We start from the raw sequence: 54,019 nt of genomic DNA, 5'->3' as shown, positions 1-54,019 counted from the left end.
AGATGATCTTCTACAGAAGCCCAGAGCGGACAAAACAAACAGCGGCTGCTGAGAGAGACTTCCAGGTTTCTAGTGTCCCTGGAGGCCACCGTAGTATATATTTACATCTCCAATAGGAACCAAAGGGCTCGGGAGGGCCACAGACATGAGGGGACGTCAAACAGTATGGAGATGACTAACACAGCAACATAGAAATATGCACTGATATGCCCCATCCTGTGACTGTGTGTGGAGGCAGTCATGATGAAAATAATAACCAAGTTGAACCGAGCCAGAACCCTGACTCTGGATCAGACGCCTTCAGCTTCACCACGATAGTCCAGTGAAAACCGGATTCTTTGATGGCTACACATGATCATAATCATCATAATGTGATACAGAAACATCTATAACAAGCCCTCCGATATCTAAACTCAAGTCTTAGTATCTCTCTGCACAGTGGTATCTTTTCTTCAGCATGAAAATGTAACGCCAGCAGCACAACATGTCAAAACTAAAGTGACGGTAGGAGGAAGTCCGAGGACTTTGTTTGTGTTGTGAGGCTCATGTTTCTGCTCTGTGCTTTACTGGTAGAACCAGACGTCCTGCAGAGCTCTGGTTCAGTCCTCAGTCTGGTTCATATTGCAGGGTGCAGGAGGTCATTGGGTCCAGACCCGAGCTGCGTCTGGTCTCTGTCCCCACACGGAGGCGAGGCTCACATTAGTGAAGCCTTCAGGCAGACATGTTTCGCTTGAAGAGGTGCTTTTATTTTGATGATGATGTGAAACCAGTTCAGGTTAAAGGCTCCCTGCATCTTAACAGAAGAGTTATTCATTATATTAATAAGTCTATTAATAAGTCTGTACAGCTTCCACCCATCACGATTACGTGGTTCCGACTGACTGCAGAGTTCAAAGGTCAACTCTTCTTCTTTCTCCAGGTTTGTCAAATGGAATCGTCCACTCGGCCAACAGCGAAGAACGGTGACACAGAGAAAGCCGAGCAAAAAGGTTTGATTATTAATGTCAACGCTCGCTGTGCCGAGTTCGGAAATAGCAACAAGGTTTTGCCTGGACTTTATCAAGCGTCCAGACAAGTCCAGACACAAGCCCCTCAAAGGACCACGTTCTGACTCCAGCTCTTTATTCAGCTCCATCTTCTGATCGCACTCTCAGAGGGGAAATGAAAATTAATAAAAATCTTTCTGGGAGGGTTCACAAAATTCCACAAAAAGTCCAGCTACATTTAAAAGGGACTTATTATGAGTTGCTTTGGATAAAGAAAGCTAAGAACCGTGTGCCTGATAGCGAATAGTTTCCTCCACTCTGTTTAACCCACATGGAGGAACAAGCTAACACACTAGCTAACACACTAGCTAACACAAGCTAACACACTACATACATTCAGATGAGAGGGCACGCTTGCATGCTGACCCACATTAACCGCAGTGTGACAGATAGGAGGTTGCTTCTCCTGCTCTCTGCCCACACACACACACACACACACACACACACACACACACACACACACACACACACACACACACACACACACACACACAGCAGAGGCAGATGTTGCATAACCATCCCAGAGAGCGAAGTGATCATCTTCCCCACCGACTGAACAAACCTAAGCCACCGCAGTGAATCAACCTGAAAGTGGATCCTAATCTTTGATGAGCTGAAATCAGAGACCCAGCAGCAGATATCATCTGAAGTAATAGCTTTAAAGGCCATCTGGCACATCTCACTGCACCCAGACGTTCTGCAAATAATCAAATCTACTTCCACCGGAACAATGCATTTCTTGCAATCTATTGTCTTACAACCAGAACTCAACATAACTCATCCAGTCACAGCGTCAGAAAGCTCCTGCGTGCTGCTCCACCCCTCAATATGTATACATGTAACCACATGGCTGCGTTGGGTTCATTGACCACGTTGGTGTGTGTGTGTGTGTGTGTGTGTGTGTGTCTTTCCTCTGAGTGCATCAGCCTTGTAATTGCTGGTGGGGAATGCAGAGAATGCCACAGATGAGAGGAGAGGAGGCCGTGTGTTCTCGGTCCACAGGTCAGAAGGCTGAGGACGCACACCGACAGTATGGAGGGAGCTCTCAGCCGGGAGGGGTTCAGCTTTCACTTCATCCTCACCACGGACACATGAAGTGAGTGTGTCCTCATGGTTTTAGGTTGCAGAAAAGGGAAAATTGTTCTTGGTGGACCTTTCCTTTAGGGAGCACACGCATCATTCACAGAAACCGACTTGCTCATGAGTCACGATGCTGAAGACGCTCGTCAACTCATCACATTCTTCTAGCGCGAAGGAACGGTTTTACATTTTTTTGCAACTTTATCGGGAACATTGTGTCATTTATTGCAGGGCGGTCGGCTGTGACAGAGAGTTGGCGGTGAAGACATAAACAGGAAGTGAGCCATAACCCCAGAAATATGAATTACATCCATCTATCTATCTTTCTATCTCTGCAGTCACAGACCAGGTTAGTCTTCCTTACACTGAGTCACTGCCTGGAGGTCCCTCAGCCAATCAGGAGCAAGATGACACATGGCAGGCAGGCTATATTAAACCGTATCTGGGTCCAGGCTCGCTGTAGGTACATGTGGATGGAATGACATGTGTGGTGTAAAGCAGGTGGTTCGTAGTGATGACAGCTCTGTGGAGCTTTTAGAGCTTATTGTTTTCATCCAGGACGTCCTGTACGTCTCCAGCATCAACGCCATGCGCCTCAGGAAGAAAAGCAATGCAGCGTTAAGTAAGGAAAGAGTTAAATGTTGCCCCCACTGAGAGAAATAAATCCAGTTTCCATCCAAATCTGGCCACATTTGAACTGAATTTCAAGAACACCCACAAATATTAATAATATAGTCGGTGCCTTGAACCATTACAGAAAAAGAGGTTATTAAAAATAGGGCCAGTCAATGCTGGAATTACAAAAGAAGCATGTGGAAAACATGATGGAAATATGACGTTTATTTTATACTATTAATACTTTCATGTATAAAAAGGTGCAATGTTTAATACCCCAAAAAGTATGCGTCAGCACTCTCTCTCAGCACAGGATGTACAGTCATCAGTGATCAGGTGTGCGTACTGGGACACTAATCGGAGGCCGTATGGAGTCATGGTATGTTTGTAGTTTGTTTATTGGCTCGGGTCCGAGGAGCAGAGACCTCCACCAATGAGGTCCCTTCTTCCGCCGACAGAAACCAGGCCAAGCGGAGAAAGACCTGACGATGACGACACCCCCCTCATTCAAACATTTGGTCAACCCCCATGTAGACGCCTCCAATCTTTACCAACTGCATCCTGGAGGGTTCATGTCTCGCAGACCACTGAATGAAGGATTCACAGAACACTTTTAAATCCCGACAAACCAAAATCCACGGTACAAGAACAAGTTCATCCGGTCCTCACACACTCCTTCCCTTCCTATCACAACCATGGTATCCATCTCCCTGTCCATCTGTTGTGTGACTGCCTGAACACTCACTCACACACACACACACACACACACACACACATTCCCATGCAGTCTTCTCACAATGCAGTGAGGAAGCAACACTTGACTGCACACAGAGCTGGTTCAGTGTACAGAGAGGAGACCCGGTATGCTCAGTCTGAATCTGGGCCGATGAAGCTGTGTGTGTGTGTGTGTGTGTGTGTGTGGTGTGTGTGTGGGTAGCACTGCTAAAGGTCATATACAAATGACAGCGTGTGTTTTTACATATTTAAAACCAGCAGGTCTAGTGAAACCCTGATCAGATATCTCATTTCACTTTCAAATCAACCTCCGCCTGGACAACTCTTCTGTGAACTCCCCTGAGGTCTAATGACGGACAGCCTGACTTTACACTCCGAGTTCTTTGTGATACGTTTATTTAATCAGTACAAACGGTTGCAGACTGAGTCCGATGTGTTTTATTTTTCTATTTGTTGCAACACAAGACTAAACTGAACTCCTTACGTGAATCCCAGACGGGGCTAATCACAGCGTCTAATCTTTCCTCTGTGACCACCGCAACAATCTGTCCTTAAAGGGACAGTGCAACGAGGAGCTACTGATCAATACTCTGTTCTTATTCATGACTAAATAATTGCTTCTTTTTTAAAACAAATACATTCAAAAGTCATATATACCTCACTGGAAACAAATATTAAAAGAATGAATAACATTTCTGAAAAGAATGACGAAGACGGACATCCATCAGCATCAGTATCAGTGTGTGTGTGTGTGTGTGTTTGTGTGTGTGTGTGTGGTTGGAGGAGCTCAGCCTGACACAGAAAGAGCAGAGCGTGATAATAAATGACATCACAACATTAAAAAGTACTAATAAGAAGCACCAATAGCGCCAGGGCTTATCAATACCACAATCTTTAATTATTATTTGAATACAGAGTTTCTGAACGCATCACCACCTTCAGATAAAAGGCTGCTGTTGCAACATGGGGATGGTGGACGACCCGCTCCCTGTGAGAGATCAATGGATCAATTATATTTAGCTTATGAACATAAGCTAAATATAATTACGATAATACTTTCATTTAATATAGCGCTTTTCTATGTACTCAAGGATGCTTGACCATTGCCATTCTTAGTGATGAGTGATCATACAGTGGATTAAACAGAGTGTGTGCCTACCTTTGAAGCCTGTGTGGAGACGTAATTACACAACAACGTGGGGAAATGTTTGGACAGAAAATACGGACGTCAATCACACTGGTTGAGTCCTTCACGCCAGGAAAGTGAGTTGTTGCCATGACTACCCAATTCTCTCCAGTAGGACTTTAGCAATAGACACATTCAATGTGAGCCTGGCTGGATGGGAAGCAGGGCCAACACAGAGGCCTCAGGGAGTCAGCAGGGGACAACCCCTCACTGACTTCCCAACAAACAGGAAGTCTTGTAGAACCCTCGACAAGGCCGATGGTGCCAACATGGGAATTAGACTCCAGACCTCTGTGGTGATGGATCGCCGTGTTGTGAGAAGTAAGGTGAAGGAGTGAGGGTCTCCATATTGTGCTGCTAGACTAGAGCATGCTGGGACGTGGGACGCTGTGTGGACTCTGACTGAACGTGAATATTAAGGATTAAGGGAGCATCATAAATGATTGACGTGCATGTGCACTAAAAAAGATGCAGCTCTATAATTCAAGAGATATTATTTATGGCTGAATGATAAATCACATGCAGCAGCTGATTCAGAAAAAAAAAAGGATTTTCAGTATTCTTTTAGTTTATGCTGTGAGGCATGTGCTTTATACAAGAGGCCTAAAGATCTTCACAAATATGTGACAGCCAGAGTCCGTGACCTACTAATGCTAAAAGATTTGTATCAGTGTGTGTAAAAATAGAGTTTATAATCCCGGGACGCTCTAAATGCTGTTTTAGAGACCTATAAAGACAGACCGGGACAGGAAGAGCGGGGACGTGGACCTCTGGTCTGTGGACAGAACTAACCTGACCGCTTATGCAGGTTTTTCTGCTTTAAAAAAACCTGTTTATTTGCCTTTTCTCCAGAAGTTTAGTCTTTTGTTTCTATAAAGCGTAGGGACCCATAATGCAATGTCTCATGAAGCTCTCATCCAGAACATCCTCTGAGAAGCTGATTCGTCTCCAGCACAAAGCGCCTCATGACAAAAGACAGAACACAGAGATGCAGAGCATAAAGACGACTGGGGCAGGTGATGACAGAGCATCGGTCCCTAAACAGGATGATAAGACAGTAGTGACTGTGCTCTAAAGTTTCTAAACCATGTCATTCATTCACCAGCCCAGTTTGAGACCATCGCACCCAAATAATGAATTCAGTTTCCTCTCCAACGAATGAAACACAGTGTGTCAGGTTCCTGGTCTTCATCGTCACATTAAACATTTCTAGTACTGGAACCTTCTCTGGGAGAGGAGCCGCTCTGCCACTTCCTGCCTCGTGCGCTTGGCAGAGCGAGCGCTCCAGATTGCGGTACAGGCCTGGCTGCAGGACGAGGTGAGAGCGGCGTGGGAGGCGGCGCACATTCAGAGAACACTCATGGAGAGGAGAGGAGGAAAACATAATCATGTCCAACTGGGAGAGCGATGCATCAGATAGCACGCTTTCAAAGTCTTCTGGATGGATGCCTGGATATTAAGGGAGGAAAGATGTTTCACACCGAGCACGGGGGTTTGAGAGGGGCTAGTAAGTAAGTAAGTACCGTAAAAGTCGGGTTACACGCCGCTACTACCTTCGGTCAGTGTCCCCGTTTGCTCCCCGCTGTAGCCAGCTGGCGCTCATGCTAGTTCCCGTGCTAGCTTCCGCTAGCTCCCTGACAACCACCTAAGGTAGCGGGACCAGCCCCGGCTCGACACCCCACTTGGGCAGAAGGGACGCGGGCAGCAGCAGCGGGGAGCTAGTAGCAGTGCTAGCTAGCGCTGCTCCTAGCTTGCTACAGCGGGACACTGACTGGAGGTAGGAGCGGCTTGTAACCCGACTTTTACGGTAAGCTTTATTTGTACAGCGCCTTTAACAGACCAGGGTCACAATGCGCTTTATAATTACAACAAAACAATACACAGTTAAGAAGTACATACACATTTAAATTAAAAAGGCCAAGACAACTCAGTGACAATCATAGCAGCCCCAAAACAATTAAGCAAAAGCCTGAACAAATGAATAGGTCTTAAGTTGCCTTTTGAAGGAGTCAACAGACTCCATCGAACGCAGAGAGAGCGGAAGATCGTTCCAAAGCCTGGGAGCAACAGCCAGGAAAGATCGGTCTTCTCTGGTCCGGAAACGAGTGGTTCTGATCCACAGACCTCAGAGCCCGAGCTGGGGTGTAAGGCTGGATCAGATCACTGATGTAAGGTGAAGCCTGACCATGCAAAGCTCTGAAAGTTAAAACCAGAATTTTAAAATTGATCCTAGAGGAAACTGGCAGCCAATGAGGGGAGATGTGTGTCCTCCTATTAGAGTGGGTCAGAATTCTCGCTGCAGAGTTTTGCACTAACTGCAGACGAGACAGCATCTTCTTGCTCAGACATGAAAACAAACTACTACAGTAGTCTAAACGCGAAGACACAAATGCATGAATGATCAGCTCCAAATCATTTTGTGACACCATTTTCCTAAGTTTGGAGATGTTCCTCACCTGGGAAAAACTATTTTTGGTCAGCTGTTTGCAGTGTTGCACTAATGACATGTCTTTGTCCAATACAACACCCAGGTTTCTTAGGCTCGGTCTGACAGACTGGCCCAAGTCTCCTAAATACTGGTTAATCCCTGGAATTGAGTCATCAGGGGCAATAACCAGTGTTTCTGTTTTGTCCACATTTAGCTGCAAGATGTTATCACTTAGCCATTGTTTTATCTCCACCAAGCAATGAACTAAGGAATTTAGCCTCTGGAGCTCAGTCGGCTTGAAAGAGCAGTAAAGCTGGATATCATCAGCAAATATGTGGTACGAAACATAGCAACAGCTAGCGTTAGCGTCAAGCTATGGGCCGGTAATGAATCATGTAGCTTTAGATTCTCTTCCTGGGTAGCGTGTTGTTGCAATACATAAAATAAGGGGGTTTTATTTTGCAAAAGAGGATGAAAATGGAACGCGGCGACGGGGATGATTCACTCTAGAGTTGTTATGTCAGACATTTGCATGTAGATTTTCTATATTCCCGCATCGCACTGAGAAACTGCTTCAACGTTTGGTTTCATTCTACATCTTTCTCATCGGCAAAACAATTACATTATAACCCATGGACACTTCGTGGTTAGCATGCTAGCTATCTTTAAAGGACATTCCGCTATACTGGAGAATTCACTTGTTAGCTGTAATATATATATATTAATATTGAACCTAGCTTAATTTAGAGACAGGAAGTAGATGGAAATGATTAGCATGGTGTAAATAGTGAGTGAAGATGGTGGAAAGTAGCTCCACTGGCAACATTAGTAATAAAAAAACTCAAAACATTTAATTCTCTGCATTCATTTATTTCATCAGAATAAAAAACAGCATTGGTTAAATACAAGCTCTTATGAATAATATGTTTTAAAAGATTAATAAAATACTTTTACAAAAAAAAGCTCTCGTCTGTCAATCATCCCCAGAATACTTAACACCTCCAGCGTTTAGGAGACTTTTTGCATAATGAGTGAACCCACTTTCTTCTGCACGTCTGTCACACAAGCTGTGTGAAGAGGACCATTCGTGCTCAGGAGATTCAAGTCCTTTCATGAGTTGATCAGTGGGCGCAGTGCAGACACATGCTGAATGGAGGAGAGGAGCATCAACACACTCGGTCTGAGAGTGGACTGAACAGAAGCTCCAGGCTGAATGAATACAGGAGGGTATGGCACCGATATCAATGATTCACTGGATGGTGGACACAACGCGTTAAGGCCATGCTACGTGCAGCATATTTACACAGTAGAAGTTATCAGCAAAGACGAAGGCGTGTTCCTGTATCAGTGGTTTGGTTTTCAGGGGGCGAGTCATACTTTTACGTCTAAACTGGGACGGTTTAACAGGAACTTGGAAACATGCTGGAGTTCTTGCAAAGTTGTGTCAAATCAAAAGACACCATAGCTGCACAAGAAGAATTAGATCCGCTCGAGTCGGTCACTGTTGCCACGGCAACATGATGAATCAGTAAGAGCCCACGCGCGGAGTAACTGTTTGTGCGGGTGTTTAGAGGGCGGTGTGTGTGTGTGTGTGGAAAAAGAGAGCGTTCAGGATAAAACAAGTTATTTTGGGGTTTCCCACTAAACTGAGTGGTTTACAGCTCAGCGTCAACAAAACGTTGTGTTTTCATGTTCTCATGTTTTCATGTTCTCACTGGTGGTCTGGGCTGAGAAAAAGACCCATCACGCCAAAAGTAGCACCTTCAGAGAAGGAAGGCAGCGGAGCAGCTCTCAGGAGTACAGGTAGGAACAGAGAACCCACAGGGACAACATGCAGCACAGGAACCCAGAGCAACAGGATGGGAACAAAAGACGTGCTGTCAAACGTTCTCCGGACAGAATCCACCCACAAAGAGCTATTTTGGTTCTTCAAAGTACATTCTGCAAATACAACAACAATTATTAAAACGATCCGTATCTAACATAACTCAGAGTTTTGGATGTGGCCTCCATGACCAAACGTGTCATTAGAACACACACACACACACACACACACTCAACTGACCCTGCTCAACAGGAAGTCACACTGTGTATTCCATTCATCTAGACACAGGTGTGTTGCTTTGTTTGTTGTTGATTTAAGAGTTCTGTTTTTAACTTCATTTAAAAACAAGCCCATGACCGTCGTGTGTGAACAGACAAGATGGGAGCATTTAATGGACAGGTAAAAAGGTTTAAAGAGAGGAGAGCTCAGGTAGAGGTGCATTTACTGTGATGCAGGTGCTGCCACGCTGGGGAAAAGGGATACGGCAGCTTTAAAAGAGCTATAATATAATATATATATATATATATATGGGAGTAGTATTGACCTTGACTTTGGTTGCATCCAGTTAAACAGTCCGTGTAGAGAGCAACTGGGGAACCACTGGCTATTCTTGGACGATGATAAAAGTGTTCATCAGCTAAAGAACAAAGTGTTAACTCGGCGTAAACCGGCTACTTATGGAACACTCCAGGTCGGAGACTCTTTCTGGTGTCCCACAGAACTAATCGGACTGTAAACGATAACCGGGGGACAGAAGAGGGGGTCTTGGCTGATAGCCCCTAACCCCGGAGACGTATCCATCAGGCCGGTGGCCGCTGGGCTCTGGTGGGACGCTGCAGCCCACAGTCCACATTCAGAGCGGGGTCCATGTCCTACAGACAGACACACTCTGACGGGGCTTCATGCTATAGGACGCATGAAATCAGTACAATGATCAAAGTAACATGAAGAAGTGGGGAACATATGATCCCAGTGTTCCCAGTCACCACAGGAGGGTTAGCCACGCTGCTCTCAGTATGAACGCACAGTGGTTTCATAACACCAGACACACACAATGTGCTTTTTATGACCTAAAAATCTTGAAAAAAGATGAAACACAATGATTTAAAAGAGAACGCAGCACTTTGTAGTTGTGTAGCATTGCTACACGTCATGAGCACAGCTTTAGCTGAAGGTTGCCGTCCTGGCATCCGTACACAGGAGGGAGTGTTTCTACAGTCCAGTGTCTCGTCCACTGCCGTCATCTTTGGTTTGGATCTCCTGTCCCACTCGGAGGCTCCCCCACTAAGGGTGTTAAGGTCAGTCCACCAGTGCTGCTCCTACCCCTCATGGCTGTGCTCTGACATAAGCAACAGCGACAATCATTCTTAAGACATTAGTTATTCATAAGAAGCATTTGGTTGGGTGTGTTTCATGCTTGACAGTTTACATAATTCCTTCTCAATGAGATAAAAGCTGATTATCGTATTTAAAACTGCGACAAAAAAAGAGTCTTATAATGAGCATTGGATTTGTAGTCCTATTGCACTCATGCCTGTTATTTGAGATAGTACTTTGATAATTAACGGATTAATATTTGTATACTACAAACTGTGAGGTTGAGCAGAGTTGACATGTGATGCCGTCGTCCAGAAGCATCTGGAGAATGTGGGGTTTGTAGTTTGCAGATGTGTGCGCTCCTCTCGACTTCCAGAGGATGATATTGAAGGGTGCACTGTTAATATGATTAATATTTGTTGAAAAAGCCAGAGAAGCGGCCTTGTTGGTGGTCAGCGTTTCCTACACAAGCCGTGGACAGAGAGTGAGGTCACAGCTCCTCACTATGTGGGAGGCGGTCCCTCGTAGCGGAGCATGACGTTGAAGGACCGGGCGAAGTTGTTGGAGAGGGAGCAGCTGTTGCCGTCCATGAGGGGCAGCAGGAAGGCCAGCAGCAGCAGAGCCAGGAGGAGGAGCCACAGGGGGAGGGCCAGCCGACACGCCCGCTGGCACAGGCCGGGCTTCTGCAACGACAACAGCACGTTAAAACCTAGTGGTGCATTTTCATCACCACCACACACACCTCTGATCCCACTGAGGACTTGTGTTCACTATTATCGTCTCAGTTTAAATAAATGACCTGTTATTAGCCTTCAGCCTGCCTCTCACTCTCTAGTCATGGACACCATAATTCATCAAATAAAGAAGAAAAAATAAGGTGAATCAATATAGACATTTTTTCCCCAAGTGCCCACAAGTGTTTCACCTCCTGATGACTAAAGGATCCCATATCACATGAATACCATCTTGTCAAGCTTCTATTGATGCGTAAGCCAAAGCACGGACCAATCAAAGGAGCTGCTGGCTTTGGTGTGTGTGTGTCAACACACAGAGTGGACTTTTTGTTCTGAACCATGGCAGCTCCTGAAGAGGCGAGTGGAGATGCTGCTGAAGGTGTTTCTCAGTGGGAAAGATCTTTTCGCTCTCCTCCCAACATGACTTGAGTTTGATTGACAGATGGTTCACAGGGTTGCTTCTCAGATGGCTCTGTGTCACAAACCCTGTGGCACGTCAGGTAAACAAGCTAGCAATACTGGAGTAAACATGGGGCTCCACATGCTTCACTTATTGATCTGATTCATAGCTCATAGCTCAGAGAAGAGCTGGACGCTACTCGATGGAGGGGGGAGAGGAAGACGATCATGAAAGGAAACTACATCAAAAGCTCAACACTTGTTCTGTGGCAGCATCCGGTCGACTTCATTAACTCATTAAACCTAGATTCACTCTCCTTCTAAAGGCACATATATTAAACATAACTGCTGTCATTTGATGCATCATATCAGATGGATCTACCCTCAATGGTGGAGAGAACCAGGCATGTATTTATAATGACATTCCTTGTTTTTAGAAGTATATGATATCTGCTTTCTGATCTGCTCATGCTTTCTTAATCAACAGTGTGTTTGTCAATCCTCAGTCATGCTGAATGAGTTTAAACTGGATTAACATAATTACAAACACATGTAATTATCAGTAAAGTAAATAAGAGATGAACCATTGGAACAGTACTGTCGAGCAAGTGGATCATGTGACGTTCCTCCCTTCATAAACCCCCATTGTGTAACATTTATGTTAATCTAGTAGTAGTAGAAATAGAATAGAATATCCATAACTATGTATTTATTAGTGTATAATCAGATGAAACTAAGACTATTTGTGTTTTTGTTTGAATGAGCCCTTCATATCTACGTAGGGAGCTGGTATATATTTGGCAAAGAATTGGATTATTGTGGCTGCAATTAACCTGTTTTGCACTGAATATTTTTTCAAGATAATAACAATAACGTGCAACCTGTGAAAAACAAAACATAATGAGTGCAGATATGTGAGTCATCAAGTATCATCAGTATTAGTGGCTGCAGTGAGCTGCTTTCCTCTACACATCTTTTTAAAACAGGATTGCAGGCCTCTCTCAATTCATGCTCAATGTTGAGCTTAGATCTGTTTTCTGTTTTGAGAGACGCAGCAGCAGAACCCCTGCCTTAAAGACTGCACATCCATATGTGACTCATTCTTCAAAAGATTATTTTAATTGTATTCATTAGCTCAGAAACTCTGTAAAAAGTTACAAAGGTGACACTTTGTTTAGTTGGTGAGGGAATGGGATGTGAGGTCCTGAGTCAGACATTATGGACCACATGAACTCATTCAGCTCAGGCTCCTCTTTCCCAGTCCTCTCTGAATCCTGTTTACCGCCTCCGCTCCTCTTACACCTCCTGAGCACTGCGTCACAGCCTCACTGAAATAACTCCATGTTCAACTTCACAGCTATACAGCGGACAGCAGATGGGCTGCTTTAGGGGAACAGTGTGGTGTGAACATCATCTGCTGGCATCCATCACACCGAATACACATGTACTACTGTAGTTCCTTATAAATATGTATTCTCCTTACGATTGTAATACTTGAGAAGTAAACCTTTCCTTATGATTTATTGCCATTATGAAATATGAATAACTATTTTACTAAATGTACTAAGTGCTGTGTAATTATCCCTCACTACACAGAACATCTGTTCACTACCACAGTAGGTACAGTAGGTCAAAGTTGGTAATACTCAGTAATAACATGGTAATAGCAGCTTGCAGTCATGGTTATTACACAGGAACTACTGGCATGATGAATATCAGTATTATAAAATGGCAAATACCAATTTTGACTTTCAAGAATTTTCATGTGATTTTTGAAGGTACTATACGGATAGGAGCCGATAACATTGTGAAAAAGCTGTGCTATTATATTATCTCACTATCATCAGGCTTATCAGGGGTTGGACCTCTTGTTCCCCGTGTTCAAGTAGTCGTATGAACCCCAAATGAGTTCTAATACTTGTGTTATTTCATATACATTTTTTTCAGAATTTATTTGTTTTAATGTATTTTCTACCAAAAAAGAAATGAAGAAACGTGAGACGGAGAAGAAAAAAAAGAAGCTCTGGTTGTTTTGTGATTTTCCAGGTACTAATAGGGGGTCTATCATGCTTTATATATATATATATATATATATATATATATATATATATATATATATATATATATATATATATTAGACTCCCACAAGCCCGTAGAGTTACTGAGATGTGTTTGTCAGTGAAATCCGACTTTGTAAGGGTTACCCATAAAGGATTTAGTAAAACCTTACGGTCCGCCATAGAAGTTGACGGAGATTACCTAAGTACATACACTTAACGGTCAATTTAATTATTTTCTTTAAATGAAGTTAAACAACGATGTGGTTCCGGAGATAATGAATGAAACGTTTTTGTTGTTTTTGTCCGATAATAGGAGTGGGGGGATTTTCTCGCATGGTTTCCAAAAGGTTAGTTTCACCATATTACCATTTTAATATATTATATATATGTGATACAACCATTGTATTGTTTGCAGGTGCATTGCCTTGTGCAGAGGCCATCTATACCATAATAACACTGCTATAGCAGCAACAGAAGTCACCACAGGAATCGAGGGTCAGTTTAAACAAAAGTGATACCAAACGTTGGAACCTGAAACTATAACAAGCATCAGCTGTTATCTTGAGAAGCATCAGCAGGTGGTTAAATACAAGCCTGTGTGTTGGACTGTGTGGGTCAAAGTTAATGATTGATGGAAGAGGAAGTGAAACTAGCTAATCGTACAGCCACAGGGCAAAAGTGTGTGTGTGTGTGTTTCTTAGACTCAGCTTCCTGTGAATGAGAAGGGCTGGGTATCGTTTGAAACATGGCCGTACCCGTAGCAAAGAGAGACCCAGATCAATAGAGTACTTCATTTGATGTTCTGCTCTACTTCATTCGGTACCCATCACGTGAGCCCAAACATTTCATTGTGTAAAATGCCAACAGCACTTCATTTACTTTCCATCAGACGCCAGTTATTAGAGTCCCTCTCATCTGAGAGCCTCTTTCACAGCCATTGTCCTGTTATTTAAATTAGTTAGCATTTTGCGAAGACCCGTCCTCCTCTGTCTTAATTGGCTAGTGCTCGTTGCCTTTTTGATGAAGAACACGACTGGTGTTGGTTGGCAGGAGGAATTATTCAAACACACAATAATGTACTTTCCCATCTATTTGTTTGATCGCTGGAAAGCTACCATCAACGACACTCAACAACTCCTGCAGACATTTTACAGAAAAAGCCTTTGTTAGCTAATTATAAATCTATAATTATGAATAAATCTGCCCAGGGTTATATGACCTAAAGCGTAATAACTTACGTAAGCATGAAGTGTAACTAGTGTGTCAAATGTATAGCATTAGCAAAGTGATGGAGACAGGAGGATTCCTGGTTCAGTCGTTCATTTATCAAGTTTGTATTACAGGTTGTCTTTGTCTTATTCATTTTTTTTGCGATATACCTTCATCATCCCATTTGGTTGTTCATCTTCATAGCAGAACGCCTGCTGTGTGAGCTTTGAGCTCAGTCTAAGTCCAGCCTGATGAAGTCCCTTCTCACTGTGACTGTGGAGCATCAGAGGGTTTGAGCTGACGTGCAACACAAAGACCCCGTCGCTCCAAGATGAATACGTGTTATGTTGAAAAGACACAAAGAATCACAGGGACCGTGAATTCACACTCAGTTTTATCCAGCCGTTATTCTAGTAACGTCATAAGTAGCTGATAAATGGTGGATGTTGTTGTTTCATGGAACGAGAAAAGAAAAGAAAAAATGGAGTGACACAGACCATCTAGTGAATAAAACAATCAGCCACTCTCCTGGAGATAAAGGAAGCCTGAAGAGGCGGTGTGAAGAGAGAGGACTGTTTGGAGGGCTTTTCAGCTGGGTCGTCCGAGGGAGGCTTTAATCTGCTCACCAGCCACCGCTTCCTAAGTGAACGGAGGGTGGGGCGTTTGATTTGCTTGACTTGATGCCAGTTCTGGGTGGGCTCTCTGCGGCCCAAAGACCTCTGGGAAATTTCAATAAGACCAATGAATGCAGGAGAGCCCTTGGTTCAGACGTTTAATACAGATCCAAACATTTCCAATTCTCTCCACTACAAGACAGATTTAGATTTACATTAAATACTTTAGAGCAGTGATTTTCAACCAGTGTGCCGAGAGAGATCGTCAGGTGCGCCGCGGGAAAATGTCTTATCTTAAAAATCTTATTTAGTTTCCGCGAATAATTTGCCATTGTTGAGCGTCTGAGCTGCAGTATAGTGGCTGGTCGAGTAATGAAATACTCTTCCATGCCAGTAGGTAGCGCAATAATTACCTACCATATATGCTGTATTGTGCTACAATGTAACATTTTGTAACTTTTTTGGTTGTTGGCTCAAGCTGCATTGAGAAAATACGTGGAAGCAGCAGCTCGGCGTCGTTTCAGAGGTCTGAGGGGTCGGGTCTGCAGCTTGGGGGTCAACATGTCGACTACTGATGCTGAATACTAGTCTATTTATCAATTAAACAGAACATGAACATTATACTTTGATATCATTCATCGTGCTCCTCTCTCGTACACATCGGTTCACAGGTTTGGGACTGTTTTGGACATTTGGAGATCACAAAGGTAATTTTCACTATTTTCTGACAAGTTACAGACTGAATCTGTAGACAGATAGATAATTGTGGAATGCAGACTTTGAGCTGATTCTCTGATCCATGCTGTGTATGTAATGTAGTGCTGCTCTTTTTCCACCACTGCTAATTGTGAGCTGGTAGAGCATCATGTCCAGTTCTGGTGAGCCATCTTTTTTAAAATCACTTAATAGTTTGCGGTTACCTTTTGCAGTTTGGCAGCGAAGGCCGGCTCCTCTTTTTTGGTTTGGGGTCTCTGCAGAGATACACAACACAGACAGAGTTACGCACCTCAACGTGTGCACTGGATCATCATACTCAGACCACATAGGAGCCCCTGACCGACTGCTGACTCGTGCATTTTAGTGTTGTGCAGTGCAGCCCAGTGGATGGCTGTTAAAAAGAAAATCACATGAGATAGGGAAAACATTTGGTTATATTTGGTTGCAGCACATCTGGAGACGGTCAGTAGGTCCACTGAGCAGCAGCTACTTTACAGACGTGTGACTGTGCAAGCCAAATGGTGTTACACCGCCACCGTGTGGAGAACAAGAGCAGTGCACTTAAAGGGGGACTGCTGTGGAAACACATTACAGTACCATAACAGTAGCAGGACTTCATCTGTGCTCTGGATTTAAGATTTGTTTCCGTGTGATGATGATAATAGAAGAAACAAAAATATACCAGTACACTCACTGCAGACATTATATTAAAGAGCCTCCGACCTACATCAGATCTGCGATTAGGCTCAATATCTATTTTTAATCATTCTAGATGGTGGAACCTCGTTTCTCAGCGTCTAGTATCACCTTCACCAATGACCCTTATCTCTGAGTTTGGAACCACAGATTCAGGATCCCAGGGACCCAGACTCATGCATGCATGATTACCCGAGGAAAAGAATAAAAAACACAAATGTGTCGAGCTTCAGTAAGCCCGCTCACACATCACAAACCTTGTCTGACATGAGCTGACTAAAGCTTCATGCATTCAACCGGCTCCAGTAGCCTGCAGCCACAGCCTGAACCCGAGTACAGAGGAGATCTCATGTCACTGCGACCTGCTAAAGACAAGGACTCGGGACAAACGAGTGCTGTTAATGATGTGTCACCTGAAGGTCGCACTAAAGGTCACACTGTTGGGGAAATAAAGAGGAAATGGTTCCACATGAAAAAGGTCTTGTGGGTCAAATGATTTAAGATGTTCATATGTATATTGTAATAGCATCAATAGCCAATTTAAATGTATGTATGAATACGTTTAGAATGATAATAGTCTATCATATGCAGAGTCAACAGGATCATTTCAACATGACGTGTAATCCATATGTGGTTTTCAAACCTAACAGATTTAGGCTTGAATTACAGCAGACTAATGTAACATGAACCCTATGACAGGTCTGGTGAACGTGGCTTGTTCTCCAGTGTTTCTTTCACGAGGCCCAATCAGAGCAATGACTAAAGTACAACGGCAACAGAAGGAGCCTTCGGGTCGGCTCTGCCAGGGTTCTCACGAGCAATGAGAATACTCTACCTCCCATTTAGGATTGTTGCTTACATACACAAAAAGCCTTTCAAAGGAATTCTGTGAAGTGAAATGGCGGCAGTGCCTCCACAAAGGTAAAAGGTCAGCTCTGCTCTCACCTTGGCACTGGCCCTGAGCCTGACATCTCCCGCGTCCTTCAGTTTGGACTTGTAGAGCATCCAGCGGTAGCGCAGTTCCTCCAGACTCACATCCTCGCTGCCCGGACTCTCCTGGAGCAACATCTGGAACTGGTCCTGCCCCCAGCCCAGTCCGGCCCTCAGAGCCTGCAGCAGGACACAGCCAGAGACATTCCTCTAAACCAGGGGTGGGCAAACTTTTTGGCTCAGGGGCCACATTGAATAAAAAAAATTGACAGACGGGCCGGGCCAGTATCAGATGGATGGAGAGTGTTTGTGTGAACCTGTCACGGGAGGACAATGTTGCGGACCCAAATGCAGACCACATGAGAGTATGAGTATCTGGTAAAACAGATTACTGGAGCCAAAGGGAAGGTGGGGAGCCTGTGGTCCGCCACAGGGGGTGCTGGGCGGTGTGAGACCCGTGGCTCTACACTTGAGGACGGTGAGGCCGGCAGGGGGCGGTGTGAGAATATAACGTAAATGACTCAGCTTTTTTGTTCAACTCGCTGGTTAAATCTTCATCAATTTGTTCTACACGCCGAGTCACTGTTCTGCGTGATAAACTCAATTTTTCAAATTTGTTTTTGCTCTCTGGACATAAGAGACCTGCTGTTTCTACCATACATTCTTTCAAAAACTCTCCTTCAGATAAAGGCTTGCTGGCTTTTGCTCATTTGAATGCTAGCAAAAAACTTGCCTTGGTGCTTGATTCTTGTATAGCAGTTTGGCGGAGAAAATATTTTGCTGACTCTTTAAATTGGCTGCCAACCTCTTAGCAGTAGCCGCCCGTTCTGTCGTTGACTGTAGGCTAGCATAGTTAGCATGCTTGGCGGAAAAGTGGCGGCTAATATTGTATTCTTTTAATACTGCAATGGTTTCTTGGCAAATAAGACATACTGCCTCTGATCGTACTTCGGTGAAAAAATACTTAGCAGTCCACTCATTAAAGACTCTGCACTCACTGTGGACTTGTCTTTTCTTGGGTCCACTCATTGTGACAGAAGGGATCAATGCAGGAGGATGGCAGGAGGCTGGCAGACAGAACCCTGTATGTCACGTGACATGAGCGCAGGGTGGCGCAGTTCCGTGGGTCGAATGTGGTTAGTTATGTTAGTTATACTGAGGAAACATACTCTGCATGCAGCTGTCAGTTCATTTTACAACTCTAAAACTGTTGTAGTACAAACCCTGTCTCCGGCGACAGAAAGTGATTCATATTACCGTAATTCTTCTAAAGTTAACGCTTTACGACATAATTAAAAAGGATTCTGACCGCTAAGAAGTGGAGCTTTTCAGTGGTTTGCGGTATATTACGGTAATTAAAAAAATAAAAGTGTCGCCCTTGTCTGTGGGATCAGTGGAGGAGGGGTGGAATTGACCAGCGCAGCACAGCGTTGCGTGTCGCTCTAGTCCAGCAGAACACGGCAGGCAGCGGTCCGCACGGCGCGTCCAAACTGCTGTAACGCCTCTCTGCTCCCGACTTGATTTTCCCAAAGCACGATGACCACAACAGACCAGCGTTGATGTTTCTTCATGCTTATTTATTGCACAGCGCTCTTTTAGGCTTTTCGTGTGTGTGTTCTTCTGCAGCAGAGCCGTGTGCGCAGCAGAAGGCATTACAGCGGTCTTTCTGCTGCAGCAGAACACACACACGGAAAGCCTAAAAGAGCGCTGTGCAATAAATAAGCATGAAGAAACATCAACGCTGGTCTGTTGTGGTCATCGTGCTTCGGGAAACTGAACTTGGGAATGGAGAAGCGCTACAGCGGTCTTTACTATAACTTTTTTTATTTTTTTATGTTATAATAATTATAATACTCGGCGGGCTGGATTAAAATGCCGGATCCGGCCCGCGGGCCGTAGTTTGCCCACCTCTGCTCTAAACTCACACTTTACCACAAGAGGTCAGTGTGAAGGAGCTTTCCAGATGAAAGCTTTAGTTTCTCTGCAGCGTTCTTTCCATGATGTTTTCAGACACTATCAATAATAACAGTAAAGTAAAAGTAAAGTACTTTTAGTGGACGTACATTGATGGAGAAGTTGCCTGAAGGATGAGATTACAGCTTGTTTAGCGGCTGCAGCGTTCTCCATTAATACTAAACCCATTTCTTCATATATTGTCCGCATTAGTCACTTAATCCCCTTTCCCAGTAGATAAAAACCCTCCGACAGCCACCAACGTGGGCCTTTTGCCAGTGGGCACTCATTCCCAGGACAAATGACTTAGTGGGAGTCGTTGCTATCGGCTCCTGCTCCGATGGCGGTGATGAATCGTGACGTCGGGGTGGACCAACAATCGCAAAACAATTAATATGCTCTCCTCAAAGTCACCAGACGTTTCACCTCGCTGAGCATCGAGACTCATGTTAGGGCTGTGCGGTATACCGGTTCAACCGGTAAATCGCCAAAAGGCATGCTGGGTAAATGACACCGCCCACACAGGAAGACTTTTCTTGTGCAGGAAGAAGTCTTTTCCTGTGCAGCTAAGTGGGCGGGCTTTACCCATCATGCATTTTGGCGATGCCATTTTTTTCAAACCATGAGTCAACTTCTATCCGTGAGACGTAAGTAGCTCAGACCGCTGTACACGTATCAGTGACTGTAAATATTACATGTTGTTGCTAGCAGAAGAATGACAATAGTCGGTACGGCCGCGCATGCGCCACTAGTATCAAGGGATTCCCCTTGGTCCTAAATCCCTCCAGTTTAGCACCCTATGTAACAATCAAAACAGCTGCTGGCCAGTTGCGAGCGAGTGGTGAATAACAATGGCGGTGGCGGTCCTTTTTGGCATCAATAAATTAATGTGTTCATTTGGAAAAAAAATACCGTGAAACTGCCAGAATCTTACAAAATACCGTAATATGAATTTTTGGCCATACCGCCCAGCCCCAACTCAAACTAGATTCAAAGATCCTGGAGTTATCTTTTAACACTTGCACTTTATCACTCTCTTTCAGGAGCATAAAATAACACAAACATGCTGCGGTGTTTTCTCGAATCTTAGCTGTGGGTGTATTGCTTCAGTTCATGCCAGCACAGTGATAGGAAGCTCAGGATCTTTTATAGCAGTGTGAAGTTTCTCGTAGGGCTTAGCAGTGTTCTAAAGATGATTCTGTGTTCTCCGCATACGTTCACATACGCTTTCTTCACACGGCCTGACCTGTGGGTACATTTATGCAGACAGAAGTACGAGTGGCGCCACAGGTGACAGACCCATCAGTTACATCACAGCGTGTTTCCGTGAGCACATTCTTCTGGATATTATCATCCATTAGGCTATCTGTTAAATGGGATCCGGGGTACTTGACCTCATTAATCACTGGAAGTGCACTTCCACTGAATCTGTTATTACATCACTGTCAGTGGGGTTTGAATCTGATGTCAAAGTTAGCCCCATATAAGCAGGGTCAGCACCAGCACCAGCCAAGGCCTCGTAGTAGAGCTGCAGGGTCCTGAACTGTGGCAACAGAACTCACCTTGAGGGTGTCCTGTCGGATCTTGACTTCTTTGTCGCTGAGTGTTGCTCCCTTGCTGCTGAAGATCCCTGAGAGCAGTTTATTCTCTTGGGACAGCCAGGCCTCGAACTCCCTCCTCCTAGATGTGTACTCTCCTGTGCCCCCCTAAAAAAAGACCCCAAACAACTCAGAGAACTCTTGCGCAACACACACTAACACTGAAGAAAAGAAAGGTTGGCCACAGTCTGTTACCCGTCTGTGTTTGTTGCTTCTCCTATTGATTTCATATCTTCTGCCACACAAGAGGAGTGAAACGAGTGAAAAGGTGATTACAGCCATTCAGAGCTTACCGACATCCTAAAACTGAAGCCGGAGGTTGAGACTACAGGAGTTTTAAAAACCGAACCCATTTGGAAACCGGGATGCATCACACACATGAGGAGAACCTTCACAAACGTTCTTCTCTCCAATCTTAAAACGTACAAACACGACAGGAATTGGAAATAATTGCACATCACACACAATAGGATATTATTACGATTATCGAGCCAGAGGCAGCAACGCGTGCACGCACGTGATCTCATTGGGAAGCTAAATGGACAGGGGGCGTCAGGTGGTACGCTCGAACAGAGGCGATTGTGCATCAGGCTTACATCGGCCCAAAGAAGGTTCCACCTGCCCATCAGGAGTAACTCACATTCAGACCCACTCATACACCAAATGCACAGCATTCAGGAGCAATTTGGGGTAAAGTGTCTAGCCAAAGTACATATATCGGCATGGAGAAGCGGAGCCGGGGATCGGACCGCCGATCTTCTGATTGAAGGAGGACCCTGCTCATCACTAAGTGGTGATCTGGGATTCAGCCTGGGTTTAATGGAACATTTCTTTTTCACTTTTTACCTCCATAGTCATTCTACGTGACTGGAGGTTAAAAAACCTCCTTCCTGTTGAATTAGCAGTACAAACAATGAACCACTGAGCTTGAAAACTCTGGTTCGTTGAGTAAAAGACTTATGGGAGTGATGTCGACTTGGAGGCCCAGAGAGCGCTACGGTCATTAAATACTTTCAGCAGCTTGAATCAGTTCCCTGGATCAGTTTGGGGGTAATTGAGTAATTATGTTATGGTGAGGGGTTTTGCAACAGCCTGTAACACTCGCCGGTATTTAAGTATTTTGCACAACATAAAGGAAGGAAACCCACAACCCTGTAGTGTTCCTGTGTGTCTCAGTGGAGGAACATTTACTTCTAACATTTACTGAGCACTGAACGTAAACTATGAAATTAAATGTACAGAGAAGAACACCGGAGCCACTGGCTGGGTCCAGACTGCTAAACTCAACCCAGGGGAAGTATGAACACAACCGTACCGCCGGGTGTTGAGTTGGTGGTGTTGGTGGTTGCTTGGTTGGGTCTCTTCTGAACCGCACGAACGCTCCTCCTCCTGGACTCAGGCCTTCCGCTGCCTCCACGCTGCCTTCCCCAGAGCTCTTTCTCAGCCCCTCACCATAGCTTGAGGTTAGCGATGCTCGCTCTCCGTCTCCAGCCAAGATGCTGCTGCTGCCCCCTGCTGATGGATCACTCGCGATGCTTCCGCTGGGACCTCTCTGGCCCGCTCTGCTGCCAATTCTCCAAGTGGAGGAATCTATTTGGTCTCCTTTAAAGGAGAGCCCCCGGTCCTCGCCCGACCTTGACGGGCTCATGTGTTCATCGTCTTGTCCAGACAGAAGGAGGTGACCTTTCCCGCGGGCCTGGATCCGACCACCCTGCCCGGTCATCCCCTCCTCTTCCGCCTCTCCCTCCTGGCTTCCTCCTCCCCCTCCACACCCAGAGTAGGCCAAGGCTCCGTACATCCCAGCTGACGTGTCTCGTTGTCGGCCTCTCTGGCTCCGGGAGCCTCCCGTCTCGCCCTGACCAGCTCCCACCCCCAGAATGAGCTCCGTGGTCCGGGATGCGCTGGCTGCCGACGGGCCTCCAACCATCCATGTGTCAGCCTGTGTGTGCTCTGTGGAGCTGTTCAGCAGCCTGGGAGAGGAAGAAAGAGACAGCTGAAGTGTTTCCATAACTCACTTCAAAGTCTGATGAGACACAAACACAAGAAAAGAAGCAATGATCCTCAAATTTTCTCCAGCCTTTACCAGGTTTTTCTCTGACTTTCCTTCTTTTTGTTCATATGCATGCAGTATCATCCCTATATATTAACACTTCAGTGACTGAGCTTGAATGTTCATCCCAGATTTCACAAGACATTTGACAAGAGAATCTCATTTTAGGGGCTCAGTGGTGAGCAGGGTCGTCCTTCAATCAGAGGATCGGCGCTTCGATCCCCGGCTCCGCTAGCCCATGTCGATGTGTCCTTGTGCAAGACACTTAACCCTAAAACTGCTCCCGTAGCTGCGCCTATGGTGTGTGAATGTTAGTTAGTCCTGACGGGCAGGTGGCTCCTCCCATCAGTGTGTGAATGGGTGAATGAAGCCATGTAGTGTTAAAGCGCTTTGAGTGGTCGGAAGACTAGAAATGCGCTACACAAGTGCGGGTCCATTTTGCTTCGTGAACACAGAATAACTGGACCTTGTGAGAACATTTTAAGAAGGAGCCGGTGTCACAAACACAACTCTGACTGAATATAAATACCGTAATATCTTGGTTTGAGAATGATCCATTCCTTAACGATCTATTGTCCCCCCATTTGTGCTAAAGACTTGATCTCTCTGTCCTACATTCACCACCCTGTCCCGTCTTGTCCTGATGTGTAATCAGTGCAAATAACAGCAGCAGCTGATACCAGATACAAAAGAATACAAAGAGTAAATATTTCAGGTACCTGTGAAGATTGAGACTGGTATTGTACAGGGCCAACCAGGACTCTCTTAGGTGCTTCATGTCTCGCAGAATGTGGACCCGTCCCTCCTCTGAAGTCCTCTCCAAGACCCCCTGACCCTGGACCTCCATCTGCTGCAGCTGGAGCTCCTTCTCAGGAAACTCTCCCAGGGCTCTCTGTGGAGGACAGTGCAGCACTTTAGTTTGGTTTAGCTACGCAGAGTGAACTTCATACGGTGCGACACTTTGCGTCACCGGACAAAACGTGTCACAAACGACACGCGATTCATTATTTTCAGTCACAGCACAACTATACTGAATGTCATACGTCTGTCTGGGCCTCCAGTTGTTGCAGAGAAACACGTTTGTGTATTAACAAAGCAACAGACACCGTCTAGCTCAGCCAATGGGACACAGCAGATGACTTCGTACACATTTGGGTTTGGAATGAAATGTTTCCAGCAACAGTTTCTCAAAATCTCTCCCCAAAATAAAAACCCTAACTACTTGACTTGTCTATGTGGCACCAATATCTACACGGGGGTCTCCACCAATGAGAGCTACCCGTTACTGAGTGAGCTACCCGTTACTGAGTGGCTCATTGGAAGGTTTCAAGTAAGTTTTAAGTAAAAGTCAGATGACAAAGTCACTTTGTAAACCTGTACAAATTTCTATCCAATCAAATTCACGGACACGCCTCCACCTGGAGTGGTCTTTTGCTAATCAGCAATCGACGCAACGAGTTTCCTTACTTCAGTGGCGGAGTAACTTTGGGCGATGTGCACACCAGATTAGACGACGACATCAGAAAATACTCTGGCCCCTAAAAGGTCAAACATATATATTCTATTTGTATCCAATAACAGAGGGTTGTGTTTTTCTTTTTTTTAAACGAATCTGAATGACAAAGATGTGTCTCATTTGCTGTGCGAGCGTGTCAGCCGGTAACACTGAGCACAGCTTCATCAAAGTCTTCAGCTACTTCTCGTGGGACTTTCTGTCTGGCAGCAGTACAAAGATACCAGCCTCTGGTACATCCTAACAAAACACGAAAAGTACTTCTCTATGGTGGGATTATAAAAAGGACCATAAAAGGTGAGACAGGAGTTATTTCTGCTCATGGCCATTGAGAATAAACTCACAAATCAGACATGCTGATTCCAGCAGTGCGTCCTGGACACCTGTGCGTCCTGGTTTACCCGACAGGAAAAGAGATGCATCCAATTACCCCTCGGGGTTTAATCACATGCTTCAGGTTTAAATACTTCAATAACTACACATTCATGTTTAATGCTGGCTCAGCTGTGGTGATTCAGACAGTCACAGATTGTTGAATGCAACACTCCTTCTATCACTCCTTCTGCTGGATAAGAGAGAAGAGGATTCTTCCTTTCCAATCTCATTTCCTGTCTGAGCTGAAGTGCACGTATTCCTCTCGAGCGGCTGTTCAGTGTGCAAACACACTGAACAGACAGTGTGACTTTTTTCTCCTCCCTTGTACACTCTGGGTGTCTGTTTTCGGCTGATAAGATGGGTGCTACTTTTCTTATTCCCAAAAAAAAGGAAAATTTTCTGCACACAGAGGTAAACATTTGATATTCATTGAGCAGCTTTAAGAAGGGCGGTGCTCCTGAACAGGATGACAAAGGCTCTGTGTTAATGAAACGCACAGGCGAAGAATCTCCACCAGCGGTGCTGATGAGACGGGCAGGTCGGTCCACGATCACTGTAATTATAGAGTCTCTGTGGAGTTCCCATCAACAGTCACTTCTGTTACAGAGAACAATACAGGACAATGACATGAAATGAAAAGCGGGGGCCAATGGGGATTTGATGAATCCTGATGCCGTGTTCACACCAAAAGAGTTGCGAAATATTTGCGCGAGTAGATTACATGTTAAGAATTTTTCGCCGGGCGGCGCGGTAGAGGCAAAAAAGCGTTGCGAATATTGGCAACGCTTTTTCGCCGGAGTTAAAATATTTCAACTCTGGTGAGAAATTCGCCCGACGCTGAGTTGCGAAAGCCAATCGCATTGAGAAGCTCCGCACGGCATCACCGCCGTCCTGCCGTTACTGAATCAAACTGCTGGACCGCTGAAGGAGCGCTAGAAGCGGCTTTATTCAGACACTCGTCCTGGAGGAGTCTGAGCTGTGTGCGACTACGGATAATATTATGAACCCAGACACGGGGCGTTTGATGCTCCAACGTTTGTGGGACTTCCTCAACAAGTATGAAGCAGAATTACTGGTTATTTCAATGGTGAATGGCGGAAAAGGTAAATGTTTTCATAGAGTAAAGCCACAGAGATAAGCCCCGCCCCCTTTCCGGCAGCGTATGGTTGCGAAAAAGCGAATTAACCACATAAAGTTGAGCGAGTAAACTCAGACGAAAAAGCGTTGCGAAAATTCGCAACTCTTTTGGTGTGAACACGGCATAACACCTGCAGGTCTGGAGTTCCGCTCTACAAGCAACACTAAAGTGCCTCGAGGCTCAACCATGAGTCCGAGCAGGCGGGCAGTAGAGAGAACCAGACTGTAGACTTTTAGATTGTGTTGGGATTAGGGCTGCACCAAACGACCATCTTACTTGTGATAAATAAACCGATATCAAAATGGACTCAGTTCATGACTCACAGGACCTCGTGCTTGTTATATTTAGTCTGTTTGTGCCATGAGGAGTGTATTCATGATCAAACTGAAGCTCTACGATTGGCTCCCAGGTTACTAGTCATTTCTTCTCTGCTGCAATCCTCAGCGCCTGTCTCGCTCAACCACACACTACCTGTGCACATTGTTACTATATTCTAAGTCAGTGGCGGCCGGCCAATAGAGGGCCACGGGGCCTGGCCCCACCTTCAGCCACCAAAAAGAAAATAAAAAAATATATTTATAAAATTATTAATTATAAAAATTATTATAATATTAATAAATTATACAAATAGTCAATATTTGTGTTTTTGAGCTATGGAATATACCCAGTAATATTTCAGACCTGCAAACTCATGAGGGGTGAAAAAGGTGACACCAGCGCAGGGGGGAGAGGGGTGCGCGCAGCTGACAAACTATGATCATTATGGGTTTTATTTCTTCTTTTGTCAATACCAAAGTGTACACACGCTGCCACGGACTCGTCGCTGCCAGTAATCTCACTCGCTGTCTCTCCCAACAACGTTAGCTAACGTGATAGCAAGGTGACTAGCTTGCTATTAAAAAACTGGTGGGAGGGAAATGAAGCCGCTTTAGACATCTTAAACCCTTCCCAAAAACAAAAAGACTCTTCGGATCTACACGATTCACGTGGATGACATATTTTGATTTCAAAACGGCGAATTCCGCCGAAAGGTGACAAGTTTGCAGGTATGATATTTGTAAAATAGGATACCTGGCAAAATATATTCTTTTCCTGCTTGTCTTCTCTGCTCATCACCTCTCAGCTGCTCACGTGCACGTCTCTGCTGCTAGTGCACGTGCCGGGGCCGAATCGATTTGGCCCAAGGAAGACGGGTCTAATACGCAGTTTAGCCAATTACTGATTAAAGATATAAATGAGTGACATACAATTTAGCCAATCAGCGTCCTAAAAAAGGCCGCGGGGCCATTCCCATTAACCCCTGCAGTGCGCGTTCCCATCTCTCGTTCTCGTGTGTTTTAAGATGAGATGCTTTTATTTTGAAGGCGGCTCGCAGAGTTTAAAAGGAAGTCGTATTGTGCACGGATTTAATGTCGAAAAGCTACGGAAAATATGGTCCGTTTTGAATACAAATTAGAAACAGTAACGGTATTAGCACTCCCCCGAAGAGGCACAAGGTTAGTTAAAGTTGTAATAACTGTGTATGTGTTAGGGAAATTAGCACAAGTGTTGGCTCTCTGTGTGTGTGTGTGTGTGTGTGTGCTATTAATGCAAACGAGGAGTAAGCAAACATAAGTATCGTTTTTGTGCCTTTGTACACAGCTCTTATGTTGGTGTTTGGGGAATTTATCAATACATTTGAAATCATGTATATTCCACTCTGGAAGTCAGACCAAGGATGATTGTTTTACTAGCAACATCCTAAAGACAGGAACAGTTCAGACGAGTGACACACTACAGTTTAAGTAAAATAAATAAGGAGATATATGTGAGGTGCAAGAACACACACGCACACGCACCTCAGCTTCGTGCTGGCGGCTCTCTACGCTCCACTCCCTTGGGGGGCTGTGGAAGGACTCCAGCTTCTGCTTCATGATCATCAGCCACTTCTCGATGTTCAGCAGGCTGTCGTGGAAGCTCTCGTGGTCTGAGATGCTTTCCTCGCTCTCGTGCACCTTCACCTGCCAGCAGAAGAGAGATCAGCTGGTCAGTCAGGGGGCTCCAGAAGAAGCATGAAAATCCATGCGATGTGGAACATGTATCTTTATAGAATTTCATTATTGTTTTACAGCTCAACTGCTAAGACACCAACATAAATCCTTGTTTGTATAATAATAATAATAATAATAATAATAAGACAAGATTACTGTGCTCTACCCCTTCTTAACTGCAGGAACTTGGGGTATAAGGACGGGATGATGACAGTAAAATCCGTTCACAATATGTTGACCGTGGTGAATATTGCATCACCGGGATAACCTTGGATATCCTCACGTGTCACTAGGGAAAAAGCCGCCTGGCTTGCTTTCAAGTAAAGAAAAAGACAGAGCCTGATTAAAACAATTATCATGTAAGAAAAAATACATAACAGACTCTGACTATGGAGCAATCTTTTGTATTTATCTATCCTTTATGATTACCTGATATAAGATTGATGGACTTTTAAGAAAAAGGATGTTCACTGAAAAAAGATCTATGATGAAATCAAAATATGTGTTTCTTATCTAAATCTAACAGTAAAGTGATTCCAGTAACGTTGTCGTGCCATTTTAGGAGTTTTAAGCATATTTAGATGATAAATGAGAAAATGTTGTTAAATCAGAATTAATTTGGCCATGATAAACATGGCATCAGCTTTCATATCACCCTATACTCAGTCGGGTATTTTTGCCACAAACTTGAACTATTATCAGCTTGTGAAGTCGGCTGCTGCTGTTGGAAACGAGCTTGAGCCAAAACAGTGAAGTTTCCAGACTACGAGCTAACGGATGGTTTCTGTGTCTTTTCATCACGTAGCTCATAACACACACGGCCATTTTCCCCTTTGTTCACATGAAGATGGATTGTGCGGTTCTGACTCTGCGGTCTCACCCTGGCTGCCGTGTGCAGGTGTTTCCATTCGGCATACAGCCTCTCGAACTGAGACCTGTTGCTCTGACTGGACGAGACCAGCGTCTCCAGCGCCGTGATGTGGGCCTCACAGTCCTCCAGGTCCTTCAGGATCACCTGAGGACACACAGCAGGCCAGACAGCAGTTGGTTCATATATTTAAAAAAATCTAATATATATAATTTACGTGTTTAGTATGAAATGGCAGCTTGAAGGTAGCCAAACACATTACAACACGACAGCATGCATTCACAAATGGCTGTGAGGATAAGTGTCATTTATTTAATAAATGTGATCAAACAGAGATTTTCTGATCTTTGCACTGCGGCCATCATCTGTAACTTCTGAGAAGTTGCATGACACTTGACCTGGACTCCTCTAAATCTGCAGGAGGCGACAATAAGACGTGCGCTCAGAGCAGCTGGTGCTCCGGCAGACATTTTGAGCGGACTCCGACTTGGCCGCGGTCTAGTCTGGGATTAAACTCACCCTGAACTGGTCTGACTGGTTCTTCTTGGCCAGGATGTCAGGCTGAAGGCTGTCGGCTGCCACCAGATGGTCTCGGAGAGCGGCCAGCTTGGAGCGTATCAGCTCTTGGGCGTCGCCAAAGTCCTTGGTTCTTGAGATTAAGCCCTGAGAGAGAGGAGATGTTATACAGCCGGTCATGAGCACGTCCTCTTGGTTTTCACCTCTCCATAATGAAAGGAGGTCTGCACAAGGAGCTCGGTGCTTCATCATATCCTTCAAACACTATTTTGTAATGACATTTTAAATTGAATTTGATAACTTTGACTGACGACGGCTGATGACTAATTATTGAGCTTGTGTGTGTGTGTGTTTGTTTTATGCGTATTATGAAGTATCCCATTATGAAGTATCGTATTATGAAGTATCCCATTATGAAGTATCCTATTATGAAGTATCGCATTGTGAAGTATCATATTATGAAGTATCGCATTATGAAGTATCGCATTATGAAGTATCGCATTATGAAGTATCGCATTAGAAACGCTATTTTTTAATAACAATAACGTTCAACCTGTGCGAAACAAAATGAGTGCAGATGTGTGAGCATCAGGTTGCATCAGTATTAGTGGCTGCAGTGAGCTGCTTTCCTCTAAAATATTTTTTAAACAGGGTTGTATATTTGATACGACCACTCAATTCATGCTTAATGTTGAGCTGAGATCTGTTTTCTGTTTTGAGAGATGCAACAGCAGAAAAGACCTTACAGAGGCTTTTAGCAAAACGGCAAGAATCATGCGGAAGCGTAACCTGTTAACGGCGTAACTAAACATTTCCATGAAAGTACAGCATTTCTTCATGTATTTATTATATGACGTGTTATGTCCGTGTACTTTGTTCTTTTGTACTCTGCAAAGTTATCATGTTCATGGAGAGTGTTCATCCTGAAACCACAAGGTAGCGGTTCATCCTTGTTCTCCATAGTTTCATGTGTCCTTGAGCAAGACACTGAAGCCCCAGAGCTTCACAGCAGCACACTGCTCCTTAATTATTAAGGATGGGTAAAATGCAGAGAATAATTTCCCCATTGTGGGATGAATAAGGGACTATTAAAAAAGTATTATTATAACTCCCCTCCCCCCCCCTAGCCTGTAGCCACCAACCTCTACTTCTGACATAAGGGGCAAAATTATATTTCTTAGGGGCAGTTTTGCCCTTTGCCCTCATGTATTTCCGACGCTGTATGTATATATTTATTTTATTTTTTCTTTATTCCGAATTAATTATCTGATTTAATTGACAATAATAATTTAGGATTGGAATATATAAGCATACTTATACCTTTTCAGTCTTTGTGTTTTGTACATTATATAGAATATTGTAATGATTGACTGAAAAAAACACACAAAACAAACAAACAAACAAACAAACAAACAATCTAAACAACAGACGGTGAAGATTGGACATGCTAGTCTTTTTGTGAGGACGTCCCACGGCTGTCCGACATGAAAGCTGACAGATCTTTGGTCGTCAGTTCAATAGGAACATTCTGCACCGACGGCTTTAGACCAGGGATTTGTTTCTGCCGCCTGAGATAAAGCCTACAATCTGACCACATCTCAATGTAACGGCAACTCTCCCATGGGCGTAAATGGACGTAAGACAGTTATGGATAGGGCCCGTAGTCTTAAAGTGCTACCCTTAATGCCAGCAGCACGTTCGTACCTGCAGCCTGCTCTTCCTCTGCAGCAGCTGAGCGTGCAGCAGCTCTCGGTTCCTGATGGCGGCGCTCAGCTCGCCCTGCAGGCTGTCGGACCCCTCGGGACCGAACACCGAGTTCAGCAGGTCGCCCTTCACCTGCAGCAGGCCAAGGCGCTCCTGCAGCTGCATACTGACCTTCAGCAGATGCTAGAACAGGAGGAGGGAGACGGAGTTATCCCACGTATCGCCAGGCCACCGTGGTTTAAGGCTCCACACTGTGAGGAGGGGGCTGCCACTGAGACTGTATGAATATTAGTGGATCAACTTTCATCTTCAGATCAAATCCATTTCATTCAATATTAAATATATAAATACCTACATAAAGAAATATGACCATGAATCCTGAAATAAACGAGGCAATTAATATATCAATATTTATGATTATATAAATGAGGCAATATAGTTAACAAATAAAAAGCATGTTTTAAAAAAAGGACAAATTGTTTTTATTTCAGGGAACTTTAATTTCAGAATTTTACATTGATTTATTTCAGGGTACTTCAAAGAAAATAAATAAAAGTCGACAGATATATAAAAGTAATAAAGAAATGAATAAAATAAAACTTTGTATTAATTATTGAACTATATTAACTTGTTTCATATTTATACATTTCATATTGACATTTATTTATTGCCTCATTTCTTTTGTTTCATTGACGTATTTAAATATTCATGCATTTATTTAATATTGAATGAAACGGTATTTCATACAAACCCCATAGCTGCTCACACATTATTAAAAAAACAAAACTTATATGGATTTTTTTACGAGAATACTAGAGTGCTGCCACTGTGACGCAAATCTTACATGGTCTTTGACTTTGACATTTATTTTACATGTAGACTTGAAATTAGAGAGTCATAAATCTTTCTGATCTTTCTGAGGGCGTAAATGTGTGGTAAATGTGTGGTAAATGTGTGTGGTTAACCACACTGGAGGCACACTGCAGCCCGAGAGGTACTGAGTGACATTGTTCATCCTCGTTGTTGTGATTTAACAAAAGTATGTTGACATCGGGCTGTAGATCAATTCAAATGACTTTGTGAGGGAGGAAATTAACTGCACAAATTCCCTGACATCACATTCGATTGCTTTATGAAATATGTATCTGACAGAGAATCAAAGATGACAGCAATCACTGGCAATCTGTGTAGTTTAGAGAGAGCTGGAGCACATTGGAAGGGTGTTTGGTGTGTAATTAGGGTCCCAGCTTCAGGTCTCTTGTGTGCAATAGAGGCTTTCAGAGGTCACTTAATACCTAAACTGCTCAGAACGCTTGAAAAGCAGCTTTTGGATTGTGTTGCATGTGAGATTTTAGCTGGAAATAAAAGGGCACATGTATTGCCTCTACAAGGCTCTCAACATGGCGACAGTAAACAAAGCACAGAGAAGCTTAGATCACAACACACAGAGGGAGAGTGGCTTCACTCTCTGGTCAGGTAGACGTTCCTCCTCCATATCTTTACATCGATGATGGTTATTTAATGCTATATTAATGCTCTGAATGTCATAGCTCAAGTTCATGAGAACTTGAGAATGAATAGAGGAAACTTGTTTTTGTCCAGATATACGTTTTAGGGTGTGTGTCCGTATGTGTGTGCGTGTGGTCACGATGCTGTCTCGATTAATTGACAGACAGAACTTCTTGCTTTTTATGGTTTTACTTTCGGCCCTAATTACAGTGAGAGAGATGCAAGCCTCTAGCAGCTGTTTCTACACGCCTCTCTGAGCTGATTTTAGAGATTTTAAATTTGATTTATTTAAATACATCAAAAATAGATTTGTTATTCAGCCTTTTTGATCTCAATCACGAACAGGCTGCAACCATGGTCCCGCTCATTTGGATAGAAAAACTAATCTACATGGTGATTTATTCACACAGGCTGAGGAGAATGATTGACAGCATACACGTTATGTTTTTTATTAACAGTATTATTAACAGGTTGGTATTTATACCAGAATAGCTTTTAAATCCTGATTTATTGGAAGAAACCAAGCAATTCTAAGTCAAATCAGACATTCAGACCAATCTGGATGCCATCTAGACCAATCCTTTGTTTTTAGAACAATATTTTTCCGCCACTGCAATTGGCAGTCGGATCTATTCAAGGTCACCTCTATAGAAATCATATCGTAGAAATCTTCGGCGGTCCATCACGACGAGGGACACCTCTCACATTGCTATTTGATGCGTTAAGGACCAGTGTGTATTTTACCTCTATGCCCTGGACCAGCATGGCGATGTGGGAGAAGTCAGTGACCTCAGCGGAGGCCTCCAGAACCTGAGACACCATGTGGCTCCACTGTGCGTAGACCAGCAGCGGGTCCTGGAGAACGTTCCTCAGCCCCGACTCGGACTCTGAACACAGCCTGGTCGCTCTGCACTTCACACTGCGACATGAACACACACAGAGCACACTCAACCTCAGGAAGGAATCACACAACGACCAAACAGGCTGTAATCAGGGCTTCAAACATTCAAATATGTGAGACAGAATAATACAGCAAAAGACATTGACCAAAAGAAAACTAAAGTAAATCATCACACAGAGAGAGGCTTGTGTCAATATTCTTCACAAGTAGCTTTCATAAAAAAAAAATCCCCACAGGTGTCATCGGGTTCTCTTTACAATCAAAACGGTGCTGATGAACATCAAACCTACATCAGTCAGTAACATTCACACTCTATACAAGTTTACACAGCATGCGGCGGCCTCACAGTCCAGCTGTGCTGCGTCTGTTCATCAGAAGCCACATTTAATTATCAATTAGAGTCAATTAGAGTGTTTCTGCTGACATTTATCATGTGCATCCATTCATCCGTCTGACGAGATATATAATTCCTACTGGCCTCATACCAGTTGGACGTGCCCAGAAATCCACTAAAGGGAGCTGTTCAGGTGTCAGAGGAGCCAAAACCACCTCAGCTGGCCCTTTTACAGGGTTCGTACGCATTTTGACCAATGGATTTCCATGACTTTAAACCAAATTTCCATGACCAAACATGTTGTGAAATCTGGGTGTAAACTTGAAAAAGTGCGAAAATGTAGTATTTAAACTAACAATGAGAATACAAAGCATACAGTAAACCTTACATGACACAAATGAATGAGAGACAATAGTTTGATTAAAAGAATAAACATTTATGTGTTTTAACACACTGATGACGCCGCACCGAGCCACCTGTCACGAACAAGTCCCAGAGATAGTGTCCCTCACTTGGGGACGGGACTCAAATCCACTATTTTCTATTCTATAGTGCCAGACCAGCATAATTTAAAGTTTTGCAGTTCTTTTAAAAGGGAGTTGAAGGCAACAAAAGCACAGCTGAAGCTGTGCTTTTGTTGCCTTCAACTTCCATCCCTCAATGTGTAAAATGTGAAATAGTCCATCTCAAAGCAGAGCTGCTGTCATAAACCTGTGTTTTTGTTTATTTGGTCTGATGACGTCCCTTTCAGAAAATGCTAATTTTATCTGAAGCTCGGTAACGACTGTGGACGTAAATGTTCATGAGGTACGTCCCGTTGTCTGTTTTGAATCGTATATTGAGAATTCAGCTGCACTAAAACACACAGAGGAAAGAACAAAGTTTCCTCCACTTTCTTCTTTGTTTTCTCTGGAAATACAAAAAAACACCAGTTTTACTGTGTATGTCAGAACCAGATAAAATTTCTCATCAACAATTTATTTTCAGGCATTCGTCAATACAAACAAAGGCATTTATGTCCAGAGGGAGAGACTGTGTCCGGCCGTGTTCATTGGCTGTAAGCGTTTCATAGAGGGACAGTTAGTACTTTGACTACGATGCTCCTATGAGACAATGCTCTCAGCAAACATATGTGCACTATGTCTTGGACTATATCTTTGGAATAACACGTTATTAAAGCACTTAAACGTATTGTTTTAGAATTAGAGTTACCCTACAGAGTGTTTGGCCACTAGTGGCGCTGTGGAGCAATGTTCCTGCTGTTGGGTTGGCACTACTCCACAGTTACCTGGGTTACACATCAAGACACACAAAGTGTGAAGAGGAAGACGAAGACTTATGTTGATATGGATGGAAACAATTCAGGTTTGAGAATCTGCTTTGCAAATGTTTTCTACGTGAGCAGATGCACACAGAGAGAAAGAGTGGACGTGAGAGGAAGCCACATTGTTATTTATAAATCAATTCTCAGCCGGTTCTAATGAATTCCAGTCTCAATGGCCTCCCGACAAAGGAAGCATTTGTCACAGGCAACATCAAGGACTGTCAGACTGTGCAGTTATTTACAGGGAGGCATATATTAAAGTCCCCTGCAGTAAAACATGTGTTTTGGTTATTGTTCTTCGTTTGCTGTGATGTAAAATCTTCATTGTGCTGAGCGGTGTGTGTGTGTGTGTGTGTGTGTGTGTGTGTGTGTGTGTGTGTGTGCGTGTGCGCGTGTGTTTGTGCGTGTGTGTGTGTGTGTGTGTGTGTGTGTGTGTATGTGTGTGTGTGTGCAGAGTTTGTTTCACTATCTTCTGCTGGAGCTAAAATGTTTCTTTGCGTTCCTCTTAAATCTCAGTTTACCACCTTGAGGTACCAGTGGGGTTTATGACGGAGAGTCGTCGTTGGAAACCGTTTGGGAAAGGGCAGGCACTTTGAAAACCTCTCTGGAAAACAACGTTTCCACGGAGGAAAGCCTTCGCTGTCCTTCTTTGCTAATGAAGCTACGCCAACCTCTTTAGGAGCATCATCATTTTAAACCAACCGCCTCTCGTGTCGTCTCACCTGAACCTAAACCACACCCCCAAAGCTGCCTGTAGCTTCTCACAGGATGCTGATTGGTCCAGACACAAATGCATTACTTACTTATTTCTTCTTTATTTTGTTTGTATGTTGTACAGATTGTAAAGTCCTTTGAGGCAAATTTGTGATTTTAGGCTATGCAGATAAATTGAGTTGAATTTAATTGAACTAAATTGAATAACTTACTACCTTGCAAGCTAAGGCCCAATATGCTACTCGCAATTATACGGAAACTTGAAACACCCAGAATGGACATTTCTCTGAAGTAGGAGGCCTCTTTTTTCTCCAGCAGTTAAACAAACAATAGCTGCATGTTCATAGATTCTGGATATTTAATGAGGGAGAAGGAGTAGTTTATTGAACAAGCATATCAGATGCATTAGTATTGAAAGCTACCATTTATAGAGGCCATAAAACATGTCTGGAAGATAGATAGAACCTAGAACCATACAAAAAGACCTTGAAATATCAAGTGACATATGCACACAAACTATTCCATAAAATACTGGCCTTGCACCTTGGGATCTCCCAGGGGGAGCTGGAAGATGCTGCTGGCAGAGCAACTAAACGCTGCTTAATCTGTCTGTGTCTGAATCTCTGAACTTAACATTATAATGCTTAATGTTTTCTACAATTACCATCACGAGACATAACTCTTTCCAGGAAACTCAACAAATTATTCGGAAACTATTTGGAAATAAGGGATCCATTTAATAAAGTGTTGCCACCATTTCTTAGAACCAGGGGCGAAAAGGGTTGTGGCGCATAATTAACGCATTAAAGCAACACAATCCACAAATGGGATGCCCAATGGTTTGTGACACGTCACAGAGCAAATTGTGCAGCTGTTTTCGTTTTTCTTCACTTATTTTAGTTGTTTTAACCAGACTGCCACTTGAATATATTTACCCCACTAGCTAAGGGAACACATGGCTCTTAGCAGCTAACTCGCATCTAAGCATTAAATATCCAAAACTAGAGCACTCCATTAAGCCTCGCAAATCTCTAAAAGTAGCACTAAACGCTAAGTAGGACATCCTGCTGTAGGGAAATAGAATTCAGATATGTGAAATAGTATTCTGAGTCGTTTATATTGTTAAAATGCACAAGAAGCAAATGTAATAATGACCTGATTCAACTGGACCTTTACCCAGGTAGCGTCATTATCAGGTAGCGTTTGGGGAAAATACAATTTGAAAACATTCCCTACCTCCTAAAATATTTGCTATTATTTTATTTTGAAAACGACTGTTTTAATTGGCTCGTGGTCTTCTACTCTTTTATTGATGCACTTGCATGTTTTGACTGGCTTTACCCAAGCACTCCTTGGTGTCTTTTTAAAACCTTTTTACTTTGAAAACTCCGTTGCCTGCTTTGGCGTGTGGTCTTTTTCTCCTCTTTCATTGGCCACATTTGTCGGTGCATCCTGCCACCAACTGTTAATTTGCATGAACCTCTTGTCAACTAGGTCTCGGTTAACCGGCCCTTGGTTTGTGTCTTTTTCTGCACAGAATACTGATCATTGTATTTATTTCATCAGTTGACCCTGTAGCCTCCCTGCTGAGTACTTGACTACTGGGATGGTTGTTTCGTTCCAGATTCTGTTGTATTTACTAGTTCCATTGGAGTAATCTTCATGCCTGAACCTGTGTATCCGGAATTCACATTCGCACAAAGATATCTCCTATTTTAGAATTAGCGTAACACTAGTAGATAAACAAGGACTGTTGAAGATATCATGTGGCCCACAAGGTTTTCACTTTTAGGGTTTTTCAATAGCGGTAAGCTTCCGGTCACATACCTCTGATGTTCTTTGACAACAGCCAGGACATCGTCAGAAAGGTGACGCGAGTCCTCTGAGAACCTGAAGAGCTCCTTGAGCTGAGCCTTGAGCAGTTCCACTTGGGACTCCTCCCCAGCCAGAGTGTTCCTCACACCCTGCAAGATACAAGTACGGAGCACAACGTGAGCACAAGCCACAGCAGCAAACTTCAAGGTTGCACACTCGCTAAGCTGCTGTGTGATGTAGTGGTGTACTGGACCACTGGACCACTGTGGATCCCTGATCCGTATGGATCCTCCCCCCGCATGTGAACCACAGACAAATGACAAGATTGCTTCCTTTTTTCTTTTGTGCCGATCTGATCCGTGATCCGTGAGCCGTGACTCCAATCCATGATACGATCTGAACCGTGACATTTATTATCTGTTGCACCACTAGTTTAATGCCATGTGCGTGGCATGTTTAACCTTTTACGCACCCGAACCCTGCAGCGACCATTATCGGACAGGAAAGAAAAAAAAAAAAAAAGGCAAGTGACATTTCTTAAAGGATCTCCGGAACCACGACGTTGATACACTTCATTTAAATGGCTGACAGTAAAGCCTTGTGGGAAGAGTTCTATCAGAACAGAAAAAATGTAACTTACCGTTAAGTTTATGTAATTACATAAACCCCGTAACATCGTCGCCATTTTCGGCGGCGGCCGTAACGTTTTACAAAAGCGTTCATAAGTACCGTAATTTCCGGACTATAGGCCGCAACTGTATATAGGCCGCACCTGCTCATTTTTAAAAGAAAAAAGAAATTGTACATAAATAAGCCGCACTTGTCTATAAGCCGCAGGTGTCCCCGTTGAAACATGAGATATGAACACAGCAAGATGTTACAGGAACGCATTTTTAAAAACTTTTAATTAAATAAATGCTGGCAACATCCACAACTAGTACATACATACAGCAAATGCTTTTTTTCAGAACAGTACTAAAGTTGTCTTCTTCAGTATCGGAATTGAACAGCCTGAAGGTTTGTAATTACTTCGTCACACATTTTCTCGGTGAAAATATAGGAACCTACCAGAAAAAGTAATTGATCACTATCGCCATCGTCCTCCTGTGCACTAAAACCATTGAAGTCCTCTTCTTCAGTGTCGGAATTAAACAGCCTCAGAATTGCTTCGTTGCACTCAGTCTCTTTCATTTGCGCTCTCAATGTCACTTTCCTCCCGAGGAAAATCCGCTTGCGCTGTCCTCCTCCTCACGCAGCAGTCCAACCTTTCGGAACCCGTTGGTGATGGTGGATTCTTTGACACTGCTCCACGCTGTTAGGATCCACTGGCAGACTTGAGAAAAAGTTGCTCTTCGCATGCGGCCAGTTTTTGTAAAGGATTTCTTGCCGCTCGTCGTTGTGTTGTTGATGTTATGCTCGAGTGGGGCTGCTAGTTGAGCTTGTTAGCTGTTACGCCGGAGCTACTGTTAGCGAAGAGCCTGTTGCCAACTCTGTGAACACTCTGCAATAAACCTGCAAGCTAACGCAACCAACGTCTGTCTGCGAGTCGTTCCTGCGGACGTTACACTACGCCGTAGTCTTCAACCAATCAGATCTTTTGTTTGACAAACTGGGCGGATCCTTTGACGTGAGGGCCTGCGAGGTGGCGGAGATGTATGATTGGTCAGCGGGCCAGCGCGACCATTAACATGCGCTGTGATTGGTCAAAGGGGCACAAAGCTACTAGAAACTTCTAGCTGCTACCTAGAACCTAGAAGCTACCTTGCTGCTGGATTTACTGATGACTTGCTGGTGGATTTTACTAATGACGACTTTCGCACAGAGGATTACGGGCACGTGGTGAGTTAAATGCTTGCTGTGTTACTTAAAAATAAATAATCTGCAGTCGTATTTAATCATATACAGCGCTTTTGTTGCTGCTGGTCAGACAGCTGGAGATGTGTGTGTGTGTGTGTGTGTGTGTGTGTGTGTGTGTGTGTGTGTGTGTGTGTGTGCAGCACTGCAGTGTTTTAATGTTGTTGGCTTGTTTCGTTAGTACTAAATGTGACTGGTTGTTTGGTGGTTATTTGGACAACATGGGTGCACAACATCGTGAGGCGAGCGCTGCGTCATGGAACAGTGGCCGCGCCTTTCCTTCTTGTCAAAGGGATGAACAGAGCCCGATGATTCCAGCCACGGGTGGTGCTGGCTGGAGGTTCTGTTGGAGGTTCTTGGAGGTTCTGCTGGAGATGCAGATGGGGGTGCTGCATCTGAGAACGCGTTTTGCGACTTTACAGTTGCTAATATGGGGAAATACAAAATGGTAAACCATATGTGTCTTGGTGCTTAGAAGGTTAAAACAGCTCTGCAGGTCGGTTAACAGCGTGTGACCTCCATGCTGTAATAGTGCAAAGAAATGTGAGCGTCTGCTGTCCACACATGACAGTCTGTATGAACGCGCCGTGTAGTGGGCAGCGCCGTGTTCAATACATGCACGGGTCAGACAGAAACTCCCGGGACACTTTTTTTTTCTTCCCCAGTCTGCATCTGATGTGGACACATGTCATTGAAGGCCTTGTTCTAAAACCTAAAACACTGCACTATGGTAGTTGGCCTATGAAAATCCATCAATTAGCCGCACCGTTGTAAAAGCCGCAGTCTTAAAGCATGTGAAAAAAAGTAGCGGCTTATATGCCGGAAATTACGGTACACTTTACAAAGTCGGATTTCAATAAACGACACCTCTTTGTAGCCCTACGAGCTTGTAGGAGTCTACAAATATATAATCTCTGTATATTAGTACCTGAAAAATCGATGTGCACCTGGACTGTTTTTTTCCTCCTACTTCCTCGTTGCGCTTTCGTCTCTGCAGGCTTCTGTGAAGGTGGACGGTTTCTTAGACTGCGCCACACGTCTTCGTCAGAGCTTTATGCAAATTTGAAATCCCAGCATGCACCAAACATATGGTGAGAAGGCAAAAAGCTTATAACTTTTACATTTTTGAACCGAACGTCACCGTTTTTTGACTAAAACTCCATGGTAACTCCCCAATGCTTCGCTTTATTGAGATTGAGATTCCGATTATTTAGGTCATTATCTTTACAAAGAGGGCTCTTACAACTCTGCAGGTTGTTGTTTAGGCCTTGAACCATGGAGTTGGAACAACTCGGGGGCGGCTCGACAAGCCATTTTGGGGAATCTCAATAAAATTATGCTCAAATCATGCTGGAATTTCATAGTTATGATCAAAATATGGTATAAAAGTGAGTTATTTGAAAATATCAAACATTTTTACAACTAAATTCTGAAAAAAAAATGATATAAAACTCATAGAGGGTTCATACTACTACTTGAAGAATGGATAGAGGGAAGTACAGAACGCCTGTTCCCCCATGTATGGGGGCTCTGGGGTGAAAAAGGTAATAATCAAAAGGTCAGCGCCCTAGTGTTAATTTAGTTGGAGATTCAGGGAATTTGTGTCAGCTAAAATAACTTTAAGTTGGCTGAAAGAACTAAAGAAGTGTTAACAGGCAAAATTACTGTGGAGTGAGCCAATTAAAACCGAGTAACAATGGTGCCGCTTCATTGTTGGAAAAACGTAAAGGTCTGATGAAGTCATTCTGTATAATAATTAGCCACGTTTTTGCAATGGGAGTGTGCATTTTCGGGGCAATGGGTCTTCGGTCCAACGGGAGTTTGTTTCGGATAACGGGCTGTCGGACGAATGGGACATTGTTCAGACTATTTGGGTTTTGGTATAATGGGCCGTGGAAACAATGGGCAGACTCTGAATTATTACCTATACAGTCATTTGACCAAATAGAAAGAAGCTATATTCTGATCTATGACTGATGTATTATGGTCAAGAATAAACTTTGAATTGCGACAAATGTGTAACAACAAAAACAGCTAATTACCTACAAGGCTAACAGTGGGGGTAACCATCTTGGAATTAGGGCTGTGTGGTATACCAGTTCAAACCGTGTAGGGTTTCAGATTTCCATACGGTATGAATTTAACAACTGTTGTTGCTCTACGCTGGTCAACTAGACAGCAGTGCCGTCAAAGAGTGGTGCGGCGCCGTCAACAAGCCATGCATATCCGCAAGAACAGCAGGCAGCAACATTTATTTTTTTACAGCTTAATAAAAGCTGTTAGGGTAACTTGCTTCACTCATGGTTCAAAATTAACCAGGTAAGTAGCTTCACTGCGTTCCCAGTATTAAAACTGTAAAAAATAAATGTTGCTGCCTGCTGTTGTTGTGGCTGTGGACGGCTCGCTGACAGTACTGCTGTCTAGTTGACTGGTGTTGTTAATGGAATCAATGTGTTTACTCGTTAAAAAAAAAATCCCGTGTTATACTGTGAAACCGCCAGAATCTTATAAAATACCATGATATGAATTTTTGGCCATACCGCCCAGCCCTACTTGGAATAATGCCTGAATATATAGGTTTTCCTGGTCTTCCTATTCTAACGCTGCATGAATGCAGCATGACGCCACATAGTTCCAGAAGTTTAGTTATTCAACTCCAGAAAAAAATGTAATCCCATCTCATCTTTGCACATCAAAAACAACATCAATGGACCCTTTTCCAGCCTCCTGTGTCTCAATGCCACACGTATACTTATGTAGTACAGAGTTCTGACATTAAATATATAAATGTCTATATAAATTAAATGCATGCAGCGCAAACAAAAAAGGAACATTGTGACTTTGAAATATAAAGAAAAAGATTTTTAAAAAGTGTACTCTGAGACCTTGTTGGTCTATCTCTATGTTGTGTGCGCTGCCTGGAGCTGACCTCTCTCTTCAGCTTTCAGCAGCTTTTCATTTTGAGGCCACCTTTCTTTTGGTGATATTTTGACTTACATAGCAGGAGGAGCAACAGGTGCAACTAACAAAAGAAACAATGGCTCATTTAGATGTGCCAGTCACCGAAATGCACAATACCAAAGCCCGGGAAGTGGCTCACAGCCTGGCATCGCCCACGGTGGACAGAATGACACAGCTGCAGATAATGGACGACAAGTGAGTTTTCAGGTGTGTCAAGGAGAAACTACCACTACCACTACTACGCGCTGTTATCATTGGCTGCCTGCTAACTGGCAGAGCTAAATGAAACGCAGCCACAATGACTTATCAGCTGCGATTAGCCGGCTATGACACATCTGTGAAAAGAGTCCGCTGAAAAGCACAGCTGTGCTAATGTGAAAACTCCCTTCTTTCCAGGAGTTGACATGCGCTGTCATGAATTATTAAACACACTTATTCAATAAGAGCACACCACCATATTCAATTTAATGTTAGGACAATTACTGGAGAATGTTCTGCAACTGTTTAGCATTTCTATCCAGTGCTTCTTCATGCAAATTCTCACGAGTAGAATATTTCAGCTACAATGGCATATTTGCAATGTAGATAAACTGGAGCTGTTCACAATCCACTTCACATCCGAAACTAAAAGTAAAAACAGTCGGAGTGAGGTGACAGTCTGTCTAGAATGCAGCAGTTGACAGACAGATGAGTGCCCCGGGTCGTTAAGTATTCCAGTCACACCCAACCAAAGCAGCTCCACAGGTCCACAGGAGCAGGAAGATCCTGTGAACTCTTTGTCTCCTGCTCATTCTGCCCTTTAGCCGGCACACGGTGCAAACATGTGCATGAAGACGTACAAGAGCTACACAAAGCTTGTCACGTTCACACCCACTTTTCTGCCACACAATGCTGCTCATCAAATCCACGGCCAGACAAAGAGATGGATGGACGTCGCAGTGCGAGGGACACACGCATAAATAATAATCGGACTGGGACTCTGCCACACCTCTCTGAAGCACTCATTCAGTGGATCCACTACAGTGAGAAAGCAGCCAGATTGTGTTTCCAGTGTGCCAGGAATGTGAGATAGGTGGTAAAATATACGGTGATGGAAAAGGAATCCAGTCAAGAGTCATCATGTCAGGGCACGTAGATAATGTCAGCTCTGGGACGGACGAGAGGAGGAATAATGTTTATGTCAAGAGGATAGGCAGCGAAAGAAGGTAACAAGACAGAAAATAAGACTACAGAGAAGAATGGATAACAGAAAGGAAGAGAGAAGAGATGGGGAAGACAGATGGAGTACAAATACATTTGGTATTCTGGGAATGAGCGAGGATTTAAAGATTCAGTATCAAATCTCAGTCCCTTTGTTTCTAAATGTGTCCGTAGCACCAAGTATCAAAAGCTGACCTCTAGAAAGGTTGCAAGATACAATAGTAACTTACTAACCTTTTGGAGTGAAAACAACCTTGTTCTAAAAATAAAATGAGTTGTATTGCATAACAATATATATTATAATTATCGATACATTAATGTGTTCATCGCTTTAATGTTGCAGCTGGTAACGGTGGAGCTCCGTTTTATTTATTTGTATACATGTCCTGTATTACTTTAAACTGATAGGTAGCTTGTGAACTCCCATGGGGACCGATAAAGCCTTATTGATATAATATCCTATTTAATTTATTTATTCGAATATATCAATTTTATTTGGTATGTTGAGTAAAATCTGCAAAGTAACCAAAGCGGTCGGATAAATGTGGCAGATATTAAAGTATTTCCCTGGAAGATGTAGTAAAGTAGAAGATAGAAATACTTCCACCAGCAGTGTGGAGCTTTTGTCTCCCCCTCTGGCAGCGGGAGGAATTACATAAATACTGTTGACGCAGGAGTGTTTGTCCTCGCTTAGGATTTTCAATCAGCGCGTACATGGAAAAAAAACTGCAGAAGTAACATCGGAGTAATAACATACTCATCTTTAGAATTGTTCCAAATAGTCAGGACTGACAGACGCAGCATAGTATTCTGTTATGAATCCGGTTCAAATAAGAAAGGAAAAATACAAATGGGGGTGACGAAGGAATTTGTTTCCAGACCTGCTGCGTGCATACAAGGATTTACAGTAACCTGGATTCTACAACGGTGTCACAATTCTCCAAATCAAGGATGCTGTTTGACTTATGATTTCGAGGTCACAACCCGATTTTCCATTTTAACATTTATTTTCAGCACTGAGAGCGATGCCGTTGTTAGACTTTAGAGCTCCTCCAAATCAAGCTGTTGTTTTTCTGTCAACAACGCATTCCCTGTTTATGTATAATTATTAAAGTGAAAACCCACTGATTGTCTCACAGTAAACACAGCCATATCACGCCTACCAAGAAGAGCAGTACAGTTTTCTGTTGTACTTGACGGTCAACAGTTCTCTGTACAGGGTTCATACACATTTTGACCAATGGATTTCCATGACTTTTCCATGACTTTAAACCAAATTTCCATGATCAAACATTTTGTGAAATCTCGGTGTATGTATGAAAAAGTGAGAAAATGTAGAATTTAAACTAACAATGAGAATACAAAGCATACAGTATACCTTACATGACACAAATGAATGAGAGACAATAGTTTGATTAAAAGAATAAACATTTATATATAGATGCCTGTATGTATGCCTGCTTATATTTTGAGCGTCATTCTTTTAAAAGCATATTTATTATTTCAAACTCAGCGTAAATGAACGTCATGAATATAACACATTTCCATGACTTTTCCAAAACTTTGGGGATTTTATTTTTTTAAAAGGACTTTTCCAGGCCTGGAAATAACCATTTTAAAATTCCATGACTTTTCCAGGTTTTCCATGATCGTAAGAACTCTGCTTTTAACTCTGGATGTCTAAGCTCCTCCTTTGATAAAATCTAAAAAAAGTGGTAAAAAGGCAATCAGCTTCACATTTGTTCTAATCAAACTAAATCAGGACTCCTGCAGTATACGTTCTGGTTCCAGTGTCAGCACTGTATGAAATGCTGCTGGGCAGCACTGCAGAAGGAGAACATTATCATCCATCTTTGCTTGTATTGAGTTTAACAAAGTGGAAACCTCCAGGTCTGAAAAGTGAAGTTAATGCAGAAGTGCCTAAAACCTGCATTCTCTCCTGTCCTTCAGTATATAGAAGTCTATACAAGTGACTCTACTTCTCTCTTGATTGATTCCCTCAGTAAACATTGTAAACATGAGTTCATGTCTCAATCCCTAGAGTCAAGTCTCCTTCAATACAGTATGATGTTCATTTAGTAAATGATGCTCATTTAGAGTCCAATAGGGTATGCTTTAGGGCGGGGCTACGCCATCTAGAAAACTTCCACTAAACTTTATAAGACGGCTGATGTGTTTAGAAAACCTACCGTGTATTTCCTCCACTGGCCCACTATCTGCTCCTCGGTCCGGTCAGTGCGGCCCCTGGCTTCGCGGCCCTCCTCCAGCTCCTGGTCCAGCCCCTGCAGAAGCACCCTGAGCTGGCTGATGTCTTCTCCCAGCCGCTGGCATCTGGCCATGTACTGACTGTGGGAGTCCAGGCTGCAGCGCAGGCCCTCCTCCGACTCACACAGGCCCTGCCTTAGCCTCTGCCAGCCCAGCCTCAGCTCCTCAGCCTCCTCCATCACCGTCTCCGCTCCAGAGGGAGAGGTGTTGCCCCTCACCGCCTCCGCCACGCCCTCGATGTGCTGCAGGGTCTTCTCCTCGCCAGCAACGCTGTCGTCCAGAACCTGACACGGGGGCAGAAGAGCATGAACATGAAATACTTGTGACCAATAAGATTCTCAACAAAAATAACGGCTAGCCGCTAACAAAGACCGCTGCTTTGCACTGTTCTCATACAAGCCGCTGGCTTCGGCGTCGCCATGTTGAGAGCCACTGAGAGCCAATCAAAATGCTCCCCAATCTCCAATTATGCATTTATTCTAGCTCTGGTATAATACATTAAAAAGGCAACATTTATGTTTAATATTGTACATGGTCCCTTATAAATAAAGTAAACAAAATGTCATGCTTTAACACAGATCACATTTTGAGAGAACTTTAATGTATGCACTATTTTCTTTACAAGCACATAAGCAACATTTTTATCTAAAAAAAAAAAGAGATTTTAATCAATGTATTTATACTATTGTTTTATTTCATATTTATTATATTTTTAAAGTGGTCAATTTTTTGAATTAACCAGTAGAAAATAGTCTATACTTTTTACCCCGGAGACTCCGTAAGGGTCAGTAAAATCCCACTGAAATTTAGACACAAATCATCTGAGCTTTAATAAACTGAGCAGTTGCAGTGGAATAACACAGAATTTGGACTACATGTCTAATGCTATCGACCACACTTATTGTACCGCTGCATTTATGTATTTTTAATGTCTCACTGCAGTGGCAACATTCACCAGGAGGACAATTATATCTATTCTTCATTTGGTTGGTACTTTCAGAGCAAAAAAGTAAATGTCACACAGCTGAGAATATTTATTCACACTCTTTCCCTCTGCCTATTGAAAATAACAAAGATATCAAACAGCAGCTTCCTAATTCCGCTTCAGAGAGTCTCACTTGTAAGGCTTTGAGCTTGTTCTCGGCGGTATCCTTCCTCTCCATTAGATCAGTGAGCTCCTTGGTTTTTGACAGCAGCCAGGACTGGAACCTCTGAACGCAGCCTCGGTACGTCTGGTGCTCCTCAGCGATCTTCAGAAGCAGCGACAGACGCTCCTAGCGCAGCAGGAGACATTTTAGCAGCGCATTATTCCATAATGAACGGAGACCTTTCAATGCACATTACAGGCTTCACATTTGGGTTTATCTGAGCGATGAGCGTGAACATGGATTAGTATTCTCATGTGAGATGTTGTCTGTTAGTTGATCTGCAAGACTCCTGAGAGCACGTTGATGTTTTAGACAAGAACACAGAGACTAACCAGGAAGAGCAAGTTAGGAGTAGGAGGTGCTTCCAGAGATTACCAAAACTATTAGTATTAATAGATCCACAGGATCCCTGATTTGTGGGCACATAGTGTACGCTCACTTTGATTCAAACATAGTGCAAATCCCACACACACTCACACTCAACTACACAGCCTCCTCCACACCATCATCTCCTCAGAGAAAAAACACTTCATCCTTTTAACCTCACCGCCGTGTGTGTGTGTGTGTGTGTGTGTGTTGAAAGAAAAAAATGAGAGCCGAACAAAAAAACTTTTCAAGCCACTGGCATTGCATCTGCAAGTGGTTCTTAAGCTCCGTGCTTCCTGTTACAAAGACGCAGTTCCTCAATCAAACAAAGGAATGTGTCTTTAGTTTGACTCAAGAGGATTCTCATGCTTTCACTGCAGGCTTCATCTTCATTTTCTGTCTCCCAGTTTCTGTTTAGTTCATTCATTTACTTATCTTCTCTCCTCATGTCCTAAAGTATATTAAAGTATTATTCCACACACGATGTACCAGCTGACCTGTGTGCATTTTCACAAAAGCCACGAGCTTAGCATTAGCATTAGCAGAGCTAGTGCAAGACCCTGATTCCTGACATGCACGAGCATTAAACCACCAGGGCTGTACTCGAGTCCGTGTTAAGTCCAAGACTAGGTGCAGTTGAGTCTGATTCTAGACCGAACACGAAGACCTGTTCAAGACGTAACCTTGAGCACGCAGCTTGGATAACAGCTCATTTTGGTTAAAAGGTGAATTTAAGAAATTATGTAAAAGCGAGAAAAAGGCCTAAGACCCTGAAGGTCGACCCTACTCGTTACTACCCAGCTACTACAGCAGCCATCAGCGAGACGTGAAGAAATCAGGGTCAGTAAATCAGTAAAGTCGAGCAAAAGAACTACAGTTGGGCCATACGGAGACATTTTTCCAAACGACGACCAAGCGCCTCACCTCGGCTCTGTCTCTGACGTTGTTGTAGGCCTCCTGCAGCCTCTCCTGGGCCTGGGGCTCCACACTCGGGTCCTGGGTTCTGTTGTGCAGCGCGGTGGCCTCGTCCAACAGCCTCTCCAGGAGCGCCGCCTGACCGTGGATGTCGCTCGCCACCACCCTCTGCTGGTCCACCTGCCAGAGCTTTTCTTTCACCCCAAGCTGCAGCTCCACCGCGACATCCAGGCCGCGCTGTCGGCTCGTCAGCCACAGCTCAAACTCCTCGTAGGCCTTCAGGTACTCGCCCCAGTGGAGCCACACCCACTCTATGCGACTGGGTGTGAGGGGAGACACATGAAGAAGAGTTAGTTCCTCCTCAGGTAAACACTGTTACCTTTGTTAGTGCTATTAGCACTGTTAGCTTCTAGCAGGCTCAGCCATTGCCATGTTAAGCTGTGTGGAGGCACTAAATATGATCTATTGTTTTATTGAGCAACTTCAAAGACAATAGTAGTTTAACAAACATTAAAATACTACTAAAAGCCCCCAGCTATCTGTCATGTAGCACCAGATGTTGTGCAAACAAGATGTGTCAGCAACAACACAGAGATAAGTGCCTGATAACATACTACTTCAAAGACGCATGTCTGTGGTACATTTAGCAATGTAGTTGTTTTGAAATGTTTGCCCTGTATGCATTATAATTAGCCATGTATTATTCCAAATTGCTTACAATGTTTTCTATGTACACAAGGAGTCTGGTTGTCATTTCAACTCCTGCTAAAACTTCCAGAATTAATAAACCAACTAATTGGTCACTCAATGAATTAGTTTAAGTCATTCATCAAGAAAATATATCTGCTGGAGACAGTTTATCCAGTTTGAGGACTTGCTGCTTGTTTCTGATTTATATGTTTGTAAACTGAACATCTTTAGGTTGTGGACTGTTGTTTGGACAAAAAAGTTATTTCTATTGTTGGGCTCGGGGAAAGTAATGGCTATTTGTCAAGTGTGGAACAATTACCTGAAAACACACATCCAAAAGGTACTCAACACAGACCATTATTGTCTTAACTGGGAATGCAGCCAAAGGAGACCTCAGGGCAAACAAACAAGGTGTGTCAAATGCCTACTACACACACACACACTCACGGTCCGCCTGAGGTCTGCAGTGAGTAGGGCAGCACCTGTGACAGTGGATGATGTAGGTGCTGGTCTCCTCCCACAGGCCTTTCAGGTATTTGAGCTTGGCGTGGGTGTGGGTCCTCAGCTCTTCGTCTCCGCTGTGCAAGAGGTTCTCAGCTGCCACCAGTGCCATGTCCATCTTCACACGACCCTCATGCTCCGACTGATGGATCTTCTACATATTCAGTCGAGCACAGAGAATATAATGATAGTCAATATGAAAGGCATATTGTATATATATATATATATATATACATATATATATATATATATATATATGTATATATATATATATATAACATTTAAAAAAAAACTCTCATGCGGTAAAATTACTGGGAACTTATTAGAACGTGATGATTGATAACAGATTCCTCACACGTGTATCATTACTGCTAATACTTCTCAAAATGAAGAGCACATTTCCCATTAACCCCATTACTTATCTGTCACTCTTCCTGCCAAGCATCTTTGACACAAGATAACTTTTTTTATATCATCTTCACCATGTATGTTGCACACATTTCTCCTAAAGAAGTTCATTAAAGTATCATCTTCTATGAGCAAAAGAAAAATCTCACTTCAGAATTTATATCCAAGGTGTAACTTTTTAAGAACTTGCATTAAAGGCCAATGGAAACAACAAACAATAAGGAAATAAAGATGTGGGCATAAACAGTTTGTAGACGACTGAAAAGAAGATAGTGAAGTTATGTATTTAGGAGCATTATTTGCTCCATGTACATGTGCATTACTCACCATAACCAAGAAACTATAATACTTTCAAATTCTAAATTGTTTTTACGTATTTAAAATCGTCAGACCCTTTAAGGATTACATATAATTATATTTAAGTATTATTGCCAATTGTTTTATTCACTTTCTCATGTATCTGTGTCCATGACTTCTTAATTCACTTGTATCATATCTACCAAAATGGAAGTAGCCAGGGGACCCTATTAAAGGATCCTCAGATACTGTACCCTGCTCAAAGAGCAGAAACTTCCGCGGTGCCCACACTGCAGCAGGGGTCCGAAGTGAAGGGCCAGTAAGGGAGGTATCTCACCTCCGTCTCCCTGAGCCGGCCCTCCAGGGCATCCAAGGGCCCTTGGGTGTTGTCATTGGCCTTCAGCCTCTCCTGGATGGCCCGCATCCAGGTGAGGGCCGCTTCCAGGCTCTCCATAAACTCCTGCTGCTCCTGCTGCGTCATGGCCAGTCCCTGGGCTGAAAAGAAGAACAGAAGTAAGCGTCCGTATCAGCAGGCAAATAAAGTTAAAGGAGAACTCCACCAGTTCTATTTTGAAGGAAAAACATATTTTCAATTTCTTAACAAAAAGCCTGTGTTAAAAACTGGGAGCGTGAAGTTTAAAAAATATATATTGACGTTTACAAAGTAGGCAGGGCTTAATAAAAAGAGTAGTTGCGTCATGGGAAATATAGGAGAAGTGGAGCTTGACGCATACCGGGGAGCGTAGTTTGAATAGAGGAGACATTGCTCTCTCTCTCTAATAAAAACCAGGAGGCAGACTTCTTTTGTGACTGGTCATGCCGCTCTACTACACAGACCTACGGCATACTGGATATTATATTTCATACTTTTGGAAGAAATTTAAATAACTTGTCCCCCCATCTTGATATGATCATTTTCAAGCAGCATGGCAGTAAAACAATTCCAGGAATGCCTGACTGCTTTGAGAGCAACGAGGCAGCCTCAGTGTGGCCTCAGGACCGTCTGCTGGAGGGGAAACTCTGAGAACAGAACTGGCAGAGGTAACACGAGTAAAGAGTCTGGGAGGGAGGGGCCGTTGGCACTGCAGGAGCCCAAAGAGGCACCACATCATTTCTTAGAGGGGAAATAAAACCCAGGAGGCTTGGGACGTTTCCCCACATGACTCATTTCTCCCCACGACCACAACATTCCTTCTTTCGGCTGGTTTTGCCTCAGACTCTTGAAACTTGGTCGAATGAAGCAGAACTCCCTGTTCTCAGTGAAATACAACAAAGCTGTTCTTTATACTTAACTTATAAATAAATAAATGTGTTTGAATATATTTTATATATATATATATAAAATATAGTTTTAATAGAAAATTGTCATTATTAGCATTATATCCAACAACTACATGTATTGGGGAAACGGCTATAATTTTTTTTTAAGTTTGTGTGTTTTATATTAATGAACATTAAAAAAATCCAAATGTGCTCAGGTTGGCGCAACAGCTAATATGCACCTGCTAGCAATTAGTACTAATGTATAACTTCTTGCTACTTCCCTTTCTCTCAGTTTCTCCTTAGTTTGAACAAACTCACAACAGGCGGGCTCCATGTATGCAACACCTGTGTAAACGGAAGAAAAGCTGCGCATGCGCCATCACTGCGTACAGTCTGAAAAGAGGAACGTTACTTTGGTCAAAGCAGGGTTCATACACATTTTGACCAATGGATTTTCATGACTTTTCCATGACTTTAAACCAAATGTCCATGACCAAACATTTGGTGAAATCTCGGTGTAAACATGAAAAAGTGAGAAAATGTAGTATTTAAACTAACAATGAGAATACAAAGCATACAGCTATATACATTTATATAGATGCCTGTATGTATTCCTGCTTGTATTGTGAGCGTCTTTCTTTTAAAAGCATATTAATTATTTCAAACTCAGCGTAAATGAACGCCATGAATATAACACATTTCCATGACTTTTCGAAAACTTTGGGGATTTTATTTTTCTCAAGGACTTTTCCAGGCCTGGAAATAACCATTTCAAAATTCCATGACTTTTCCAGGTTTTCCATGACCGTAAGAACCCTGTGTGTAAACAGAAGAAAAGCTGCGCATGCGCCATCACGGCGTACAGTCTGAAAAGAGGAACGTTACTTTGGCTAAAGTGGAAGAAGCAGACAGTTGACAGTGAAGCCCCTCCTCCCTCCGTTTGACAGCTCGCGCCGCAAACTCGCGCATTAACCCCAACCGTAATCCAGTTCACTCACACGTGCCGCCGTCCGCGGTAATGCGCACTCAAACCGTCATGAAAAGTCTCGTTTTGAACTGTAAGCACGCACAGTGTAGTTTAAACACATAACTTCAGTCCGGTATTAACGACCTATATGCTATGCTAATGTAGCGCTGAAGAGCCAGCGTAACTGGTTTAGGGTAAATATCCCCGGCCGTTGGAGACAACAGACCGGGTCTCGGTCATTAACGTCCAGTGGTTTAACGTGAGCACCAGAAGCTTCACCGTTCGTAGATAGTGACAGGCCTATTATCGGTAAGCTAGCCGAACAACGGTGCAGTTGTGTTGGTCAAGTACGGCTTTACAAGAATACAAACACTTACGGCTTCGTGTTCATCAGGTGGGAGCTGCCTCGACAGTGAACACTGGCCGCCTGAGCCGTGTACAGTGAAGTTATTGCACAGGAAGTAGAGCCGAGGGCACTGCAGTCAACACACTTCATGCTGCCTTCAGGGACGGCTTGTAAATTATATAACGACATGGAGTTATAACAGAAACAACCTTCGTTTATTACTAAAATACATATTGCAGTGTCCGTGTAAAGAGCAACGGACATAGAAACAATGCGTTTCACATGTCATAGAAATCCTAACGTTTTAAATAAAACACTGAAGTGATGCATTCGTTTGAAACAGACGCTGTGGTTGTACATTACTGTAACACTGCAAATTTAGGATGGAAAGGTATGTTACTATCCAATTACATTTTTTAATTAACTAAATATGATGATGAATAAATAGTCAAAGGTAACACTTTCAAAATATATAGCACCTTTAGGCTTATAGTACACAGCAATTCTAGGCTACACTAAGGTACTCTATTTTCCAATTATTAAGGTATTTCACAGGTTTTACCACAAATTATTCTTATTAAGGATTATAAATACATATACGTCATGTTTGTGGATAGATTAATGTATTCACCTAAAAAAACATCCCTTATAGGCACAGTAGTTCACTAAAGTCCATCATAATAGTTTAATTTTGGAGGAAGGAATATATATATATATATGCTTATACACTTGTGTACAATTACACAGTTACCTTAGTTACTAAGTGTTTGTATTCACAAATGAATAATAGATGTTCTTTACTAAACATCTAATATCCAATAGGGATAGTTTTTCTGGAAACTTTGTGATGAGGTTGTAAGAGCAGCCAGCTGTTTTTTATGGGCTTTTTATCTTACAATTTACCC

The 54,019-nt window shown here is 43.3% G+C and overlaps 1 protein-coding gene across 1 annotated transcript; it reads right to left on the bottom strand.

The window, feature by feature from the left end:
- Positions 1–10,735: 10,735 nt before the first annotated feature.
- syne3 (spectrin repeat containing, nuclear envelope family member 3) lies at positions 10,736–53,241 on the bottom strand (the record flags this gene model as incomplete). Its single annotated transcript, XM_079214324.1, has 18 exons — positions 53,146–53,241; positions 50,876–51,033; positions 49,815–49,987; positions 48,652–48,961; positions 47,332–47,487; positions 46,138–46,497; positions 37,946–38,082; positions 33,590–33,764; positions 31,337–31,519; positions 29,636–29,779; positions 29,129–29,263; positions 28,057–28,218; positions 23,912–24,084; positions 22,458–23,112; positions 21,107–21,250; positions 17,607–17,771; positions 16,169–16,219; positions 10,736–10,915 (listed from the first exon to the last, which is right to left on the bottom strand). Exons 2-18 carry the CDS (start codon positions 51,017–51,019, stop codon positions 10,736–10,738), a joined length of 3,447 nt encoding a protein of 1,148 aa, XP_079070450.1. The 5' UTR covers positions 51,020–51,033; positions 53,146–53,241.
- Positions 53,242–54,019: the final 778 nt, after the last annotated feature.

Source organism: Taurulus bubalis (assembly GCF_910589615.1).
Source record: "Taurulus bubalis genome assembly, chromosome: 1".
NCBI classification, from domain to species: Eukaryota; Metazoa; Chordata; class Actinopteri; order Perciformes; family Cottidae; genus Taurulus; species Taurulus bubalis.
The sequence above is the reverse complement of the archived record's forward strand: the minus strand, read 5'-3'. Positions and strand labels throughout refer to the sequence as shown.